The sequence below is a fragment of the Aegilops tauschii genome, chromosome 5 (assembly GCF_002575655.3).
Source record: "Aegilops tauschii subsp. strangulata cultivar AL8/78 chromosome 5, Aet v6.0, whole genome shotgun sequence".
Classification (NCBI taxonomy): Eukaryota; Viridiplantae; Streptophyta; class Magnoliopsida; order Poales; family Poaceae; genus Aegilops; species Aegilops tauschii.
Genome location: NC_053039.3, coordinates 82,408,272 through 82,480,360, shown reverse-complemented (window position 1 = coordinate 82,480,360; position 72,089 = coordinate 82,408,272). Strand labels below are relative to the sequence as shown.

General features: G+C 46.3%; 1 protein-coding gene and 2 long non-coding RNA genes across 3 annotated transcripts; all 3 read left to right on the top strand.

Annotated features, from left to right (window-relative positions):
- Positions 1-38,998: 38,998 nt before the first annotated feature.
- LOC120963863 (uncharacterized) lies at positions 38,999-39,960 on the top strand. The gene is made up of 2 exons (XR_012183607.1): positions 38,999-39,098; positions 39,206-39,960. It is a non-coding gene; the product is annotated as an uncharacterized lncRNA (long non-coding RNA).
- A 3,455-nt stretch (positions 39,961-43,415) lies between these two features.
- On the top strand, positions 43,416-44,775 carry LOC109778292 (uncharacterized). The gene is made up of 2 exons (XR_002236546.3): positions 43,416-43,943; positions 44,461-44,775. It is a non-coding gene; the product is annotated as an uncharacterized lncRNA (long non-coding RNA).
- A 1,189-nt stretch (positions 44,776-45,964) lies between these two features.
- LOC141022582 (uncharacterized) lies at positions 45,965-49,540 on the top strand. Its single transcript, XM_073498846.1, has 4 exons — positions 45,965-46,033; positions 46,120-47,034; positions 47,127-47,561; positions 48,065-49,540. The coding sequence occupies exons 1-4, from the start codon at positions 45,965-45,967 to the stop codon at positions 49,538-49,540; spliced, it is 2,895 nt and encodes a 964-aa protein (XP_073354947.1).
- The last annotated feature ends 22,549 nt before the right edge of the window (positions 49,541-72,089 follow it).

The window sequence follows — 72,089 nt, the reverse complement described above, 5'->3', positions numbered from 1 at the left end:
TCCTTTGTTGTACTTTGTTGTTTATTTCTGTCCGCCTTATCAATACTTGTTCATCAATAGGACGACACCGGAGCAAGTAACCCGGTGGTTGAAGAGGTAACGACATTTTCCTCCGACTCGGAGCCCTTGCCAAGGCTGAAAATCCGAAGGGTAACCCGGAAAGTAAGCTTTTCACATCCTTTAGCTTATCAATACCCTCAATTTATTTTCAAGCGACAGGTCCATGAGAGCCGGCGGCACACCCGGACCGACAAAAGCACCGACCTCTCCGCCGGGTTACCTGACGCATCGAGGAAGCGCCGGACCGAGGTGATCTCAAAATTGTACCCTTTTCATCCTTTGGCAGGTGTTACACGTCAACCACTCAACTCTTCTAACTCAAATTATCAGGAAACTTCTCCCTCTTCTGGCGACTCTATGCAGTCAAGCCTACCGACTTTCAAGACCGCGCCCGGGTAATGATAACCATCTCATGTTGCACTTTGTCTTTACCTACACCATTGTGCTTAACCTTTCTGTCTTACCAGTGCCCAGGCCAAACTCACCAAGAGGGCGAAGAAGTCCAAGCCGGTCTATGAGCCAGAGGCAGCCGCTCAAGAGCCGCCAGCTGCCTCTGCACCTGAGGCCGCTGCCCCAACCACCAAGGCAACTACAGAAGCTTCTGTTAACCCGGAGGCCTCCAGCTCGGCTCCACCAGCAGATGACCCGGACGTGGTAATCACCCGGACGGAGTTCGTTGAGCCGGGGAGACCTACCGTGCTGGCCAAGTGCTCCGCCAAAGGGGAGCTACTAGAGTCGCACCGGGTTAACCTGGACCTCACCGACTACTCCAACTTGAACATTGGAGAGATCGTCTCCGGCTTCGTCAGCCAAGTGCACAAGAGCCGGGACGCAGAGATTGCTATGGTGACCCAGATCTAGCAGAAATCTGAGGTAATATTCTTCTGTCCTCTTACTTACTGCTTAGTTACCTGTACCATGCTAGCCCCCAAGTCGACGACTTATGATTGAGTATGTTGTAGACTTAGGTTCCGGCTTACTCCATTGAACCGGCAATGTGTAGATAGAAACGTTCGATATGCATTAGCCCCCAAGTGCCAAGTGTCTTTGCTTGGAAAACGCTTGGGACTTTAAATTTGTATAGTAACTGTTCATGCCATAACCCGGAAATTTATACAGGCTGCTGGCAAGAAGCTTGAGGCTGACCTCGCTGATCTCAAGAACCGGCTGAAGATGCAAGAGATGGAGACCCGGAAGGCAAATGCCAAATTTGTGTCCAGCATCGCCGCACAAGAGAAGCTGAAGACGGAGTTTGACGCTGAGCGGAAGGCGTGGGCCGAAGAAAAGGCCGCATTGGTGAACCAGGATGAACAGGCGGAGTAGGCTCTCTCCGAGAAGACCGCCGAGCTCTCCGGCCTAAAGCGCCAAGTGTCCCAGATGGTGGCCGCAATCTTCGGTAAGCCGTCTCACCGGCTTTCATCAAGTTTAGAATTTACGTATCTCATCATTCATCCTTGTCGGCGGCTTATCTGAATCTGTTAAACAGGTCCCAGAAGTGCCAACCTCAACCAGAGTGTGGTAACCAAGCTAAAGGCCGTATATACTCTGGTGGAGCAACTCTACACCGGGTCACAGCGTGCCTTGGCTGTGGTGGCCTTATCCAACGAGGTGCCGACTCACCTGGCGGAAGTCCTTCGCCGGCTCGCCGTTCTACCTCAACGGATCCAAGAGCTGCAACGGGCCTCTGCAAGAGCCGGAGCGATCGCCGCGCTGAGCCGGGCCAAGGCGTTCCTGCCAGAATTAGACCCGGCGGACATCGCCCTTGGGTATCCAAGTCTGAAGGAAGACGACACCGCCTTTGATCAGAAGTACTTCGCAGCTTGCGTGAAGGCCGTACGCCCGGTGGCCACTCTTATTGGCAACGATACAGATCTGACCAAGTATCAGCCGGGCTACGACGCAGAAAATCAGAGGATCCCTACTCCACGCTATGAAGCCCTCAACTTAATCCCGCCGGCTCGTCAGCACACTTTCGCCCCGGAGATTGACCCGGCCGGGTTAATTGACGAGGAAGCCCAATTCGAAGCTCTCAGCGGCATCGACTGGAAGTCATCAACTTTCCAGGTCTTGGGGTCAGCCGGAGGAGAAGAGAGGAACGAGCCGGAGACTTCAACTCAGCAAGCGTTGTAACTCAGCTGGCGGCTTATCAATCAATGCCTCACCCTTTTGGACTCAATGAGTCTTTGTAATAGAGTAGGACCAATACTTTATCTTTGTCGTGCCATCGTGCACGCCTTGAATGTTAAAGTCTGATGAAGTTGTCTCCTTTATGTTTCTCCGGGTCATAATCAATCCTTTGTTTTCCTTAATCTCAAAATAGTTGCCTTTAACTATCCTGCAGAGAAGGACAAATCGCGAGTCTCGAGGCGGCTTACCGCCCTGAGAATCATAAGTTTTAGATATATAACCCGGAATATGAAAAAAGGACTGGTCTCCAATTATATCCTTAATATAGCCGTAATAACATACTTAGCGGCCTGCAAGCATACTTCCGGCTTAGATAACCCGGGTAATAAGGTTGGTACCTCAATTCCGGTTTAACACCCATTGTGTCCAACTAACACTGGAAATCAAAGTTTAAGCCGGCCAAGTGAGACCCGGCCGTACACACTTTGAAATGATCAGAAGAAACCTACAATGAAGCAGAAGAACTTAGGGGCTTCCGGTTCGAATACGACCAGAGACCCGGCCCAAAGGGGTTAAGCTAAGATTCGGATACGATCATATAGCCCCCAGTGGGTGTGGCGATGCCAATCAAGAGGGTACCGACAGCTATGTTCTCTTTGGTTCGAATACGACTCATGTTTGAACAGGAAGCCCCCAAGTGATTTTAAGAATTGTTTAACGACGCTGATTCGAATACGATCCACGTCGGTTCCCAAAGGGGTTAAACTATGATTCAAATATGATCAAAGAAAACCTCCCAATGAGCTCGGCACTTTGCCAATCAAATGGGTATCGACAGCTATGTTCTCTTTGGTTCGAATACGACCCATGTTTGAACAGGAAGCCCCCAAGTGACCTTATTACCTTCGGCTAGATTCAAATACGATCATAAGACGGATCCTCCTTCAAGTTATCATGTTAATCTTGCAAAGAAAACAACACGTGCACATTTGGAGGAGAAAAAAGGACAGAGGTCCTGCTTTATTGCTTATCATAATATATACATGGCTGAGAGAGATATGTACATTATGAGAGCCGGTGGCTCAAGTGTAGTAAGGCCGAAGCTGAGCTATGTTCCACGGCCGACGGGTCTCTTCCTCCGACTTACGTGAATCTTTGTGCTCCCGAATGTCAATGAGGTAATATGACCAGTTGTGCAAGTTCTTGCTGACCACAAAGGGCCCTTCCCAAGGCGGGGACAACTTGTGCGCATCTGTTTGATCTTGGATGAGCCGGAGCATGAGATCACCTTCCTGGAAGACCCGGGTTTTAACTCGGCGACTATGATAACGGCGCAGATCTTGTTGGTAAATCGCGGAGCGAGCTGCGGCTACATCACGCTGTTCGTCCAACAAGTCAAGAGCATCTTGGCGCGCCTGTTCATTGTCCGCCTCAACATAAGCCACCATTCGAGGTGAGTCATGACGGATGTCACTGGGGAGGACGGCCTCTGCCCCATAAACCATGAAGAAAGGCGTGAAGCCTGTAGACCTGTTAGGAGTAGTGTTGATGCTCCATAACACGGAGGGCAACTCCTCCACCCAACAACCCGGCGTCCGTTGCAAAGGGACCAAAAGCCGGGGCTTGATGCCCTTCAGAATCTCCTGATTAGCTCTCTCAGCTTGACCATTGGATTGAGGATGAGCAACTGAGGAGACATCAAGTCGGATATGCTCCCGTTGACAAAACTCTTCCATGGCGCCTTTGGATAGATTGGTGCCATTGTCAGTTATAATGCTATGCGGAAAGCCAAAGCGAAAGATCACCTTCTTCATGAACTGAACTGCCGTGGCCGCATCACACTTGCTAACTGGCTCTGCTTCTACCCACTTGGTAAATTTGTCAACTGCCACCAAAAGGTGGGTCTTCTTGTCCTTGGATCGTTTGAAAGGCCCAACCATATCAAGCCCCCAGACCGCAAAGGGCCAAGTAATTGGGATCATCCTCAGCTCCTGAGCCGGCACATGAGCCCGTCGTGAGAACCTCTGGCAACCATCACATTTACTGACCAAGTCCTCTGCATCAGCATGAGCCGACAGCCAATAAAAACCATGGCGAAAAGCCTTGGCCACAAGAGACTTTGAGCCGGCGTGATGGCCACAATCCCCTTCGTGAATCTCACGCAAGATCTCTTGACCTTCCTCAGGGGAGACACAACGCTGAAACGCTCCTGTAACACTGCGATGATGCAACTCGCCATTGATAACAATCATTGACTTAGCCTGCCGGGTTATTTGTCTGGCCAAAGTTTCATCCTCAGGCAACTCACCCCGGGTCATGTAAGCCAAATAGGGCATTGTCCAGTCCGGTATGATGTGGAGAGCCGCCACCAGTCGTGCCTCCGGGTCAGGGACAGCCAAGTCTTCCTCTGTAGGCAGCTTAACAGAAGGATTATATAGGATATCCAGGAAAGTATTAGGCGGCACCGGCTTTCGCTGAGAGCCTAGCCGGCTTAGAGCATCAGCCGCCTCGTTCTTCCTGCGATCAATGTGCTCTACTTGGTAGCCCTGAAAGTGCCCAGCAATGGCATCAACTTCGCGGCGATAAGCCGCCATGAGAGGGTCCTTAGAGTCCCACTTGCCTGATACTTGTTGAGCCACCAAGTCCGAGTCCCCGAAGCACCTTACCCGGCTCAAACTCATCTCCTTAGCCATCCGAAGACCGTGGAGCAAGGCCTCGTACTCAGCCGCATTGGTAGTGCAAGGAAACATCAGTTGTAGCACATAATGGAACTTGTCACCCTTAGGGGAAGCCAACACAACTCCAGCCCCCGAGCCCTCTAACTGCCTGGACCCATCAAAGTGAATAGTCCAATATGTGTTATTCGGCTTCTGCTCGGGCACTTGTGACTCTGTCCAATCGTTGATGAAGTCCACCAAGGCCTGAGACTTAACAGCAGTGCGTGGCACGTATTTCAGATCATGAGGTCCAAGCTCTATAGCCCACTTAGCCACTCTCCCTGTGGCCTCCCTGTTTTGAATGATATCACCAAGAGGGGCAGAACTGACCACAGTGATGGGATGACCCTGGAAGTAATGCTTAAGTTTCCGGCTCGCCATGAACACACCATAAACAAGCTTCTGCCAATGCGGATACCGCTGTTTGGACTCGATGAGCACTTCGCTGACATAATAAACCGGCCGCTGAACCGGATGCTCCTTACCCTCTTCCTTGCGCTCCACCACTATCGCCACACTGACGGCTCGTGTGTTCGCCGCCACATATAATAATAAGGGCTCCTTATCAACCAGAGCAGCAAGGACTGGAGGCTCTGCTAGCTGCTTCTTCAACTCCTCAAAGGCAGTATTAGCTGCATCATTCCAGACAAAGTTATCAGTTTTCTTCATCAACTGATATAATGGCATGGCCTTCTCACCCAAACGGCTTATGAACCGGCTTAAAGCAGCGATGCGACCCGCCAAGCGCTGAACATCATTTATACACGCCGGCTTAGCCAGGGAGGTGATGGCCTTGATCTTCTCCGGGTTAGCTTCAATGCCTCTGTTAGAAACCAAAAAACCCAGGAGTTTGCCTGCAGGAACACCGAAAACACACTTGGCCGGGTTAAGCATCATCTTGTAGACCCGGAGATTATCAAAGGTCTCCCTTAAATCATCTATCAGGGTTTCCTCCTTTATGGACTTAACCACAATATCGTCCACATAAGCATGAACATTGCGCCCAATCTGGTTATGAAGACAGTTCTGTACACAACGCTGATAAGTCGCCTGTGCACACTTGAGTCCAAAGGGCATAGACACATAGCAGAAGGCTCCAAAGGGAGTGATGAATGCCGTCTTCTCCTGGTCCTTAACTGCCATTTTAATCTGATGATATCCGGAATAAGCATCCAAGAAACTTAAGCGTGCACAACCTGCCGTAGCATCAATAATTTGATCAATACGGGGAAGGGCAAAAGGATCAGCCAGACACGCCTTGTTTAAGTCCGTGTAATCCACACACATCCGCCAAGTGCCGTTCTTCTTAAGTACGAGCACCGGGTTAGCTAACCATTCTGGGTGAAAGACTTCAACAATAAACCCGGCCGCCAAGAGCCGGGCCACCTCTTCACCAATAGCTTTCCGCCTCTCTTCATTAAACCGCCGAAGGAACTGCCTGACCGGCTTAAATTTCGGATCAACATTGAGAGTGTGCTCAGCGAGTTCTCTAGGTACACCTGGCATGTCAGAAGGTTTCCATGCGAAGATGTCCCTATTCTCACGGATGAACTCGATGAGCGCGCTTTCCTATTTCGGATCCAGATTGGCACTGATGCTAAACTGCTGAGATGAATCTCCTGGAACAAAATCAACAAGCTTAGTTTCATCAGCCGACTTAAATTTCATCGCCGGCTCATTCTCCGTAGTCGGCTTTTTCAGAGAGGTCATATCTGTTGGGTCAACATTGTCTTTATAAAACTTCAACTCCTCTGTTGCACAAACAGATTCTGCATAAGCCGCATCGCCTTCCTCACACTCCAGAGCCACTTTCCGGCTGCCATGAACCGTAATGGTCCCATTGTGACCCGGCATCACTACTAGAAAAAGGGCTATAGATGGAATTGACACTAATGGCGCACCATACAAGCGGTGCGCCATTAGTATATACTAATGACGCACCACCTTCTGATACGCCATTAGAGTTGAAACTACTAATGGCGCACCAGGCGCAGGGTGCGCCATTAGTATCAAAAAAAAATTAACTAGTGCGCCTGTCCAAACATACTAATGGCGCATCCAGAAACAGTGCGCCATTACTAGTTGTAACTAGTAATGGCGCACCTGGCCCAGGGTGCGCCATTAGTATCAAAAAAAAAATAACTAGTGCGCCTGTCCAAACATACTAATGGCGCACCTGTCCCAGGGTGCGCCATTAGTATAAAAAAAATTTAAACTAGTGCGCCTGTCCAAACATACTAATGGCGCATCCGGACACAGTGCGCCATTACTAGTTGTAACTAGTAATGGCGCACCTGGCCCAGGGTGCGCCATTAGTATAAAAAGTTTTTTTTAACTAGTGCGCCTGTCCAAACATACTAATGGCGCACCACCAGAAGGTGCGCCATTAGTAACCTGGATTACTAATGGCGCATCTAGAGTTGGTGCGCCATTAGTAAGTGGGCAGCAACAAGATATTTTGGACAGCCTCTCCTACCCACACTCACTTTCTCCCCACTTCATTCTCTCCACCTCCTCCTTGTCTCGGGTGCCTCCTCTTTTTCACCTCATTTCCACCATAGATTCATTCAATTTAAGTGGTTAAATTACCTTGTTTTGATAGGTAAGTAAGGGGGGAAGCTATATTTATGTTGTTCTCCCTACAACAATGTGCACATGCACTTTTTATGGCCTAGCTAGATCTATGTATGTTCGTGGTGTTGCATATGTTTGTGGTGTTGCATATGTGTTTGTGTTTGGAGGTGTACCGGTATTTGAAATGCGATAGTTGCCAATATTTTGCCGGAATGTTGATTCATTTCCGTTTCGGCGAGAATTTTGGCATTAAGCATTCTTTTTGGTCCTATTTTTAGGGAAAGTCATGCCAAATTTTTTGTTGGTTCTAAAATATCGTTTCGCTCTACCCCGCAGGCGACCATGGTCCGCATGATGACCGAAGGCATCGTGAATAGGTTTTTGAGGTCCGCGAAGGCCGAGATGCTTCAAAAGAACGAGACGGAGATAAGATGTCTGTGTCGAAGATGCAAGCTGAAGAGCCTTATTGCGGACCCGGAATCCTGGCAGGTGCGGGACCACCTGCTCTTGCGTGGTTTCATGGATGGCTATCGGTGGCAAGGTGATGAAGATGACTACGAAGTCGTCCATGGGGGCCGGGCAAGAAATGAGGAAGGGCAGCAAGACAACCACCGCGGCTCGGGCGGGCGAGAAGACGAAGAATCCCCAGGAGATGATCACGACGGTGATGCTGTACACAGTCATCATGTAGAAGATGCAGGACATGATGATGAGGAAGATGCCGGAGCAGACGACGGGCATGATCATGAAGATGATGATGCCGGCGGAGCAGACGACGCTGGACCATCGATGGGCTGGGTGCAGGACCCTCATATTCAAGAGCTGCTTCTCAAGCAGACGGATAACGCAAGAGCTGCCGCCCGAGAGAAAGCCAAGATGGATCAACTTGAGTTAGACGCGGTTACTCCATTGTATGAAGGATGCAGGCCCGAGGATACCCGCCTGAAAGTAACGCTCATGGCTCTGGAGATGAAGGTAAAACAAAAAATGACCGACGCATGCTTCGACGAGAACATGTCATTCTGGCACGAACGTCTTCCCAAGGGGAACAAGTGCCCGACCAGTTTGGAGGAGGCGAAGAAAATCATGTGTCCTCTGGATTTACCACACGTGAAATACCATGTGTGCATGAACAATTGCATCATTTATCGGGACGAGCACGCGGAGTCTACCATATGTCCGGTGTGCGGCGTCACTCGATACAAGAAGAGGAAGAAAGCTCCTCGAAAAGTGGTGTGGTACTTTCCGATCACTCCTCGTCTGCAGCGGTATTTCGCGGACCCTAAGGTAGCAAAGCTCCTACGTTGGCACGCGGATAGGGAGGAGAAGAAGCGAGAAGATGACGCAAATGATCCGGAGATAGATAAAAAAGACAAGATGCTGAGTCACCCTAAGGATGCGAGCCAGTGGCAAGCGTTGAACTTCGAAGACCTAGAATTTGGGAACGATCCAAGGAACATCGTGCTGGGCGCGAGCACCGATGGAGTCAATCCGTTTGGCAGCCAGAGAAGCACACATAGCACCTGGCATGTGTTTGTGTGGATGTACAACCTTCCCCCCTGGTTGTGCATGAAGAGGAAGTACATTCACATGAGTATGCTAATTGAAGGACCGAAACAACCAGGGAGCGACATCAATCTGTATCTGGGGCTGCTAAAAGAGGAGCTCGACACGCTGTGGAAAACGCCAGCCAATACGTGGGACGCCGCAGAGAAAGAATATTTCCCTATGAGAGCCGCGCTGCTCACGACGGTGCACGACTATCTCGGTTACGGATATCTCGCGGGGCAGGTGGTCCACGGATTTTCTGGATGCGTCAGGTGCATGGATGACACAACGTATCGCCCGCTAGATAGAGATCCCGGGTCTTCGAAAACCGTGTTCATGGGACATCGAAGGTGGCTTCGCGACGATGACCCGTGGAGAAAACGCAAGGATCTATTCGATGGTGAAACCGAACCCCGAGGACGCCTGCGTACGAGGAGCGGCGAGGAAATAGACGAGCTGTTGAAAAATTGGAAAGACTGCCCACTGCCGGGAAAGAAGCGAAAGGCGCCAGAGCCGCTGCTGAAGGTATGGAAAACGAGGTCTGTTTTCTGGGACTTGCCGTACTGGAAGATCCACCGTGTGCCTCACAGCCTTGATGTCATGCATATCACGAAGAACGTGTGCGAGAGTCTGCTTGGTACCCTGCTCAACATGCCAGAGAGGACCAAAGATGGGCCGAAAGCAAGGGCGGACTTGAAATCAATGGGCATCAGGCAGGAGCTTCACGCTATATATGATGATGATGATGATGATGATGATGATGATGATGAGGCGAAGCAGGACACGGAAAGTCGTCGCAAAGGCAAAAAGGCCAAGAAGACCGGAAATGACTACCCTCCCGCGTGCTTCACTCTAAGTCAGGAGGAGATCGAGCAGTTTTTCACCTGCCTCGTAGGAGTAAAACTTCCTTACGGTTACGCGGGGAAGATAAGCAGATACCTAGACCTAGCGAAGCTGAAGTTCATCGGGATGAAGTCTCACGACTGTCACGTGCTGATGACGCAGATACTTCCAGTTGCAATCCGTGGGATCATGGACGCGCACTTCCGTGAAACGCTATTTGGCCTATGCAACTTTTTCGACGTCATCTCTCGGAAGTCTGTTGGCGTGAGGCAACTCAGAAGGCTACAGGAAGAGATCGTGGTGATACTATGCGAGCTTGAGATGTACTTCCCGCCCGCATTCTTCGACGTTATGGTGCATCTGCTGGTCCATATCATGGACGATATCATCCAACTCGGGCCGACGTTCCTGCACAGCATGATGCCGTTCGAAAGGATGAATGGTGTCATCAAAGGATACGTTTGCAACATGTCACATCCAGAGGGAAGCATAGCTAGGGGCTTTCTGACCGAAGAGTGCATCTCCTACTGCACGAATTATCTAGGCATCGAGAACCCCGTTGGTCTGCCCGTCAACAGGCACCTCGGCAGGCTCGCTGGATGGGGTCACCGTGAGGGTCGCCGCGAAATGCATGTCGACTTCGAGGGTCGACTCGCCGACTTTGAAAGAGCAAACCTAGTCGCGCTACAACACATATACGTGGTCGATCCTTGGGTGGTAGAGCACAAAACCTTTATTAAGAAGACGTACAATGACCGAGGCCAACAGAGGACGGACGGAGATATACTCAAAGAGCACAACTCATGTTTCACGCGTTGGTTCAAGCAGAAGCTTCTGTCGTACCCTTTACATGAGGATTCTTCCGCGGAAGAACAACTCATATTCGCCTTGTCACAGGGCGCCGAGCACAACCTGATGACCTATGAGGCGTACGATATCAACGGCTACACATTCTACACCGAGGCCAAGGACATGAAGAGCGATGGTTATCAGAACTCCGGGGTAACGATGGAATCCTACACCGGTAACGACAAGGACAGATACTACGGAAGGATCGAGGAGATCTGGGAGCTGAGCTACGCTGGAGAGAAGGTCCCAATGTTCCATGTCAGATGGGCCAAGAGCGTCCTAAAAGAAGACCGGTATTTCACCACCATGGTTATACCCGAAGCCAAATCCAAGACCGCAGGCGCAAACGTCACCGCGAAAAATGAGCCATGGGTACTGGCTTCCCAAGTGGACCAATGCTTCTTCATTACCGACCCGTCAAAGCCCAGTCGTGTTGTCGTGAGGAGAGGCAAAAGGAAGATCATCGGAATGGATGGAGTAGCCAATGAGCAAGACTTCGACAAGTACGGCGACCCGAGAATCGAACATGACGACGATGATGAAGTAGCAGCATACACCACAAGAAGAAGCAGGACCACCCTACCTAAAGGACGTCCGTTCCACAGAAGAACTCCATTTGCGAAAAAGAAGGGCAAGAAGATTGTGAACAGATAGCTAGCTAAGATCGATTGTATTTAAATCGTAGCCTTCATTTCTCGATTGTATTTCATGGGCACTTTTTGAACTATCATGAATATTTTTAAATTTCATGGACACTCAATCTCGATCCCCCTCCATCTCGATCGCTAGCTATCCCACCTCGCCAGATCCGGTCCCCCTCGCCGCCGAGCACCCCCCGGTCCACCGGCCCCCCGCACCCCGCGCACCCTCCCCCGCTCCACCGGCATTACTGTTTGATGATATTTTTTAAAAAATTATTACTGTCTTATAAAAAAATATTACTGTTATGATTTAAACAAGTTTGAACATATTTAAACACAAATAAATATCAAACAGCATTTTAAATGCATAAAAAAATTGTGGAGCCTGGGAATCGAACCCAGGACCTCCTGGTGTGAGAACTGGCTGCTGACCAGTCGAGCTAGTAGAGGGAACTTGGTGTGGATCAGGTAAGGTGGAAGATAACCTGTTGGCTCGAGCAGAAATCAAAAAAATACTAATGGCGCACCAGGGTGGGGTGCGCCATTAGTATGGATGTACTTATGGCGCACCAGGGTGAGGTGCGCCATTAGTATGGATGTACCTGTTGGATAACCTATCCCCTCTCTCCCTCGCCCTCGCCCTCGATCCCCTTCCCCTCTCCTCTCCCGACGCCGCTGCCCCGTCGCCTCGACGCCGCCCCGTCGTCCTCGTCTCCGCCTCGACGCCCCGACGCCCCGACGCCGCGACGCCGCTGCCCCGCCGCCTCGACGCCGCCCCGTCGTCCTCGTCTCCGCCCCGACGCCGCCCTCTCCTCTCCCGCCGCCGCCGCCCCGCCGCCCCGTCGTCCTCGTCTCCTCCCGGACCTCGTCGCACCACCACCAACATCCACAGCGTCGACGTCTTCGTCCCCGACGACGCCCCCGTCTTCTACGCCCGCAGGTACCCCATCCAAATCACCCCCGCCTCCATTTCCCACCTCTCCCTCTCTGCTCCTAATACAAATTGATGATAGTTATTTGTTTCTCTATCTAGCACAAATTGTTTATCACCAGATAGTTTAGGCATTTCTATAGATTAATGAAAGAATGCAAAAGGATGAGACATATATAGGCTTCAGATATCTAATTCGTGACTCCCAGAAAAGTAGAGCAAAAATTTGGTGTGGCGAATGGTTAAATGCCTGTTAACCACCAAACTAAACTACTAGTGTGGCAACTAGAAATTAAGAGATGCAAAAAAATCGCTGGTGCACTTTGCCTGAATTTTGCCATGGCAACTACTACAGAATTTTGCCATGGCAATTACTCCAGAATTTGGCCATGTCAAAAACTCGTAGAGATTCTATCCATGGCAACTACTCATAGCAAAGTCTGCCATGGCAACTTTCATAAAAACATTCAGTTTGCCATGGTACTTGAAATAAGTTTGACATGTTGTGGAAATTTCAGACTTTGCCATGTTTTTAGCTAAGAGCAATCCTACATTTGCCATGTGACCATGGTCCCAAGATTTGCCATGGCAAAAGATTGTAGCTGTGTAAACAAAAAAAAGTGTGATAGCTCAAAAAATGAGATCTGAACCTACTACACAAAAATTCAGTTATGTATCAAGGTGGCAAAATGTTTGTTTGTTCTGTAAAATAGCATGGCAAATTTTTATCTAAGAGTTTGTTCTATTTGTATTTATCTAAAGATTAGCATGGCAATTTTCTACATGGCACAATCTTTTAGCATGGCAAAATATAGGATGATAGCATCCTAATTTTTTCATATGGCAAATATGAAGAAAAGCATCAACTTATACCTGAGGAAAAAATCTGAAGCTAGTGACCTGTGCAAAAAACAAAAAATTAAAAAGCAAAGACAGAAGTGATTTCGAGGGGTGGTCATCTTGCCTGCAAGGTTCTCAGAGTTGTCGAGAGCTTGATCCTCGTAAGCGTACTCAACAGGTTCCTCGTTCACGAACTCGTCTCCCGGCTCTACCCAAGACAAGAACACAAGCAACGGAACCACAATCAATCACAAGAAAAACACAAGCAACATGATGCAAAACATGTATGTCGTGGAATTGTCACGGCAGATGTCCTCGGGCTAGGACTTAGTCGTAGAGCCATCGCAACTAGGAAGCTTGAAGGGGTTAAGCGGGACAAGGAACACGAGGGTTTATACTGGTTCGGCCCCTTACAGTGAAGGTAAAAGCCTACGTCCAGTTTGAGGTGGTATTGATTAGGGTTTCGATGACCAGGGAGCTTAACTGCTATGCCTGGCTCTCGACGGGATCTTTTTTCTCCCTAAACCGCTGCCGGGTCGTCCCTTTATATAGGGAGGCTGACGCCCAGCAGCTCTCAGAGTCCCGGCCGGCTCATAAGAGTGTCCGGCTCGGACTCTCCACTATTCTTGCCTTACACTACAAGTTCCACCATGATAATAATTGCAACTACGGGCCTTAAGCCGTATCCGGGTCTTAAGCCCATCTCTGGCCCACCGTCTTCAAGCTTAGCGCCGGGCTTCTGGCAATGACCATATGAGTAACCCGGCCCCTCCTGGCGGGTGACTCTAAGGTCTATATCCTCAACAATGTATGATATGCGAGATATGATATGCGATGCATATGCGTGCTCCGGAAGGAAAATGATGAACAAGGCAGTAACTTGGCAAACCAAGCATGCCACTGGAAAGATGAGATGATTTCGGTCGAAATCGATATAAAGATCACCGGAAACGGATGCACGGTTTGCAAATGGCAAGCAAAACAAGGATGACACGAATCTGCGATTAACGGCATGATAGTACTTAGAATGCAACAAGAAACAATGCTACAGCACTCCAACATAGCAACAAAGCATATGGAAGTAATCTACAGGAGATTCTTGACAAAAGATGAACACTGAGCTACGGCTAGATCACAACATAACAAGCTCAAACAAGCATGGAAAAAGTGCAAAAGATAACAGGTTCACAGACTTGGTGAAATTACTGGACATGCCTGAAACAGCATCAGGTAGCAATGTTCAGAGTACGCAATCAACATGCTACAGGAAGTTAACATAGCAAAACAAGGCATATAAGTGTTCTACTAAATGCATATGACAAAAGTCCCTTACTGACCATAAGCCAAAAAGGACTAGAAGATATGATGGCAACCATGTAAACATAGCAAGTTTCGTTAACAGGTTTCAGACTTGGAAGAAAACAGAGCATGGCAGAAACAATAATATGAACGCATCTTGGTGAGCTTGATGCACTCACCACAAAGCAATGCATGACAAAACAAGCATACCTACAGCAAGATGGCAAGTTTATAAAGCCATCCATGGCAATAAAAAATACATAGCATGTATGGATCAACTACAACAAGCTTGGCAAAAATGAATATCATGTTAAGAATCTGCCAGAAATATTTTATAGCAAAAGTAGAGCAATATTGAGTCATGCTATGGCACCTCATAATTGCAAACAAAGGCAGGAATTAATCAATTACAACAATATCTACAAAACATCCTTACTGAACATCTCCAAAATATGCATGGGTCTCTCTGTAGCATCAAGTTTACATGGCAACAAAATAACAGCAGACAGACTTGGATAAATTACTGTCCCTGAAATCAGAAACATTACGGAGCCTAGTTTGCATGCTTGTGCTAGTCACCACAGATATCACAAAAATACATGACATACACCCTTGGAAATATGGCATGGCATACAACAAAACACATGTAGAGCTCATGCCCATAAGATGCACAGATTAAATGATACAAAAATAACAAATCTCCAAGTTCTGATAAGAACCAGCAGATAATAGCAACTAGCACTCTTGCACCAGAGATTTGGGCATCAAGATGGCCTCTAATGAACATGGTCCAATGGAACAAAATGTAGAGCATCATGAGAGGAACAATTCGATATATTACACGCATGAAACGGAGCTATATGCAGAGAGTTATGATGCTATGAACAAGAGTACATGCTGTAAAAAATAAATGACAGAATATTTTCGGGGTTCGGGAAAGTCAACGCACGCAGTGTCCAGATCCGATCGAGCCCAGGCTCGTCGCCGGCGACGGGAGACGAGGAGGAGACGGCGGGGTGAGGAGGCTTCCGGAGGGAGGAGAAGCAGGACGCCGTGGGGACGGCGAGGCGGCGGCGTCGGAGGCCGGCGGCGGCGCACGGCGGCGTGGGGCGAGCGCGGCGCGGGCCGGCGGCGGCGGCGGCGGCGAACAGGGCGGCGGCGCGGCGAGGCGGCGGGGCAGGCGCGCGGGAGGAGGAGGACGCCGGGCGCGCGGGCCGGGAGGGCCGCGGACGGGCCCCGGCGGGCCGGTCGGCGATGTGGGCGCGGGCACACCATGTGGCGGCGTGGGAGAGGCCGGCTGCGGCGGCGGACTTGTCCGTCGGTGGGAGAATTGTCCGGCGGCGACGGGAGGAGCGGTTAGGGTTTGGACTGCAAACGTTTTCGGGAGGAGATGCATATATATAGCTAGAGGGAGCTAGGAGAGTCCAAATGAGGTGGGGTTTTCGCCCACACGATCGTGATCGAACGACCTAGAGCATGGAAGAGAGTTTGGTGGATTTTGGGCTGGTTAGAGAGGGGGTTTTGCTGGAACACACAAATGGACTTTGCGGATGCCCGGTTAACCGTTGGAGTACCAAACGACCTCCAAATGGAACGAAACTTGACCGGTGGTATACCAAGGCCACTTGACAAGCCTCGGTCCATTCCGAGAATGTTTGACACCCGCACACGAAAGAAAACAAGAGGGGTGCGCCGGAGGAGATGGGAGCGCCGGATTGCAAAACGGACAACGGGGAAAATGCTCGGATGCATGAGACGAGCACGTATGCAAATGCAATGCACATGATGACATGATATGAAATGCATGACATGGAAAAATGCAAAACGAAAGACAAAACCCGACCACGGAGGGAATATCATAACACATAGCCGAAAATGGCAAGAGTTGGAGTTACAAATATGGAAAGTTACATCCGGGGTGTTACAACACTCCACCACTACGAGAGGATCTCGTCCCGAGATCTAGGACTGAAAGAACTCCGGATATTCGGAACGGAGATGGTCCTCGCGTTCCCAGGTGGCTTCCCGGTCGGAATGGTGCGACCACTTCACTTTCAGGAATTTGATTGACTTGTTGCGAGTCTTGCGCTCAGTTTGTTCAAGGATAGCAACGGGGTGCTCATGATAAGACAAATCTTCTTGGAGGTCAATCTCTTCGAAGTTGATAGTGCGCTTAGGCGTCTTGAAGCACTTGCGGAGCTGTGACACGTGGAACACATCGTGCACGTTCGCGAAGTTGGAAGGAAGCTCAAGTTGATAGGCGAGGTCGCCTCTTTTGCCAATGATCTTGAAAGGACCCACGTATCTAGGGGCAAGCTTCCCTTTGATACCGAAGCGACGAGTGCCTTTCATTGGAGAGACGCGGAGGTAGACATGGTCTCCGATCTCGAAAGCCACATCACGGTGCTTACTATCATAGTAACTCTTCTGGCGCGATTGCGCGGCTTTGAGATTATCACGGATGACTTTACACATTTCTTCAGCTTCTGTGATTAAGTCATTGCCAAGAAGTTGGCGTTCACCAGTCTCTGACCAATTGAGAGGAGTACGGCACTTTCTGCCATAGAGAATCTCGAATGGGGCCTTGCCCGAACTCGCTTGGAAGCTGTTGTTGTAGGAGAATTCGGCATATGGAAGACAATCTTCCCATTTCATGCCAAAGGAGATGACACAAGCCCTGAGCATATATTCAAGTATTTGATTGACTCGCTCGACTTGGCCACTAGTTTGAGGATGGAAAGCTGTGCTGAAGCGAATGTTTGTGCCCATGGCCTTCTGGAAGGAGTCCCAGAACTTAGAGGTGAAGATGCTTCCATGATCAGAAGAAATCAATTGTGGAATGCCGTGCAAGGAGACAATTCTGGAGGTGTATAGCTCTGCCAACTGAGCTGCTGTGATAGATTCTTTGATTGGAAGGAAATGAGCCACTTTAGAAAGCTTGTCAATGACAACGAAGATAGCATCATTTCCGCGCTTGGACTTGGGAAAACCCGTCACGAAGTCCATTTCGATATGATCAAACTTCCATTCTGGGATAGCAAGAGGTTGGAGGAGACCAGCTGGTCGTTGGTGTTCTGCTTTCACTCTTCGACAGACATCACATTCATTCACGAATTGAGCAATTTCTCGCTTCATTCGAGTCCACCAATACGACTGCTTGAGGTCATGATACATCTTCGTACTTCCAGGATGAATGGAAAGGAGAGAATTGTGCGCCTCGTTCATTATGACTTTCCTTAGATCACCTTTAGGAACCACAGTCCGGTCCTCGAAGAATAAAGTGTCTCTGTCATCAATGCGATAGCACTTGTATTTGGGAAGACCCTTGTCGATACCACGTTTCACCTTCTTCACCATGGCATCAAGAAGTTGTGCCTCACGAATTTGATCTTCCAACGTAGGAGAGACTATGAGGTTGGCAAGAAAGCCTTGAGGAACAACTTGGAGATTCAGCTTGCGGAAAGCTTCACAAAGATCTGGTTGGAATGGCTTGAGAATTAAGCTGTTGCAATAAGCCTTCCTGCTTAAAGCATCTGCAATGACATTGGCCTTGCCTGGAGTATATTCAATACTCGGATTGTACTCTTGAATCATTTCGACCCATCGAGTCTGCCTGAGGTTGAGGTTGGGCTGAGTGAAGATATACTTGAGACTCTTGTGATCGGTGAATATGTCCACCTGTCTTCCCAACAAGAGATGTCTCCACATTATTAATGCATGGACAACTGCCGTCAACTCAAGATCGTGAGTGGGGTAGTTCTTCTCATCTGGCTTCAACTGACGAGAGGTATAGGCCACAACTTTCTTCTCTTGCATTAACACAGCACCGAGACCTTGGAGAGAAGCATCACAGAAAACTTCAAATGGCTTGGATTCATCAGGAGGAGTCAAGACAGGAGCTGTGACTAGTTTCTCTTTGAGAGTGTTGGAAGCAACGTCACACTCAGGAGACCAGACATACTTCACATGCTTCTGGAGGAGGTTGGAAAGAGGCTTTGCAATCTTAGAGAAATTCTCAACGAATCTTCGGCAATAGCTTGCAAGACCAAGAAAACTGCGGAGCTGCTTGACATTCTGAGGAGGTTCCCAATTCACAATTGCGGACACCTTCTCGGGGTTAACAGCGATGCCCTTGGCATAGATGATGTGACCAAGGAAAAGAACTTCATCAAGCCAAAACTCACATTTTGAAAACTTCGCGTAGAATTGATACTCTCTGAGCTTGTCGAGCACCAATCGCAAATGTTTGGCATGATCCTTCTTATTCTTGGAGAAGACCAATATATCATCAAGATACACCAGAACAAATTCATTGGTATAGGGGTTGAAGATGAAATTCATCATCCGAGAGAAAACTGGAGGAGCATTGACAAGGCCGAAAGACACGATAGTATATTCATAAGAACCAAAACTTGTTCTGAATGCTGTCTTGGGAATATCTTCTTCACGAATGCGAATCTGATGATAACCCATACGAAGGTCAAGCTTGGAGAATACTTTAGCACCTTTGAGTTGCTCGAAAAGCTCATTGATGTTGGGAAGTGGATACTTGTTCTTGATTGTCTTCTTGTTCAATGGACGGTAGTCGACACAAAGTCGGTCCGTGCCATCCTTCTTATTTACAAAAAGAACACCACAACCCCATGGAGATGAACTCGGTCTGATCAAACCCAGACGCTCTTGTTCATCGAGCTGTTTCTTCAATTCCTTCAGCTCGTTAGGTCCAAGCTTGTATGGACGCTTGCAAACGGGTTCAGTGCCAGGCTCAAGATCGATAACGAACTCAACTGGCCGGTGAGGAGGCATACCCGGAAGCTCTTCTGGAAAAACATCTTGGTACTCACAAACGACTGGAATCTGAGAGATGGCATTCAATTCGCCCTTCTCATTGAGAGAAAATAACCGAATGGTTTCATCACGAGCGGCATAAATAATCACATCCTCAGAAGAGTGTGTCAATTGACTTTCCCTGGCAGCACAATCAAGCTGAGCTTTGTGCTTAGAAAGCCAGTCCATCCCGAGAATAAGATCAATATCCGAGTCACCAAGAACAACTGGAGAAGACAGAAATTTATAGTTCCCCATCTTAATGGAAACATCCGGAACCATGGAACTTGCATTCATGCATTTGCCCGGAGAGACAACTGCTAACGGTCTAGGCAAACCTTGAAAAACCAACTCATGCTTGGATGCAAAAGGTCTTGATATGAAAGAAAGCGATGCACCAGTATCAAAAAGAACTTTTGCAGGAATATCATTAATAGGAAGATTACCCATTATCACATCAGTAGATTCCTCCGCTTGAGCTGCATTCATCATGTTCACCTTTGCAAACTTGGAATTATGCTTGACCACTGCATTGCTGGAAGATCTGACAGGAGGAGGAGGCGGAAGACGCCTTTGGTTGAAGCACTTGTTAGCATAGTGACCTTTCTGCTGACATTTGTTGCAAGTCACCTCTGAGAGTGGACGGTGATAAGGAGCATTGGACTTTGGAGCTTGATTCTGAGACTTGTTCTGATAGCCAGAGTTGGAAGAGTTGGAAGAACCATGGCCACCTTTGTTCTTCTGCTGGTAAGGCTGATGAAACGGAGGAGGAGGAAGCAACCAGAACTTCTGTTGCTTAGCTGCCACAAGTGAGGAAGAAGAAGACTGAACTGCGTCTCTGACTCTCTTCTTAGAAGCCTCACACTTGAGCTGAGCAGCCTCTTGCTTCAGTGCCATCTTATAGAATTGATCAAACTGAGTAGGCTCAACAAGAACGAGAGCTAACTGCAGATCCTCTCTAAGGCCACCTCTGAAGTGATAGATCATGCTCTTTTCATCAGGAACATCTTGTTTAGCGAAGCGAGCAAGTTTCTGAAACTGGATGTTGAATTGATACACAGACATGTTGCCTTGCTTGAGATTGCGGAACTCCTCACGCTTGCTCTCAACAACACTTTGTGGAATGTGGTGCGCTTTAAAGTCCCGACAGAAGTCAGTCCAAGTGATAACACGACCTCCTCTGGAATCTTTGTATTGCTGAAACCAATCAGCAGCTTGGTCCTTGAGCTGAAAAGAAGCAAACTTGACATAGTCCTCAGGCCTGACATTGCTACATTCAAAATGCTTGTTGATGTCCACGAGCCAATCATCGGCATCCGTGGCCTCGGCACAGTAGCTGAAAGACTTGGGCTGATTTGCGAGAAACTGGTTGAGTGTAGCGAAGTGAGGCTGATTGTTTCCTTGACCTTGATTTCCTTGATTGCCTTGCCCTTGGGTGCGTTCTTGCAAGAGTTGCAGAATCATCTGAGCATTGGCGTTGGTGGCTGCCATGATAGCTTGCCATGCCTCCGGAGGCGGAGGTGGTGGCGGAGGGTTCGCTTGACTCCCTTCATTGCGATCCGGATTCTGACGCGTTGGCGGAGCCATCCTGAAGAGGGTGACATCCATTAGCATCTTGATAGACAAATAGACAAGTAGAATCAACGGATAGAAAATTGCAACATATAGTCTTCACAATAAACATTCGAACGAAGATGAACGAATGAATTCCGTAGTAAATCATCACACTTCCATAGGTTGAGAAGCCACTAGAAAAAGATATGGAATCAACATATGCCTTCGAAGCAACTCGAATACCACAATTCAAAACAAAACAAAGTATTGGCTTGCAGAATAAGCCGGAACAAACATATGATAGAGGTTTCGTCCGAAGTTTTCGTGGTGGGGCCCACACGGGCTCAATCGTACAGCACCATCATGTACAAGGCTGTGCACATGACATACGAAGCGTCCCCGAGTCGGCATAGCCAAGGACTCTTTAAGACACTACGAGACCACTGTAAAACCAACCGTGTACAGGCGGACCACTAGACGTCGAACCCCAATCTCATATCATGCGTCTGTCGGAAAGATATCCTAAGAGCTACTTGAATTCCCACTTATAAACTCCCGAAACTTTCTGGTTATGCAATCTGGTGTTGGGGATACAGGGGACACAAAATATATCACCCAAACTAGCAATCCCTAGATCCAGCTGTATCCATCCGTCAACACATAACCAAGAACCCTTCGGAAATCGTTTACCTCAACCTTCGAAAAACATCCGTTATACGAGTTATGGCAATACTCCTGAACTCCCGCCCCAGTACTGGGTGGCGTCGAGGTGATCTCACCAACAACTGCATAAAAGAGATTTCGATGTCGTCGAAACTCAGGTATTCCAGAACTGCAACGATAAAATTGTGACGACAACACCTCGGAGCTCAACTCCCCGGGACACTGCCACAACCCCTAAATGTTAGGAGGCACCAAGAACAATGTTCTCGTCACAAAACCATCGGAACGATTCCAAGATGCCCGCGTGAACCTAAAAAAATTTTAGTGAAATTTGAGGAGGGAAGAGTCAAAACTTCTACGTCAGGAGACCTCACCAGAGCGACGAAGGGACTGAGGAGTAAAAAGAATCCTACTCTCCGATATATATAATCCTAAGACTCAAAACATTTTGTTCTAGACTCAACAATGCCAGCGATTCGATCAAGCAGGGGGCTCCTAAGTCGGGGATGGCTCTGATTACCAACTTGTAACGCCCACGATGCGGCTATATCTCCCACGTGTCGAGGCACGACTTAGAGGCATAACCGCATTGTGGTTTTGTCGCAAGAGGGGTCATCTTCACACAATCCCATGTAATGAACAAGAATGGGATAAAGAGTTGGCTTACAATCGCCACTTCACACAATACATAAATATAATCCATACATCATCCAAAATACACACATAGACCGACTACGGTCAAGATCCAAATGAAAATAAGATAACCCCAAATGCTAGATCCCCGATCGTCCCAACTGGGCTCCACTACTGATCATCAGGAAAAGACACATAGTAGCGACCACGTTCCTCATCGAACTCCCACTTGAGATCGATCCCATCATCTGCACTGGCATCGTCAGCACCTGCAACTGTTTTGGTAGAATCTGTGAGTCACGAGGACTCAGCAATCTCACACCCGCGAGATCAAGACTATTCAAGCTTATAGGAAAGGATGGTATAATGAGGTGGAGCTGCAGCAGGCAATAAGCATATATGGTGGCTAACATACGCAAAAGAGAGCGAGAAGAGAAGCAACGGAACGGTCGTCATCTAGAAATGACCAAGAAGTGATCCTGAACTCCTACTTACGTCATTCATAACTCAAACCGTGTTCACTTCCCGGGCTCCGCCGAGAAGAGACCATCACGGCTACACACATAGTTGATGTATTTTAATTGGGTCAAGTGACAAGTTCTCTACAACCGGACATTAACAAATTCCCATCTGCCTCATAACCGCGGGCACGGCTTTCGAAAGATAATACCCTGCAGGGGTGTCCCAACTTAGCCCATCATAAGCTCTCATGGTCAACGAAGGATAAAACTTCTCCCGGAAAAACCCGATCAGTCTCGGAATCCCGGTTTACAAGACATTTCGACAATGGTAAAACAAGACTAGCAAAGCCGCCCGAATGTGCCGACAAATCCCGATAGGAGCTGCACATATCTCGTTCTCAGGGCACACCGGATTGTCCAAGCTTCCGATAGGCCAGACCAGAGTTTCCCCTGGTGGCCACCGGCGACTGACAGGTTGGACCAATACTCAGAGGAGCACTGGCCCGGGGGTTTAAATAAAGATGACCCTCGGGCTCTAGAAAACCCGGGGGAAAAAGGCTTAGGTGGCAAATGGTAAAACCAAGGTTGGGCCTTGCTGGAGGAGTTTTATTCAAGGCGAACTGTCAAGGGGGTCCCATAAATCACCCGACCGCGTAAGGAACGCAAACTCAAGGAACATAACACCGGTATGACAGAAACTAGGGCGGCAAGAGTGGAACAAAACACCAGGCATAAGGCCGAGCCTTCCACCCTTTACCAAATATATAGATGCATTAATTAAATAAGAGATATTGTAATATCCCAACATATCCATGTTTCGACATGGAACAAACTTCAACTTCACCTTCAACTAGCAACGCTATAAGAGGGGCTGAGCAAACGCGGTAACATAGCCAAACAACGGTTTGCTAGGAAAGGATGGTTAGAGGCTGACATGGCAATATGGGAGGCATGATATAGCAAGTGGTAGGTAGCGCAGCATGGCAATAGAACGAACAACTAGCAAGGCAAAGATAGAAGTGATTTCGAGGGGTGGTCATCTTGCCTGCAAGGTTCTCAGAGTTGTCGAGAGCTTGATCCTCGTAAGCGTACTCAACAGGTTCCTCATTCACAAACTCGTCTCCCAGCTCTACCCAAGACAAGAACACAAGCAACGGAACCACAATCAATCACGAGAAAAACACAAGCAACATGATGCAAAACATGTATGATATGCGAGATATGATATGCGATGCATATGCGTGCTCCGGAAGGAAAATGATGAACAAGGCAGTAACTTGGCAAACCAAGCATGCCACTGGAAAGATGAGATGATTTCGGTCGAAATCGATATAAAGATCACCGGAAACGGATGCACGGTTTGCAAATGGCAAGCAAAACAAGGATGACACGAATCTGCGATTAACAGCATGATAGTACTTAGTATGCAACAAGTAACAATGCTACAGCACTCCAACATAGCAACAAAGCATATGGAAGTAATCTACAGGAGATACTTGACAAAAGATGAACACTGAGCTATGGCTAGATCACAACATAACAAGCTCAAACAAGCATGGCAAAAGTGCAAAAGTTAACAGGTTCACAGACTTGGTGAAATTACTGGACATGCCTGAAACAGCATCAGGTAGCAATGTTCAGAGTACGAAATCAACATGCTACAGGAAGTTAACATAGCAAAACAAGGCATGTAAGTGTTATACTAAATGCATGTGACAAAAGTCCCTTACTGACCATAAGCCAAAAAGGACTAGAAGATATGATGGCAACCATGTAAACATAGCAAGTTTCGTTAACAGGTTTCAGACGGCAGAAAACAGAGCATGGCAGAAACAATAATATGAAGGCAACTTGGTGAGCTTGATGCACTCACCACAAAGCAATGCATGACAAAACAAGCATACCTACAGCAAGATGGCAAGTTTATGAAGCCATCCTTTGCAGGAACAAATACATAGCATGTATGGATCAACTACAACAAGCTTGGCAAAAATGAATATCATGTTAAGAATCTGCCAGAAATATTTTATAGCAAAAGTAGAGCAAGATTGAGTCATGCTATGGCACCCCATAATTGCAAACAAAGGCAGGAATAGACCAACTACAACAATATCTACAAAACATCCTTACTGAACATCTCCAAAATATGCATGGGTCTCTCTGTAGCATCAAGATAACAGCAACTAGCACTCTTGCATCAGATATTTGGGCATCAAGATGGCCTCTAATGAACATGGTGCAATGGAACAAAATGTAGAGCATCACGAGACGAACAATTCGATATATTACACGCACGAAACGGAGCTATATGCAGAGAGTTATGATGCTATGAACAAGAGCACATGCTGTAAAAAATAAATGACTTAGAATATTTTCGGGGTTCGGGAAAGTCAACGCACGCAGTGTCCAGATCCGATCGAGCCCGGGCTCGTCGCCGGCGACGGGAGAGGAGGAAGAGACGGCGGGGTGAGGAGGCTGCCGGAGGGAGGAGAAGCAGGACGCCGTGGGGACGGCGAGGCGGCGGCGTCGGAGGCCGGCGGCGGCGCACGGCGGCGCGGGGCGGCGGCGATGGCTGGCGGCGGCTGCGGCGGCGAACAGGGCGGCGGCGCGGTGAGGCGGTGGGGCAGGCGCGCGGGAGGAGGAGGACGCCGGGCGCGCGGGCCGGGAGGGCCGCGGAAGAGCCCCGGCGGGCCGGCCGGCGATGTGGGCGCGGGCACGCCACGTGGCGGCGCGGGAGAGGCCGGCTGCGGCGGCGGACGTGTCCGTCGGTGGGAGAATTGTCCGGCGGCGACGGGAGGAGCGGTTAGGGTTTGGACTGCAAACGTTTTCGGGAGGAGATGCATATATATAGCTAGAGGGAGCTAGGAGAGTCCAAATGAGGTGCAGTTTCGCCCACACGATCGTGATCGAACGACCTAGAGCATGGAAGAGAGTTTGATGGGTTTTGGGCTGGTTAGAGAGGGGGTTTTGCTGGAACACACAAATGGACTTTGCGGATGCCCGGTTAACCGTTGGAGTACCAAACGACCTCCAAATGGAATGAAACTTGACTGGTGGTCTACTGGTGGTATACCAAGGCCATTTGACAAGCCTCGGTCCATTCCGAGAATGTTTAACACCGGCACACGAAAGAAAACAAGAGGGGTGCGCCGAAGGAGATGGGAGCGCCGGATTGCAAAACGGACAACGGGGAAAATGCTCGGATGCATGAGACGAACACGTATGCAAATGCAATGCACATGATGACATGATATGAAATGCATGACATGGACAAAATGCAAAACGAAAGACAAAACCCGACCACGAAGGGAATATCATAACACATAGCCGAAAATGGCAAGAGTTGGAGTTACAAATATGGAAAGTTACATCCGGGGTGTTACATTGTAACTAAAACACCATGGCAACTTTTCGTAGTGTCTAGGCCATATCAATTCCAGGAATATTGTCGTGGTTACTTACATTCCATTTTTGCCATGGGAAATTTGATCTTCCTAACACTTTACCCCTTTAAGAACATGGCAAACTTAACTTGTAGCATGGTAAATTTATTTTTGTATCCATGGTAAATTTACTTTCATAGCGATGACAATTTTTTTACCTTCTATATGTTTGCCATCGCAATTCTTCCCTATTTAAACTTGCCATGGCAAATTTAACTTAATGGACATGGCAAATTTACTTTAACATACATGGCAATTTTTACATTTACAACAATGATAATTTTACCTTTTTATTTTTGCCATCACAAATTAACCTTTCACATTTTTGCCATGGAAAATTTAACTTAATTGCCATGGCAAACTTACTTTTTACATGCATGGCAAATTTATTTTTATTTTACTAATGGCAAATTTACTTTTTATTTGGCATGGCAAATTTTCACTACGGGCCATGGCAAATTTACTATTTATTTTGCCATGGCAATTTCATGAATTCTGATCAACATAATATGACAATTTTTTGTGAAAATGAATGGACTGGTCAGATGGCAGTTTGTGTGAATTTTCATATTTCTTTAGTACTACGTGGCATGGCAAATGGGTATTTGAACGTTTGGTTGTTTAATATGATTTCTTCTAGATTATTTCCACGAGTGCTTTGTTGGTTCTGGAGCAATTTTTGGGCCGACAACATTGCAATTCTTGTGTTTTTTAAACGATTTGTTCAGTATGGTGGATATCGACGTCCTAAAAGAATCACACAATAAACACAACATTCTACTTTAAGGGAAAGTTTTACAAAGTAATTTGGCCGACATGAAAGAAACAAAGAGAAAATAAAAAGTAACAATAGATGACCGAGGAGACTATGCATCAACCGGGACGACCCAGAAGGGTTTATGGACACCCAACACATTGTCAAACCGCTTGACAATTTCTGACGAGCCGTCCCGCAGGCCAAGAACATGCAGATCGCTATTCTCTTCGCTGAAGCAATTCACCCAGTAGACGCAGTTGGGCTTGAGTCCACACTCGCTGGCAGAGTAGGACGCTGCAAAATTGGAGTCACCGAGGAGGAAACCCCGATCGCCGATGCAGTCCGTCTTGCGCCAGGCCGGCGGGTCCGAGAAATCCATCCGATAGACGTGGAACTCCCCTAGTCGGTCGACGGAGACTCCGTGGAAGGCGATGTGGACGAGGAAGAGGTCGTTGCAGGACTCGACGACGTACGTGGCCGTAATGCCCACCGGGATGTCAATGCAGGGCACGGCGATGTCGCCCAGCCGCGCCTCTGGCTCCCCCGAGGCACCGCCGGTGTGGAAGTCCAGCGTGCCCAGAGAGTCCTTGGACTCGCAGAAGAAGAACCTCCCATTGACGGCGGCAACGTCGAAGAAGTTCCTCTTCGTGGGGGGACAGTACAGTAGTCCTCCGGCAGGTCGAAGCAGCCGATGTCGTAGCCATGGCGCGACCACCGGAGATCCTAGCCGACGCGGCAGAACCACATCACCGGGCTGGCGAGGTCGAAGACGAGGACGCCACAGCCAGGCGCGGCCACGGTGTTCGACAAGACGCACCTGCACGCCCCCGAGGCCTCGTCGTCCTTGAGAGCCGGATGTTAGGTTGATCTCTCTCCCGTTCGAGCCCAACGGGTCGAACGGGCCCCTGACTCGCGCCCTGATCGGGGGTGCCCAACCAAACCATGGTTGGTGGTGTTGGGGAACGTAGTAATTTCAAAAAAATTCCTACGCACACGCAAGATCATGGTGATGCATAGCAACGAGAGGGGAGAGTGTTGTCCACGTACCCTCGTAGACCGACAGCGGAAGCGTTATCACAACGCGGTTGATGTAGTCGTACGTCTTCACGATCCGACCGATCAAGTACCGAACGCACGGCACCTCCGAGTTCTACACACGTTCAGCTCGATGACGTCCCTCGAACTCCGATCCAGCCGAGTGTTGAGGGAAAGTTTCGTCAGCACGACGGCGTGGTGACGGTGATGATGTTCTACCGACGCAGGGCTTCGCCTAAGCTCCGCAATGATATTATCGAGGTGTAATTTGGTGGAGGAGGGCACCGCACACGGCTAAAAGATCTCAAGGATCAATTGTTGTGTCTCTGGGGTGCCCCCCTGCCCCCGTATATAAAGGAGCAAGGGAGGAGGAGGCCGGCCCTAGGAGGGGGCGCACCAAGTGTGGAGTCCTACTAGGACTCCCTAGTCCTAGTAGGATTCCACCTCCCATATGGAATAGGAAAAGAGGAAGGGAAAAAGAGAAGGAAGGAAGGGGGCGCCCCCCTTCCCTAGTCCAATTCGGACCAGACCAAGGGGAGGGGTGCGGCCACCCTTGAGGCCCTTTTTCTTCTTTCCCGTATGGCCCAATAAGGCCCAATACGTATTCCCGTAACTCTCCGGTACTCCGAAAAATACCCGAATCACTCGGAACCTTTCCGAAGTCCGAATATAGTCGTCCAATATATCGATCTTTACGTCTCGACCATTTCGAGACTCCTCGTCATGTCCCCGATCTCATCTGGGACTCCGAACTCCTTCGGTACATCAACATACATAAACTCATAATAAAACTGTCATCGTAACTTTAAGCGTGCGGACCCTACGGGTTCGAGAACTACGTAGACATGACCGAGACACGTCTCCGGTCAATAACCAATAGCGGGACCTGGATGCCCATATTGGCTCCCACATATTCTACGAAGATCTTTATCGGTCAGACCGCATAACAACATACGTTGTTCCCTTTGTCATCAGTATGTTACTTGCCCGAGATTCGATCGTCGGTATCTCGATACCTAGTTCAATCTCGTTACCGGCAAGTCTCTTTACTCGTTCCGTAACACATCATCCCGCAACTAACTTATTAGTCACAATGCTTGCAAGGCTTATAGTGATGTGCATTACCGAGTGGGCCCAGAGATACCTCTCCGACAATCGGAGTGACAAATCCTAATCTCGAAATACGCCAACCCAACAAGTACCTTTGAAGACACCTGTAGAGCACCTTTATAATCACCCATTTACGTTGTGACGTTTGGTAGCACACAAAGTGTTCCTCCGGTAAACGGGAGTTGCATAATCTCATAGTCAGAGGAACATGTATAAGTCATGAAGAAAGCAATAGCAACATACTAAACGATCGGGTGCTAAGCTAACGGAATGGGTCAAGTCAATCACATCATTCTCCTAATGAGGTGATCTCGTTAATCAAATGACAACTTATGTCTATGGCTAGGAAACATAACCATCTTTGATTAACGAGCTAGTCAAGTAGAGGCATACTAGTGACACTCTGTTTGTCTATGTATTCACACATGTATTATGTTTCCGGTTAATACAATTCTAGCATGAATAATAAACATTTATCATGATATAAGGAAATAAATAATAACTTTATTATTGCCTCTAGGGCATATTTCCTTCAGTCTCCCACTTGCACTAGAGTCAATAATCTAGTTCACATCGCCATGTGATTTAACATGAATAGTTCACATCACCATGTGATTAACACCCATGGTTCACATCGTCATGTGACCATCACCCAAAGGGTTTACTAGAGTCAGTAATCTAGTTCACATCGCTATGTGATTAACACCCAAAGAGTACTAAGGTGTGATCATGTTTTGCTTGTGAGATAATTTTAGTCAACGGGTCTGTCACATTCAGATCCGTAAGTATTTTGCCAATTTCTATGTCTACAATGCTCTGCATGGAGCTACTCTAGCTAATTGCTCCCACTTTCAATATGTATCTAGACCGAGACTTAGAGTCATCTAGATTAGTGTCAAAACTTGCATCGACGTAACCTTTTACGACGAGCCTTTTGTCACTTCCATAATCGAGAAACATATCCTTATTCCAGTAAGGATAATTTTGACCGCTGTCCAGTGATCTACTGCTAGATCACTATTGTACTCCCTTGCCAAAATCAGTGTAGGGTATACAATAGATCTGGTACACAGCATGGCATACTTTATAGAACCTATGGCCAAGGCATGGGGAATGACTTTCATTCTCTTTCTATCTTTTGTCGTGGTCGGGCTTTGAGTCTTTACTCAATTTCACACCTTGTAACACAGGCAAGAACTCTTTTCTTTGACTGTTCTATTTTGAACTACTTCAAAATCTTGTTAAGGTATGTACTCATTGAAAAACTTATCAAGCGTCTTCATCTATCTCTATAGATCTTGATGCTCAATATGTAAGCAGCTTCACCGAGGTCTATCTTTGAAAAACTCCTTTCAAACACTCCTTTATGCTTTGCAGAATAATTCTACATTATTTCCGATCAACAATATGTCATTCACATATACTTATCAGAAATGTTGTAGTTCTCCCACTCACTTTCTTGTAAATACAGGCTTCACCGCGAGTCTGTATACAACTATATGCTTTGATCAACTTATCAAAGCGTATATTCCAACTCCGAGATGCTTGCACCAGTCCATTGATGGATCGCTGGAGCTTGCATATTTTGTTAGCACCTTTAGGATTGACAAAACCTTCTGGTTGTATCATATACAACTCTTCTTTAATAAATCCATCAAGGAATGCAGTTTTGTTTATCCCTTTGCCAGATTTCATAAAATGCGGCAATTGCTAACATGATTCGGACAGACTTAAGCATAGATACGAGTGAGAAACTCTCATCGTAGTCAACATCTTGAACTTGTCGAAAAACCTTTTTGCGACAGTTCTAGCTTTGTAGATAGTGATACTACTATCAGCGTCCGTCTTTCTCTTGACAATCCATTTATTCTCAATTGCTTGCCGATCATCGGGCAAGTCAACCAAAGTCCACACTTTGTTCTCATACATGGATCTCATCTCAGATTTCATGGCCTCAAGCCATTTTGCGGAATCTGGGCTCACCATCGCTTCTTCATAGTTTGTAGGTTCGTCAGGGTCTAGTAACATAACCTCCAGAATAGGATTACCGTACCACTTTGGTGTGGATCTTACTCTGGTTTACCTACGAGGTTTGGTAGTAACTTGATCTGAAGTTACATGATCATCATCATTAACTTCCTCACTAATTGGTGTAGAAGTCACAGGAACAGATTTCTGTGATTCAACAAGGGAGCAGGTAAAGTTACCTCATCAAGTTCTACTTTCCTCCCACTCACATCTTTCGAGAGAAACTCCTTCTCTAGAAAGGATCCATACTTAGCAACGAATGTCTTGCCTTCGGATCTGTGATAGAAGGTGTACCCAACTGTCTCCTTTGGGTATCCTATGAAGACACATTTCTCCGATTTGGGTTTGAGCTTATCAGGATGAAATTTTTTCACATAAGCATCGCAACCCCAAAATTTTAAGAAACGACAACTTTGGTTTCTTGCCAAACCACAGTTCATAAGGCGTCGTCTCAACGGATTTTGATGGTGCCCTATTTAACGTGAATGTAGCTGTCTCTAATGCATAACCCAAAATGATAGTGGTAAATTGGTAAGAGACATCATAGATTGCACTATATCCAATAAAGTACGGTTATGACGTTCGGACACACCATTACACTGTGGTGTTCCAGGTGGCGTGAGTAGTGAAACTATTTCACATTGTTTTAACTGAAGGCCAAACTCGTAACTCAAATATTTTACCTCTGCGATCATATCGTAGAAACTTTTATTTTCTTGTTACGATGATTCTCCACTTCACTCTGAAATTCTTTGAACTTTTCAAATGTTTCAGACTTTGTGTTTCATCAAGTAGATATACCCATATCTGCTCAAATCATCTGTGAAGGTCAGAAAATAATGATACCTGCTACGAGCCTCAATATTCATCGGACCACATACATCTGTATGTATGATTTCCAACAAATCTGTTGCTCTCTCCATAGTTCCGGAGAACGGCGTTTTAGTCATCTTGCCCATGAGGCACGGTTCGCAAGCATCAAGTGATTCATAATAAAGTGATTCCAAAATCCCATCAGTATGGAGTTTCTTCATGCGCTTTACACCAATATGACCTAAACGGCAGTACCACAAATAAGTTGCACTATCATTATTAACTTTGCATCTTTTGGCTTCAATAGTATGAATATATGTATCACTACGATCGAGATCCAACAAACCATTTTCGTTGGTGTGTATGACCATAAAGGTTTTATTCATGTAAACAGAACAACAATTGTTCTCTAACTTAAATGAATAATCGTATTGCAATAAACATGATCAGATCATATTCATGCTCAACGCAAACACCAAATAACACTTTTAGTTTCAACACTAATCCCGAAAGTACAGGGAGTGTGCGATGATGATCATATCAATCTTGGAACTACTTCCAACACACATCGTCACCTCGCCTTTTACTAGTCTCTGTTTATTCTGCAACTCCCGTTTTCGAGTTACTACTCTTTAACAACTGAACCAGTATCAATTACCGATGGGTTGCTATAAACACTAGTAAAGTACACATCAATAATCTATATATCAAATATACCTTTGTTCACTTTTACTAGTCTCTGTTTATTCTGCAACTCCCGTTTCGAGTTACTACTCTTAGCAACTGAACCAGTATCAATTACCGAGGGATTGCTATAAACACTAGTAAAGTACACATCAATAATCTGTATATCAAATATACCTTTGTTCACTTTGCCATCCTTCTTATCCACCAAATAGTTGGGGTAGTTCCGCTTCCAGTGACCAGTCCCTTTGCAGTAGAAGCACTTAGTCTCAGGCTTAGGACCAGACTTAGGCTTCTTCACTTGAGCAGCAACTTGCTTGCCGTTCTTTTTGAAGTTCCCCTTTTTCCCTTTGCCCTTTTCTTGAAACTAGCGGTCTCGTCAACCATCAACACTTGAAGTGGTCTCGTCAACCATCAACACTTGATGTTTTTCTTGATTTCTACCTTCGTCGATTTCAGCATCACGAAGAGCTCGGGAATTACTTTCGTCATCCCTTGCATACCATAGTTCATCACGAAGTTCTACTAACTTGGTGATGGTGACTAGAGAATTCTGTCAATCACTATTTTATCTGGAAGATAAACTCCCACTTGATTCAAGCGATTGTAGTACCCAGACAATCTGAGCACATGCTCACTAGTTGAGCGATTCTCCTCCATCTTTTTGCTATAGAACTTGTTGGAGATTTCATATCTCTCAACTCGGGTATTTGCTTGAAATATTAACTTCAACTCCTGGAACATCTCATATGGTCCATGACGTTCAAAACGTCTTTGAAGTCCCGATTCTAAGCCGTTAAGCATGGTGCACTAAACTATCAAATAGTCATCATATTGAGCTAGCCAAACGTTCATAACGTCTGCATCTACTCCTGCAATAGATCTGTCACCTAGCGGTGCATCAATGACATAATTTTTCTGTGCAGCAATGAGGATAATCCTCAGATCACAGATCCAATCCGCATCTTTGCTACTAACATCTTTCAACATAATTTTTCTCTAGGAACAAAAAATAAACACAGGGAAGCAACAACGCGAGCTATTGATCTACAACATAATTTGCAAAATACTATCAGGACTAAGTTCATGATAAATTTAAGTTCAATTAATCATATTACTTAAGAACTCCCACTTAGATAGACATCTCTCTAATCATCTAAGTGATTACGTGATCCAAAGCAACTAAACCATGTCCGATTAACACGTGAGATGGAGTAGTTTCAATGGTGAACATCACTATGTTGATCATATCTACTATATGATTCACGCTCGACCTTTCGGTCTCTGTGTTCCGAGGCCATATCTGTACATGCTAGGATCATCAACTTTAACCTGAGTATTCCGCGTGTGCAACTGTTTTGCACCCGTTGTATTTGAACGTAGAGCCTATCACACCCGATTAACACGTGGTGTCTCAGCACGAAGAACTTTTGCAACGGTGCATACTCAGGGAGAACACTTTTATCTTGAAATTTTAGTGAGAGATCATCTTATAATGCTACCGTCAATCAAAGCAAGATAAGATGCATAAAGGATTAACATCACATGCAATCAATATAAGTGATATGATATGGCCATCATCATCTTGTGCTTGTGATCTCCATCTCCGAAGCACCGTGCTTGTGATCTCCATCTCCGAAGCACCGTCATGATCACCATCGTCACCGGCGCGACACCTTGATCTCCATCGTAGCATCGTTGTCGTCTCGCCAACTTATTGCTTTTACGACTATCGCTACCGCTTAGTGATAAAGTAAAACTATTACATGGCGATTGCATCTCATACAATAAAGCGACAACCATATGGCTCCTGCCAGTTGCCGATAACTCGGTTACAAAACATGATCATCTCATACAACACATTATATCACATCATGTCTTGACCATATCACATCACAACATGCCCTGCAAAAACAAGTTAGACGTCCTCTACTTTGTTGTTGCAAGTTTTACGTGGCTGCTACGGGCTTAGCAAGAACCGTTCTTACCTACGGATCAAAACCACAACGATAGTTTGTCAAGTTGGTGTTGTTTTAACCTTCGCAAGGACCAGGCGTAGCCACACTCGGTTCAACTAAAGTGAGAGAGACAGACACCCGCCAGTCACCTTTAAGCAACGAGTGCTCCGAACGGTGAAACCAGTCTCGCGTAAGCGTACGCGTAATGTCGGTCCAGGCCGCTTCATCTCACAATACCGCTGAACCAAAGTATGACATGCTGGTAAGCAGTATGACTTATATCGCCCACAACTCACTTGTGTTCTACTCGTGCATAGCATCAACGCATAAAACCAGGCTCGGATGCCACTGTTGGGGAACGTAGTAATTTCAAAAAAATTCCTACGCACACGCAAGATCATGGTGATGCATAGCAACGAGAGGGGAGAGTGTTGTCCACGTACCCTCGTAGACCGACAGCGGAAGCGTTATCACAACGCGGTTGATGTAGTCGTACGTCTTCACGATCCGACCGATCAAGTACCGAACGCACGGCACCTCCGAGTTCTACACACGTTCAGCTCGATGACGTCCCTCGAACTCCGATCCAGCCGAGTGTTGAGGGAGAGTTTCGTCAGCACGACGGCGTGGTGACGGTGATGATGTTCTACCGACGCAGGGCTTCGCCTAAGCTCCGCAATGATATTATCGAGGTGTAATTTGGTGAAGGGGGGTACCGCACACGGCTAAAAGATCTCAAGGATCAATTGTTGTGTCTCTGGGATGCCCCCCTGCCCCCGTATATAAAGGAGCAAGGGAGGAGGAGGCCGGCCCTAGGAGGGGGCGCACCAAGTGTGGAGTCCTACTAGGACTCCCTAGTCCTAGTAGGATTCCACCTCCCATATGGAATAGGAAAAGAGGAAGGGAAAAAGAGAAGGAAGGAAGGGGGCGCCCCCTTCCCTAGTCCAATTCGGACCAGACCAAGGGGAGGGGTGCGGCCACCCTTGAGGCCCTTTTTCTTCTTTCCCGTATGGCCCAATAAGGCCCAATACGTATTCCCGTAACTCTCCGGTACTCCGAAAAATACCCGAATCACTCGGAACCTTTCCGAAGTCCGAATATAGTCGTCCAATATATCGATCTTTACGTCTCGACCATTTCGAGACTCCTCGTCATGTCCCCGATCTCATCCGGGACTCCAAACTCCTTCGGTACATCAACATACATAAACTCATAATAAAACTGTCATCGTAACTTTAAGCGTGCGGACCCTACGGGTCGAGAACTATGTAGACATGACCGAGACACGTCTCCGGTCAATAACCAATAGCGGGACCTGGATGCCCATATTGGCTCCCACATATTCTACGAAGATCTTTATCGGTCAGACCGCATAACAACATACGTTGTTCCCTTTGTCATCAGTATGTTACTTGCCCGAGATTCGATCGTCGGTATCTCGATACCTAGTTCAATCTCGTTACCGGCAAGTCTCTTTACTCGTTCTGTAACACATCATCCCGCAACTAACTTATTAGTCACAATGCTTGCAAGGCTTATAGTGATGTGCATTACCGAGTGGGCCCAGAGATACCTCTCCGACAATCGGAGTGACAAATCCTAATCTCGAAATACGCCAACCCAACAAGTACCTTTGGAGACACCTGTAGAGCACCTTTATAATCACCCATTTACGTTGTGACGTTTGGTAGCACACAAAGTGTTCCTCCGGTAAACGGGAGTTGCATAATCTCATAGTCAGAGGAACATGTATAAGTCATGAAGAAAGCAATAGCAACATACTAAACGATCGGGTGCTAAGCTAACGGAATGGGTCAAGTCAATCACGTCATTCTCCTAATGAGGTGATCTCGTTAATCAAATGACAACTTATGTCTATGGCTAGGAAACATAACCATCTTTGATTAACGAGCTAGTCAAGTAGAGGCATACTAGTGATACTCTGTTTGTCTATGTATTCACACATGTATTATGTTTCCGGTTAATACAATTCTAGCATGAATAATAAACATTTATCATGATATAAGGAAATAAATAATAACTTTATTATTGCCTCTAGGGCATATTTCCTTCAGGTGGGCCCCTGTGACCCGCGCTATATAAACAGAGGTGGGGGCCGGGGCGCTATTCACGAGGTTAATCGCTGCCACAATCCCCACCTACAATCCCTACCGATCTAGGGTTAGCGCGGTGCTCACGGGAAGCTCCACCACCTCGCCCACTCTCCGCCATCGCCGTGCGCCCCAGCACCACGATGGCCTCCAGCTCGAGTTCATCTGCTGCTGGACAAGGTAGGTTCACCGGATCTACTAGCCTACTCCGATCCAAAGTTCTATCAATGGTATCAGCCAGATCGGGCTAGTTGATTTCGGTACAAAGAAACAAAAACAGAAAAAGAAAAAGAGATCCCCTTCCTCAAGAACCCTAACAGCAAAAAGAGGGCAAAGAAATCTCAAAGAAAAGTTGTGCCGCCGCAAGGCCGCGCCGTTCCTCTCGATCTCGATGCGCATCGGCAAGCCGATGCATCGAGAAGAAGAACACCACCCCTTTTCAGGGGCAAAGAACACCACCACCGACCCATTCGACGGCGGCGCGCTCACCACAAGGGGAACGCGCGACCGGCGACGGGGTCGGCAGGGGCGCAGCCGCTCCGTCCGTCCATCTAGGTCGCCGTCGTGCGGTAGTTGCCTCTCTTTCTCTCTGTGGGGAGGTGGTGGATGGAGACAGCACATACAAAGGAGGGAGAAAGGATAGGGGAGGGGCTCCGGCGCGGCGGTAGATCCACGGCGTCGCCGGCGGCCGGCGCAGCTCCAACCTCACCGCCACTCGACCGCCGTCGCGCGTAGTGGGGAAGAGGAGGGCTCAGCCACGCTGCTCTCTCTCTGCCACAGGAGAAAGAACAGGGAGGAAAGAAAGGGAGAGGAGGCGCGCGGCGCGGTGGCTTCAGCCGCCGCCGGCGGCGGCCGGACAGGGCGGCCGGGGCGCATCCCCGTGCTCAGCCAGAGGCGAGCGGCGCGACGAGAGACGAGGGAAAGAATCGGGCGAACGGATTAGGTTTCGTCCCGAACGGCACGGTGGGCAGGTTTTGTTCGGGCGCAAGGCCCGCTTGACCGTCCGATCAAAACCGACGCTGCCGATCGAAACCCTAGCCCCGCCCTGGGCCACTGGGCCGCAAGAGAGGAAGGCCGGCGGCAGCAGCGCGCGTGCCAGCGTTGGGCCGAGGCCACAGCCGCGGGCGGCGCGCAGGCCAGGCCGTGGGCCGGCTCCTTCCGCTGCGGCGCGCGCGTGCTGGTTTTGGGACGAGGCCACAGCCGCGAGCGGAGTGCAGGCCAGGCCGCGGGCTCTGCTGCAGCTAATTTTTGTTTTCTCAGAGAATAGAAAAAATTCCAAAAAGAAAAGTTTATGTATTTTATAAAGTAAAAGTTTCTGTAGAACTAAAAAAGTTCTTGATTTTTTATTCGGTCATAGAAAAGTTTCTGTAAAAAGTAAAAAGTTCATGAGTTTTTATTCATGATTTTCCGCTGCGTAAATAATTAATGCTCTTTTACAAAGAAAATAAAAGTTTACATAGTATTAAGTTTTTAAGAGCATGTTAAAGTGATTATTAAAATGAATATGATTATGTTATTTTTATGACCAACGTTGTTAATAACATGATCATATTTTATTATTAAAATTTAAAGGTGCATTTATTTCTAATTTTTGCCCAACGGTAATATAGATTTAATTGCATAGACAATTATATGTTTAATTTGACCAACGTTAGATTAATACATATGATTGTTATATTGATGTCACTTAAATTGTAATTTCAGGAGGCTTTCACTTGATGAGTTGCCTAAAAGAAGTTCCGACACTCAGAGGTGACAACCACACTGAGTGGAGGAAGAAAGTTGAACTGGCGTTTGTTTGTGCTGATCTTGACTGGGTTGTGGAGAAACCACAGCCGGCCAGACCCACAGAGCCAGTAAGAGAGGCTACTGATGATGATGCTGCATGGGCTAAAAAGAAAGGGGACTATGCTCCTTTGGAGCAGTCCTACCTCATAGATAATCAAAAGTGGGTCAATGCAAATAAAAAATGCATGGCCTTTATAAAGAACACCATTGAGAGCGCCATTGTGGACTCCATTGCAGAGTGCACTTCCGCAGGGGAGTTGCTCTCAAAGATAAAGAGCCAGTTCACTGGCTCTTCAAAGATATATGCCACCCAGGTGTTAGAGCAACTGGTGACAGAAAAATACACAGGTGGTAGTCATGGCATAAGAGAGCACATCCTCAGGATGAGCAATATGGCAGCAAAGCTCAAGCCCATGGATGCGGATCTGGAGATCAAACCAGCGCTCCTGGTCCACCTTGTCATGGCTTCACTGCCGAAGGAGTTTGAAGCTTTTGTTGTGAACTATAATATGTCACCTGGAACATGGGACGTTGAAAAGACAATAGCAATGTGTGTTCAAGAAGAGGAGAGACTCAAAACCTCACATGGTGGTACACTCAACTATGTGCAGGGTCACAAAAGAAAGAATTACAATCAAAACAACAAAAGTTCTCCTTCAAAGCCACAAGGAAAAGTTTCCTATCAGCATCAGCATCAGCCACAGCCTTTCTCAGTGGACAAAGACACTTGTCTCCACTGTAAGAAGACCGGGCATTACAAGAAAGACTGTCCTGTTTGGCTAAAGTCGATCATGGCAAAAAGAGGTAACAATATAGTTTCATTTGTAAATGAATCCATGTATGCACAGTTTTCAAAATCCACTTGGTGGATTGACTCAGGAGCAACTGTTCATGTTGCAAATTCTTTACAGGGATTCCATTCGACGCGGACTACGCTAAGAAGCGAAAGACGCATTGAAGTGGCGAACGGAGTTGAAGCAGAAGTTGAAGCTGTCGGTGATATCTCCTTGGAGTTAGCTGATGGATTCAATCTTCTACTTAAAGATGTTTTATTTGTTCCATCATGTCATAGAAACCTAATAAGTGTTTCTTGCTTGGACAAAGATAATTATGAATGTTATTTTGGACATGGCAAGTGTGCCATTTGGTTAAATAATGCTTATGTGGGTGATGCTTTACTACATGATGAGCTTTATTTGTTATCACTTCGTGAAAAATTTTATTCCGTTTGCAATGTGAAAGAACATGTTTCTGCGTCGAATAAAGTACAAAAGAAAAGAAAAAGAATATTTGACTCATCGAAATTATGGCACTGTCGCTTGGGCCATATTTCGAAGGGGAGAATAGAAAGATTAGTCAAAAGTGAAATTCTTCCTCCGTTAGAATTTTCAGACTTAGAACAATGCATAGATTGCATTAAAGGAAAGTACGTAAAACAAATCAAAAAAGGTGCAATCCATAGCACAGGCACACTAGAAATCATTCACACTGATATTTGTGGACCATTTTCGGTGAAAAGTGTGGATGGATATGACTCGTTCATAACATTCACAGATGATTACTCTCGCTATGGTTATATTTATCCAATCAAAGAAAGATCGGAAGCGTTGGATAAATTTAAAATATTCAAAGCTGAAGTTGAAAATCAGCACGATAAAAGAATAAAGATAGTAAGGTCCGACCGTGGGGGAGAGTACTACGGTCGACACACTCCATATGGACAAGTCCCTGGACCTTTTGCGAAGTTCTTGCAGGAAACTGGCATAGTAACCCAGTATTCAATGCCGGGCGAGCCTCAGCAAAATGGAGTAGCTGAAAGGCGCAACCGTACCCCTATGGATATGGTGCGCAGCATGATGAGTTATTCCAACTTGCCATTGGGATTATGGATGGAGGCGCTTAAAACCGCCATTCACATTCTCAACAGAGTACCAAGCAAGTCGGTGCCCAAAACACCGTACGAGCTATGGACAGGAAGGATGCCCTCCCTACAACACTTCAGGGTGTGGGGTGCCCTGCTGAGGCCAAAATGTTTAATCCAAACATTGCAAAGTTAGATCCCAAAACAGTAAGTTGCCACTTCATTGGCTATCCAAACAGATCAAAAGGTTTTCGTTTCTACTGCCCTGACAGATATACAAAGTTTGTAGAAACGAGACATGCAGTCTTCTTAGAGGACGAAATGATGAGGGGGAGCTTGGTAGCTCGGAAAATTGATCTTGAGGAGAAGAGGGTGCATGCACCTAATCCAATGATTCAGGAGCCATTTTTCTCACTACCAGTTGCTACTCCACCCATGACAGCTATGGGAGAAGACCCGGAACCTGTCCGTCAGGAGCCGACTAAACCCGTTGTTGAGCATGAAAGGGAGGTGCAACAGCAAATTTTAGAAGAAGTGCCAGAAGTTGAGGCACAAAATGTGCCAGAAACTGAGGCCCTTAGAAGGTCTACAAGACCAAGAAAGTCAATTATTTCTACTGACTTTAAAGTTTATAACACAGAAATGGTTCATATGGAAAAAGATCCCACCTCATATGAAGAAGCCATGAGAAGCCCTCATTCATCGAAGTGGATGAAGGCAATGGAAGACGAGATGAAATCGATGAGTTCCAAAGATGTTTGGGACTTAGAGGAAATTCCCAAAGGAGCCAAAACAGTAGGTTGTAAATGGGTCTACAAAATTAAGTATGACTCTAAAGGGAATATAGAAAAGTATAAAGCACGACTCGTGGCAAAAGGATTTACACAAAGAGAAGGGATAGATTACAATGAGACATTTTCTCCAGTCTCATGTAAGGATTCCTTCAGAATCATAATGGCATTAGTTGCTCATTTTGATTTAGAGTTACATCAAATGGATGTTAAGACGGCATTTCTGAATGGTGATTTAAAAGAAAAGGTCTACATGAAACAACCCAAGGGTTTTATCATGGAAGGCAAGGAAAATATGGGATGTCGCTTGAAGAAATCCATTTATGGATTAAGACAAGCCTCTCGGCAGTGGTATCTAAAGTTTAATCAAACGATTAAAGGTTTTGGATTTAAAGAAAATATTGAGGATAATTGCATTTATGCAATGTTTAAAAATGGGAAATATATTTTCCTAATCTTGTATGTGAATGATATCCTGCTTGCTAGTAGTGATGTTAGTCTACTACAAGAAACAAAGAAATACTTATCCTCAAATTTTGACATCACAGATCTTGGTGAAGCATCATATGTTTTGGGCATAGAAATTCACCGAGATAGGAACAATGGAGTCTTAGGACTATCTCAGCAAGCATATTTAGAAAAGGTTCTTAAAAAGTATAATATGCATGCGAGTAAAGCCACACCTGCTCCAATAGTCAAGGGCGATAGTTTTGGGAAATTTCAATGTCCCAAGAACTAGTATGAGATCGATCAAATGAAAGCAGTACCATATGCTTCGGCAGTTGGCAGCTTACAGTATGCACAAGTGTGCACTCGCCCTGACTTAGCTTTTATCACCGGGGTACTCGGTAGATATCAAGAGAATCCAGGCCTAGAGCACTGGAAGATGGTAAAGAAAGCATTGCCTTATGTGCAAGGCACGAAGGACTACATGCTAATATACAAGAGAAGTGATTCCCTAGAGATAAAAGGGTATTCAGACGCAGATTTTGCGGGGGACAGAGATGATAGAAAATCCACGTCAGGATACATATTCACCCTCGCTGGGGGAGCTATTTCGTGAAAAAGCTCCAAACAGTCGATAGTTGCATCATCCACGATGTATGCAGAATTCATAGCATGCTTCGAAGCCACGGGGCAGGCGATATGGCTAAAGAAATTACCCGACTTGAAAGTGGTAGATTGTATTCACAAACCACTAAAGATGTACTGTGACAACCAGCCCGCAGTATTTTACGCTCACAACAACAAGTCGAGTAATGCTGCCAAAACAATAGAGATAAGGTATTATGTTGTGAAAGATAAAATCCAGGATCAAACTATAAGTCTCGAGCATATAAGGACAAAAGATATGCTTGCGGATCCGCTAACGAAAGGCTTACCACCCAATGTGTTTAAGGAACACTTAGCCGGCATGGGTTTAAGGGAAAGCCTTATGATTCCTGAATAGGCCCAAAAGGAACAGAATTTGTTTCTGAACATAAAGTATGTTGTAGCTGTATGATTCTAACGGCAATTAAGCCGTGACGATGAAACATGCTCTATGTACCAATATGTGATGAAACAGATAAACCAGAAAGTATAAAGTTAAAAGTAAAGTAGAGATCAAGGGGGAGAATGTTAGGTTGATCTCTCTCCCGTTCGAGCCCAACAGGTCGAACGGGCCCCTGACTCGCGCCCTGATCGGGGGCGCCCAACCAAACCATGGTTGGTGGGCCCCTGTGACCCGCGCTATATAAACAGAGGTGGGGCCGGGGCGCTATTCACGAGGTTAATCGCTGCCACAATCCCTACCGATCTAGGGTTAGCGCGGTGCTCACGGGAAGCTCCACGACCTCGCCCACTCTCCGCCATCGCCGTGCGCCCCAGCACCACGATGGCCTTCAGCTCGAGTTCATCTGCTGCTGGACAAGGTAGGTTCACCGGATCTACTAGCCTACTCCGATCCAAAGTTCTATCACCGGAAGCTCGATTCTTGATCCGTCCATGGTGTTCAGGAGATACGTCCCTGCATCGTCCGACGAGGAATCGGAGGAGCTCAGGACCAGGACCCAGCCCTGCGGTGTCGCCAACCATACCTTCTTCTTGCTCGACACCAACGGTGTGACATCTTGAAGCTTCTGGTCAGGCAAACTGAAGAGCTTGTACGACGAACGATCTGGACCTGGCGGCGGCGCAAGCACCAACAGCGGGTAAGCCACGGACACGTTCGACTCCTCGGCCAAATCCACCGCTGACAACAGGGGCGTACACAAGTCCAAGTCAGCCATGGGCCATGGCCAGGGTCGTAAGGCTAGATCGCGTCGTTTACTGTAGCTACGCTCTGGTTGGCGATGACAAAGGCACAAGGCTCTGCATTCTGCAACCACGGATCTGATGAGAACAGGGCGTCGCGTGGCACACATATATAGGGGGTTGGCTTCCCCGATTCCTGATTGAAAAGAGACGGCTATGTCGAAACCGGAATTATCTGCTCGGACTCCGGCAGCTATGGGAAACACTTACATTCAGTAGTCTGATAGGAGAACTTTTTCAGACGGATCTTGTGCCATTGATGCTTTTAATCCCACGGCCCATATTTCTAAGCTAACTGCCCAAATTAATTTGATCCGAGAAAATCTCGCCTGCCCCGTCCAGTACCTCATTACTCCACGTCCGAGCTAATCTCGCTTGCGAGACCCAACCATCCAACCCGTCTCACATCCCTCGGGCGAGCGCAGCCCCAAGGTCGCCGACCTCCTTCGTCACGCCGGCTATCTCCACCACCACCCCGCTCCGCCCCAAAACTCGGGAACGTCTACAACTCCTCCAGGTGACCGGTGCAAAGACCCATCCTCGCCTGCTTCGCTGAATCCTACTCTCACCGCCAACGGCGTCACACCCATCGCCGGCCTTGTTCCCCGCCAGACCCTGCCTCATCACCATTCATCCCACCGCGCTGGTGCGTCGTTTCGGCTCGGAAGAGGCTACACGCGTATGCCAGCCGTCGTCCCCCAGGTATGTACTCACCTGAACTGGGTTTGATTCAATTTTCATCACTTGATTTGGTTTGCGTTACTCTGGATGGTGGATGCAATGCTTGGTTTGATGTATTTCGTTGAGCGTATCTCTGATATATGCTATGTTGAATGGATCACTATTTCTTCTACGAATTTTAGTTAATTTCTCATGTGAATCAAGTTAATACGATTTCTAATCTTGGAGGTAATATTAGTTTAGGTATGTTTAGGACACATCTAGATGTGACATTGTTTGTGGTCTATTTTTTTTATTCTAGTTTTTTTATTTATTTCTTCTTGCTGCACTATATATTTATGGAAGGTTAGATGTGACATCCTTAAAAAACATCTAGATGTGAATTAGACAAACTGTATTAGTTTTTGACCTGATCTCAAATTTCCATGCTTTCATTCAAGTTTCGGTCTGTTCCCAACTAGTAATATGTTCGTGCTTCTTAGTTTGGTGGTATGTAAATTGCTATACAGAAGCTTCTTGATTCTATATTTGAATGCAGGCTCGGTGTCAACTCCCGATGGTCCGGTGAATGGTTAATAGACAGGATTGATCCGGATATGCTTCTTAATTGTAATGTACATGCTTATGTGAAGTACAAAGCAGAGAACTTGCTTCATTGGGCAAAGAAAACATGGTGAATTGTGAATGGGTGTGACACAAGACATGTGTCTCCATGTTGGACGCAATCTTAATTTGTTTCCATTTTCAATGTTCCAAGATTCCACTTTGATACCGACAAAAAACTATTTTAGAGCATCCATGCTTCCTAGGTCTCATATATGTGCTTCTTATCTATCGAATGATTGCCCCTCTACAGTTGTGCTTCTTATGGATCACTTTGATAGGAAGCATGAAAGTATTTTTGTTTCTAGTGCATCATAGCCTTCTGAATGTAAATTAGATGACAACATGTGTGCGTGCGTGCGTGTGTGTCCCATCCCCCGCACCGGCGTCTCACTTCGTATGTAAGTTTGTGCTTCAATTACTTCATTCTGTATATGCTTTCATGATGCTTCCATTATATACTTTCATGCTTCCTATCCTAACAATATTAAGACCGAAAGATTTTCAAGCCATTTTCTTGTTCATTTAGTTAGGATTTTCCCTACTATTTATTATTGCTTCTAAATGCCATTTTTATATGCTTGAGGCATACATGTTCTCCTTAGTTATTCATCAACCATAACTTTGCTTCTATGCTTCCAACCAAACCTGATATTGCTTCAAACAGAGTCATCTTTTTAGCTTCAAGCCATTTGCTGTGATTTGGTTGATGTGTTTGTGAGCTTATATATGAAGCTTTTGTCTTGTTGGTGCGGATAGTGGTTTGCTTCTTCTGCTCCTGGTGGAGGCTATGTTTGGTGGTATGTAGCAGCTGAAGTTGCACAAGATGTTGCTTGAATAGGTTCAGGCACACAATATGAATTGTAATTTCCAGTTCTCTAAAGAGATGAAATCAAATAGAAAAGTACCATTTTTATTTTCGCCCGAAACAAATTTATGTTATGTTGCACATCCAATCAAAAGGAAGCACGACCACCATAGCAAGGACACATGCCACCATTGAATCATTGGTCTGCATATGCTAGATGGCACTAAAGCTTACCTTATATGCCATATTGCTTTATGGAAGCAAATTCAGATTCTTTTGCATGCATATTTTAATTTCTATGGAAACAAAATTCCAATTTGTTTCAAACCAGCATTATATCAGCAATATTTTGGCACTACATGCCTCAACCACCATAAAATTGTGTTTCAAAGTATAGCCAAGCATGCTTCATATCTGTATCCTCCCTATGCATCCGAATGAAGTTTTTGTTTGTGCATTCTGCTTAACCATTCAAGATTTATTTCATGCTGCCTACCACTAGCGGAGCTATGTTGAGGCCCGGGGGGCCGCTGCCCCCCAGCCTTGTGCCAACCTCCGAAGGAATTTTTTGTGTGAGGCTTAGATGAGATAATTTGTAGCAATTTACACCTCTAAATACTCGGGTTTTTGCATGGGGCCCCAGCAATTTGTATCAAGCTCCGCCACTGCTGTCTACATCGATCCCAATGTTCTACTGAATGTATATCCATACATAAATTTCTGTGTATACATCCAAGCAAATTTCATTCACCTTAGAATCAAATTCTTCAGTCGATGGAAACATAGTTCGATACGCTGAAATATAACCATTTAGATGGCTGTGCGGTCCTGACGGCAGTTGGAACAAGAGGAGGTGTTGCGATCCTCTGGGACAAGAGCACTGTGCAGATCGACACACGGGCTGTGGGTCTCTTCTCGATCACAGCCAAGGTCACCCTCCTGCAGTGCTCATCCTCTTTCTGGCTGACAACGGTATACGGCCCGGTCGATGATGGGCTCAAGGATTCTTTCCTGGCGGAGCTGATCCATTCTGCACCACCGCTAGGTGAGCCATGGATGCTTGCAGGCAACTTCAACATCATATACGAAGCAAGGGACAAAAGCAACTTAAATCTGAACCGGCGCATCATGGGCATGTTCAGAAGGGCGATCGACACGGCTGGCCTGAAGGAGATCAAGTGCAAAAACAGGCGCTTCACATGGTCAAATGAGCGACAAGATCCAACCCTGGTGAGCATTGACAAGATTTTCTGCAATGTCGAATGGGAGAGCCTCTTCCCCTCCCTCATGCTCATGGCTGCTTCGACTGCTTGCTCGGATCACTGTCCGCTAGTGCTGGCTGACACCACTGCCCCACCGAGGAGGGCCACCTTCAAATTTGAAGCATTTTGGCCGCGCTTCCCGCGCTTCAGAGAGACACTGGAACGGGCCTGGCAGCGGCCTGTTGCGTCAACGTGCCCCATCGCACGATTAAACACCAAACTGAAGCGGGCAGCTTTTGATCTCAAGATTTGGGCTCGTTCCCTGTTCAGTGATGCCAAAGTGCAGCTCCACCTTGCCGCTGAGGTTGTGCTCCGGCTGGATATAGCCCAAGAGGCACGCCGTCTGTCCCCCGCTGAATTTTGCCTCCGCAAGCAGCTCAAACTCAGGATCGTCGGCCTGGCGGCGATCGAGCGTGCACGCAAGCGTCAAGCATCCAGAGTATCCTGGCTCCGCGCAGGTGACGCCAAGACCGCCTTCTTCCAAGCGAAGACCAACTCCCGAGGCGCAAAAACCACATCCACTCGCTGCAGACTGAAGCTGGTCTGGCCACTGCGCACGGCGACAAGGCCACCATTGCTCACGCCCACTTCCTTCAGTTGCTCGGCACAAGGCGGCCACGCTCCTGCTCGATCAACTGGGACTCCATCCTGCTACCTTCGGTTGAGAATGTTGGAATCGACAACCCGTTCACAGAAACTGAAGTTTGGGAGGCGATCAAGGCATCCCCCTCTGAGAAGGCATCTGGACCTGACGGTTTCTCGGGCGCCTTCTACAGATCATGCTGGAGCCTAATTAAGCACGACATCATGGCTGTTTTCCACCATTTCTACAACTTAGCTGGGGGAGATTTTGCGGCCCTGAACTCTGCCATGATTGTGCTGCTGCCGAAGAAGGACGGGGCAACAAGTATGGCTGATTACAGACCCATCAGCCTTATTCACTCCATCGCAAAGCTCATCGCCAAGGTGCTATCCATGAGGCTGGCCCCTGTCATCTGCACTCTGATCTCGCCTGCCCAAACTGCCTTTCAGCGCACTAAGTGCATCCATGACAGTTTCCTTTATGTCCAAAACGCCGTCAGAGCCCTGCATCGCCGCAAAACACCTGCCCTGCTTCTGAAATTAGACATAGCCAAGGCATTTGACAGCATCTCTTGGGAATATATGTTTGAACTCCTCCAAAGAATGGGCTTCCCTGCTCGATGGCGAGACTGGATTGCACTTCTGCTCTCTACATCCTCGTCGTCTTGCCTCCTGAATGGCTCTCCGGGCACCTCCATCATCCATCGCCGTGGGTTGCGCCAGGGGGGTCCGCTCTCGCCGCTGCTCTTCATCCTCTGCATCGATCCCCTGCATCGTCTTCTAGAGGTGGCAACCATGGCAGGCCAGCTCTCTCCTCTGCCTGATATGGCCGTGCGCATGCGTACAAGCCTGTATGCCGACGCTGTGATCTTCATCAACCCCGCAAGGATGGAGGTAGATGCCTGCTCAGCATTCTGCACCTCTTCGGCGAGGCCACAGGCCTGCACGTCAACCTGGCCAAGTCCTCGGCTGTGCCGATTAGCTGCGGCGACCTCGACCTCGGTTCCATCTTGCACAACTTTGGCGGCAGCGTGGCGTCACTACCCATCACGTACCTAGGCCTCCCAATCACCACCAGTAGGGTTCGTTTAGTCCACCTGCAGTTCATCCTAGATAGGATTCGTGCGCGCCTCGCTGGTTGGAAGGGCAGACTCATGCATATCGCCGGCCGAAGGGTGCTCGTCCGCTGCGTCCTCTCCGCTATGCCGACGTTCGCCCTCACGGTTCTGAGAGCACCAAAGAAGTTTTTCAAGGAGGTAGATAAAGCCAGATGTCGTTTCCTCTGGGCACAAGACGAAGCAGCAACTAGAGGAAAGTGCAAGGTAGCATGGAGCGCGGTCACCACGCCGGAACCCCACGGAGGCCTCGGTATCCATGATCTGGACAAATTCGCGCGCGCCCTCCGTCTGCGCTGGCTCTGGCTCTCCTGGACCCATCCAGAGCAGCCATGGGTCGGCACGGACACACCATGCAACCTGCAGGATCGAGCCCTCTTCGCTGCCAACACGGCGGTCACCATCGGGGACGGCAAGACGGCGTCTTTCTGGTCAAGTCCCTGGCTAGACGGCAGGCCACTCCGGCTGGACTACCCCACCCTGTTCGCCCGCTCCATCCGCAAGAACAGGTCCGTCCGGGACGCGCTGCTCGACGGGCGATGGATCCTTGATCTCCGCCACGGGGAAACAAGCAGCATCGCGCCATCTGTGCTCCAGCTTGCAAGGGCGATTTGGAGAGCTGGCATCATCGGCATCATCATCAACAATGACCTCAGCGACACAATCCGCTGGACTGCTGCCACCTCCGGGCACTACTCCGCCCGCTCCGCCTACGCGGCACAATTCCAGGCGCCAATGGCACCCTTCCCCTCCAAGGACGTCTGGCGTATCTGGGCACCTGGGAAGCTCAAGATGTTCCTCTGGATGCTCCACCTGGACAGACTGTGGTGCAACAATCGCCTGCAGCGGCGTGGCTGGGAGAATAGCTACTTCTGTCAACTCTGCTTGCGAAATTTGGAGTCCTCCTCCCACCTGTTCTGGGACTGCCCGATTGCCATCCAGGCCTGGACAATGGCGGCGTCTTGGCGGGGCTGCCACTCTCTGGCACACGCTACCTGGAGCTCCGGAACGACGACGACGGAAAGAGTGAGACTGATCACGGATGCGGCAAGGCCAACCGACAGGAAGGGCACCAGATCCATTCTTGTGCTCATTGGCTGGCACATATGGCTTGAGCGTAACGCATGCACCTTCCGCGGTAAGACGCCGTGCTCTCGCTCCATCATCGAAGCGTGCCGGCGTGACATGGAGCAATGGAGAATCGCAGGAGCAGCCTGCATAGAGCACCCCTTCGGGGATGTGCCGTGAGAGATATCCCCATTCCATCTGTGCCAGCATAGCCTCTAGGCTGGCCAACTGTACCTTTTCTATCTCACCCCACCGATCACTTGATCAAACTTGTTTCCCGCCCTCTCTCTGCTAATGAAATCAATGCCAGCTATGGCTGGATCTTTCAAAAAAAAACCATTTAGAAATTATTTCCTTCTAGATTGAAGCAAATCTGAGTTGTGATTGAAGCAAATTTGAATAGAATTAGAAATAAATTAAATTTCCTTTCCATGGAAGCAGAACTCCACGCAAGAAATTCTGCTACATATCAAATTCTGCAGTCGATGGAAACATAGTTTGATACGCTGAAACATAACCATTTAGAAATAATTTCCTTCTAGATTGAAGCAAATCTCGGTTATGATGGAAGCAATTTTGAATAGTATTAGAAATAAATTAAATTTACTTTCCATGGAAGCAGAACTCCACGCAAGAATTTCTGCTACAGTTATTAGTTTCCTTCAAACAAGATTTAGTTTCCTAGAAATCTGGCAGCTAAAATCGCGGGCACTTAATTATCTACCCCACGTAATTAGCAGCTTTTTGTTTGGAAACTCTGTGAGGAGAGGTGGGAAGCAGCCTCATGCTAATCCAACGACCCACAGGCTCTAATCCAACGGTTACTTGTTGGTCTGATAGAGTGCTGGCATCAGTAGTCTGATGCCTAGCGGTGCCTGGCAGGCGGCAGCTATACGTCTGCTCCTGATTTTTGGATGCCAAAACCAGGAATCCTAGTTGGAAAAAAGTTCGAGTCATGGCTGAGCCAAGTTCGCGTTGCACAGCCAGATGAGATTGGTTCAGCTGTACACGGACGCTCTTCTTTTTTTTCAGGGAAGGCATTATGACTAGCTTTATTGATTTTGAACACAAATTATATTGTCCATTAAATAGTTGACCAAGAAGCCCAAAGGTTCATCAAATTTATAGCTAGCTCATAAGCTAAAGAATTAGCCTGACGCAAACTATGCTTAAAGATAACATTCCCAATCCACGTTGTCGTATCCACACATTCCACGCAGATTGTTGTTGCCACATCCCAGTATCCCACCATTGCGCTTCCTCAATGCATAATTCAATAACATTCATAGAATCTAATTCGGCCTCAGCCCAATTGAATCCCACCATTGTGTTTCCTCAGTGCATAATTCAATGACATTCGTAGAATCCGATTCGGCCTCAACTGATTCAACCACATGGCATTATTACTCCTATAAAGGATGTTGCAGTATCTCTCTCCTAGGGGCTTTGCCGCGAGAGAGTGCCCTCTGTGCCGTCCGTTGCGCCCTGACCTCACGTGATTGGCTCTCTAGCGCACTTCGACACATCCAATCTCCACGGCCCTGCACATGGGCGTTTTCCTCGGGGCCCATTATGTGTGGGCCGTGGGCGCAATCGAGATCACCTCTCTTTTTTTCAGTCATGCCCGTGTGTGCAGGCTCGAGCGCTCGTCCGCGCATGCTGGGCGAGGCCGGGTCGCCCTTTCAGCGGCCAGCAACATAGTCCTGCTCGAGCCATTCTAGGTATTCCCATGCCCTCTCCCATAACTCTCTTGGCTCGATCTTCCTTACTCTCGTGGGGAGAGGTTGGGGTGGGAACGATCGCCATGACATGGACGATGGGGTGGCTTCGTCGGCAGGGGCTGCTTGGTGTGACCGAGAGGGCCCATTAGAATGTGTATGTCCCGGTGAGGAATGGAGGCGGGTTTAGGCTAGCCATAGTGGGGGTAATTTAGGTAGTAACTTAACACATCCCAAAATAATTTTGCTTATGTGGCAACTATTTAATGAGGAAAGAGGTGCTTGTGGTAACATAATATGTTACTGTAACATAGCGCTTTCCGAGGCAAAATGAGTCTATGAGCTAATAAATGAAGCAATCTATGACACTACAACTACGTTACTTTGCACTATGGAGATAGTAACTTAGACTAGTGTCATATGCATGACACTAGTATAAGTTACTCCCCACTATGACCAGCCTTAGCACACGCCAATCGAAGCGGGTGAGATACTAATTGATTTTCTTCCCGCTACAGCCCGTGCGTGTGCATGCGGGTTTGTCCCCCGCTTGCTTGGTGTGGGGATAGTAAGGTCGTTGGAGAGCTGGTGTTCAGACGATGAGGGTTGTATAAATTGCATGGAAGTGGCCATATAGGGTGGTTGTCTTGTGTAGTCAGTCCTTTCTAAGCCTTGTCTTTTCATGTGTTGTTTGTTTGCATCTATTATGCCAGTACCATAATAGTCCTTCTTGAACGTGCGAACTCGCATGGAGATGATCCACGTTTCAAGAAAATTCCTATTGTAGACCATGTTCGAGAGGATCGGACTTTCACAACTGTGGTACTTCCGTCGGACCCAAAATGGCGATCTTTCACGAATTGAAGGGGGATTCCATGAAGAACACGAAGAAATCACAAGAGGTACACTCAAGAACAAGTCCGATCACACATCCACTAGACTCAAATCCACACAAGATCCACAAAGGTACATGAACAACAAGAGGAATAAGGATAAATGATAAGGTTCATCCCAAATCCAAGAGGAGATGAGGTCTTAATGATCTAGATAGATCCTTCCCTAGAAGGGGTCTTGATATCCACTAGGGATCTTCTCCTAAGAGGTCTTGGTCTCCATGGGAGAGGGCAGATAGGAACAGAACTCTCTAGATCATATCGTATCCTTTGCTAACCCTAAAATATGGTCTAGGGACGGAATATATAGGTGGCCGGGGTGAGGGGTGAAGATGAGGGCAACAGGGGCAATTCCCCGTCCAGCTCGCAGGTAGGCCCGTGCGCATGGGCTAAGTTAGCCCCGTGGGCACGGGGTCCCGTGTGCACGGAGTCTTTGGGGCCAGTGCGCACGGGATATCCAGGAACTCTCTAGATAGGCCATCCGCACGGGGTCCAGAGGGTCCGTGCGCATGGGGTCTTCTGATCCGTGCTTCTTCTTCCGGCTCCTAGACTCCTCCTTCCCTGCGTTCTCCTCGATGATGGTGTACATGTCCTCTTGAGCTTGGACTCCTCCTCGGTGAACATGTAGCTCCGCTCACACCTATCTATGCACACGAGAGAGGGTCAAGTAGTATTCCATCCTCGAAGGGTACAAATGGACACATGTAAAGGAGATGATTCACCTTTATATGCATGAAGTACATGCCGCGCGTGTCACTTGGCGAGGGGGCTCATGTCCATAGGATGCTCCGCATCACAAGTGGGAGACGCAGCAATCAATCTAGAGCGCAAGACGGCATCTGGTACGAGGGCACGCGCACGTATCAGATGCCTACGGCACCGTGGCGTCCAACACTCCAACTTTCGTTAAAGAGCCAACACCAGAGTCGGATAAGAGCAACTCGCAGGCATCCATCTTCGTCAATAGTAGCATCCACAAACCCTAGCCGCCGCCATTTCCATCTCCATCTCGATAGCCTCCTCACAAGTTAGCCATACTTTGTAACCGTGTATCGCTTCCGGCAACCATTGCAAGACATATTATCAATAAAGTATTCTCCATGATGTAGTCTTCAATAATTTGTTCTTGCGATCCGATCGCCATGTGTGAGTAATTTGGTAAGGTCATGGGTTGAGGCATAGCCTTGCAAACCTATGTATTTGTTGAAGGGATCGATGGAATGACATTGAACTAATGTCTCGTATGTGCAAAATAAATTGCTTCGTAGATGTATTTGGCGCATACTGTGATGTTTTTGTTTTGAAAGCAACTGCAATGACATCCCTTTGGGGAGATAACTGGCAATATGATATTGTGCACAATATTAGGGAACATGACGAGGTTTTCTTTCATTTCAGGAGAAGTTAAACATCTTTGTTCCCGTATGTTTACAGATAGATAAGGGATGTTAAAATGAACTTGCAGGGTAAGTATTCATGATTTGATAGAAAGAAATATTTTGACAGTGGCACAAGCAGTTCATCTAAAATATATGAGTATGATACACTCTTCTTTCACACGTGAGATGAAGGCTAGCGAGATAAGTTGCATTCTTGTAAGTAAGTACTTGTATGTTTATATATTGAAAACATGGTAATAACTAACAAAGGCTTAGGGCATCTCCAAGGCGGAGCCATAAACCTCCTGCAACTTTCCGGAACGCGGAAGCCATCCAATGCCGACTTGTATCGGTCCGTGGAGCGGTCCTGACGCGATTTCTTCGCAAACCGGAGACAAACGTGGGGGAGGTTTGCGAGAGTCCGGACCGATTCCAAGCCCGTTTTCTGACCGCCTTAGCCCACCGAAAACCCCTGCCCCCTCCCGCGCGCGCTCCCGCTCGGCGCCAGCTTCCCGCATTCATGCCGCTGTAGAGCGTGCCGCTCAACATTGAAAGCGGCTCAGGGCGGACGCGACCTCTCACTGCCTCCTCCATTGAAGCGACGCGCCGGCCGAGGGCGCCGCCCGCGGCGCGTCTTCTGTGTCCGCGCCTGTTCAATACTGGAGACGCGTGACTGGACGGGATGGGACGGCTATCTACCGCGCTCGTTCAATGTCTTCCTCCGTCTGTCTGCCGCCATTAAGAGGATCGCCGGCCGAGAAACTCACTCCAGCGCCGCGGATTAACGCACGGACTCTTGTCCTCACCGGAATCCGCTATATAAAGGCGGCCACACCTGGATAACTCCACACCACAACACCAGCCGCTCCACATCGCTCTCCCTTGCACTGCATCCGCCATGACCACCAGCGGAAAAGCACTGTGGGACAGTCTGTCGCCGGAGATGAAGCATGCGGTGGCCGCCTTTTGCCTCCACCTGGCATAGCCGTTGTGCCAGGGGGGGATCGAGGCCGGCTTGCCGGCTAGCTCACCGAGGTCGACGACGATGACACCACGATGGAGACGGGCTCCAACGACTCCACCCCGACTCCCACGCCTCTTGTGCACGCCGGCTTCACCATGGAGCAGGCGCAGGCGCAGTTCAACACCGCCATGGCGAAGGTGTAGCCTGCACCGGCGCCTTTGTCGGCGTTCCAGCAGGTGCAGGAGGAACAGCGGTACAACATGTTCCTCCTGGAGCAGCACCGGCTGGCGGAGGGCCAGATCTACGGTGAGCGCGCGAGCGACGAGGCCGTGGCGGCCATGGCCACAGCGAACCCAACTTCATGGCGAAGCAGCGTGCCATCTGATGGAAATATGCCCTAGAGGCAATAATAAAGTTTTTATTATTATATTTCCTTATTCATGATAAAAAAAAGGTTTATTATTCATGCTAGAATTGTATTGACCAGAAACTTAAATACATGTGTGGATACATAAACAAATACCATGTCCCTAGTGAGCCTCTATTAGACTAGCTCATTGATCAGAGATGGTTAAGGTTTCCTAACCATAGACATGAGTTTTCATTTAATAACGGGATCACATCATTAGGAGAATGATGTGATGGACAAGACCCAACCGTCAGCATAGCATATGATCGTTCAATTTATTGTTGCTGCTTTCTTAATGTCAAATACATGTTTCTTCTACCATGAGATCATGCAACTCCCGGACTCCAGAGGAATGCCTTGTGTGCCATCAAACGTCACAACGTATATGGGTGATCATAAAGGTGCTCTATAGGTATCTTTGAAGGTGTTTGTTGGGTTGGCATGGATCGAGACTGGGATTTGTCACTCCGTGTGACGGAGAGGTATCTCTGGGCCCTCTCGGTAATACAACATCACAAGAAGCTTGCAAGCAAAGTGACTAAGGAGTTAGATACAGGATGATGTATTACGGAACGAGTAAAGAGACTTGTCAGTAACGAGATTAAACTAGGTATGAAGATACCGACGATCGAATCTCGGGCAAGTAACATACCGACGGACGAAAGGAACTACTTATGTTGTCATAAAGGTTCGACCGATAAAGATCTTCGTAGAATATGTAGGAATCAATATGGGCATCCAGGTCCCGCTAGTGGCTATTGACCGGAGAAGCGTCTCGGTCATGTCTACATCATTCTCGAACCCTAGGGTCCGCACGCTTAACGTTCGTGGACGATATAGTATTATATGAGTTATGTATGTTGGTGACCAAATATTGTTCGGAGTCCTGGATGAGATCACGGATATGGCGAGGAGCTCCGGTATAGTCCGGAGGTAAAAACTGATATATGGATAATAGTGTTTAGTCTCCGGAAGGGGTTTTGGATGTTTCCCGAAATGTTCGGGTACGAGAACACTTTATTTGGGCCAAGGGGTAAAGCCCACAGGGCTTTAGGAAGGTGCAAAAGGCAGTTTTGCGGAGGCCAAGGGACCTGACGCCAGGGACCCTGGCGTCTGGTCCTGGAGTCCGAGAAGGACTCTTGCCTTGCAGGCAAAACTGACTTTGAGGAGGCTCTTTCTCCAAGAAACGACCCCAGGGCTCAACATATAAATAGAGGGGCAGGGCTAGCACCCGGAATACATCAAGATTCACCAAGCCGTGTGCCGGCAACCCCCACCCCTAGTTTATCCTCCATCATATTTTCCGTTGTGCTTGGCGAAGCCCTGCAGAGATTGTTCTTCAGCACCACCGTCACCGTGCCGTTGTGCTGCCGGAACTCATCTACTACTTCGCCCCTCTTCCTGGATCAAGAATGTAAGGACGTCATCGAGCTGAACGTGTGCTGAACGCGAAGGTGCCGTACGTTCGGTACTTGATCGGGACGGGCCATGAAGGTGTACAACTACATCAACCGCACTGATAATGCTTCCGCTTAGCGATCTACAAGGGTATGTACGTGCTCTCCCCGTCTCTTAGCTATGCATCTCCATGGATAGATCTTGCGTGTGCGTAGAAATTTTTTGTTTTCCATGCAACGTTCCCCAACAGCGGCATCAGAGCCAGGTCTATGCGTAGATGATATGCATGAGTAGAACACAAATGAGTTGTGGGCGATGATGTTCATACTGCTTCCCACCAACGTCTTATTTTGATTCGGCGCTATTGTGGGATGAAGCGGCTCGGACCAATCTTACATGTCCACGTACATGAGACCGGTTCCACCGACTGATGCAACTTGTTTTGCATAAGTTGGCTGGCGGGTGTCTATTTCTCTAACTTTAGTTGAATCGAATTTGACTACGGTCGGTCCTTGCAGAAGGTTAAAACAGCAAACTTGATAATCACCGTTGTGGTTTTTTCGTAGGTAAGAACGGTTCTTGCTAGTTACCCATAGTAGCCACGTAAAACTTGCAACAACAAAGTAGAAGACGTCTAACTTGTTTTTGCTGGGTATGTTGTGATGTGATATGGTCAAGACGTGATGTGATATACATTGTTGTATGTGATGATCATGTTTTGTAATATCGACAACCGGCAGGAGCCTTAGGCTTGTCTTTTAATTATTGTATGGCATGTGTGCCAATCATTAAGCGCCATGTAATTGCTTTACTTTATCGCTATGCGTTAGCAATAGTTGTAGAAGCAATAGTTGCCGAGACGACCCCGACGTAACGATGGAGATCAAGGTGTCGCACCGGTGGCGATGGAGATCATGACGTTGCTTTGGAGATGGAGATCAAAAGCACAAGATGATGATGGCCATATCATGTCACATATATTGATTGCATGTGATGTTTATCCTTTATGCATCTTATTTTGCTTAGAACGACGGTAGCATTATAAGATGATCCCTTCACTTAATTTCAACATAAAAGTGTTATCCCCGAGTATGTGATGCGGCTTGAACTACATCGGTATTTCCCCAAAGAGGAAGAGATGATGCAGCACATCTACAGTAGGTATTTCCCTCAGTGATGAGACCAAGGTTATCAAACCAGTAGGAGAACCATGCAACACTATGTAAACGGTACCTGCACACAAAGAACAAATATTTGCAACCCGACGTTTAAGAGGGGTTGTCAATCCCTCCCGGGTAAAAAGATAGATAAAATTGTAGTAGATTGGATAAATAGATCTCGCGGGAACGCGAAATAAATTAAGTAAAAAAAGTGCAGCAAGGTATTTTAGGGTTTTTGGATTAATAGATCTAAAAATAAAAGAAAATAAAAATAGATCTCAAAGGCAAATATGATAAAGAAGAGACCCGGGGGCCATAGATTTCACTAGTGGCTTCTCTCGAGAAAAATAGCATACTGTGGGTAAACAAATTACTGTTGGGCAATTGATAGAACTTCAAATACTTATGACGATATTCAGGCAATGATCATTATATAGGCATCACGTCCAAGATTAGTAGACCGACTCCTGCCTGCATCTACTACTATTACTCCACACATCGACCGCTATCCAGCATGCATCTAGTATATTAAGTGAAGGAAATATGCCCTAGAGGCAATAATAAAGTTGTTATTTATATTTCCTTATATTATGATAAATGTTTATTATTCATGCTAGAATTGTATTAACCGGAAACTTGATACATGTGTGGATACATAGACAAAACACAGTGTCCCTAGTATGCCTCTACTAGACTAGCTCGTTAATCAAAGATGGTTAAGTTTCCTAACCATAGACATGTGTTGTCATTTGATGAACGGGATCGCATCATTAGGAGAATGATGTGATGGACAAGACCCATCCGTTAGCTCGGCATATTGATCGTTAAGTTTTATTGCTATTGCTTTCTTCATGACTTATACATATTCCTTTGACTATGAGATTATGCAACTCCCGAATACCGGAGGAACACCTTATGTGCTATCAAACGTCACAACGTAACTGGGTGATTATAAAGATGCTCTACAGGTGTCTCCGAAGGTGTTTGTTGGGTTGGCATAGATCAAGATTAGGATTTGTCACTCCAAGTATCGGAGAGGTATCTCTGGGCCCTCTCGGTAATGCACATCATGATAAGACTTGCAAGCAATGTGACTAATGAGTTAGTTACGGGATGATGCATTACCGAACGAGTAAAGAGACTTGCCGGTAACGAGATTGAACTAGGTATGAAGATACCGATGATCGAATCTCGGGCAAGTAACATACCGATGACAAAGGGAATGACGTATGTTGTCATTAAGGTTTGGCCGATAAAGAACTTCGCAGAATATGTAGGAACCAATATGAGCATCCAGGTTCCGCTCTTAGTTATTGACCAGAGAGGTGTCTCGGTCATGTCTACATAGTTCTTGAACCCGTAGGGACCGCATGCTTAACGCTCGATGACGATTTGTATTATGAGTTATTTGATTTGGTGACCGAAGAATGTTCGGAGTCCCGGATGAGATCACAGACATGACGAGGAGTCTCTAAATGGTCGAGAGGTAAATATTGATAGTATTCAGACACCGGAAGTGTTTCAAAATGTATCGGGTACGTATCGGAGTACCGGGGGGTTACGCGCACCCCCCCCCCCCATGAGAGGAGTCCGAATTGGATTAGGAGAGGGGGCGGAGCCCCCCGTTCCTTCTCCTCCTCCCTCTCCTTCCCCCTTTCGCCCTCCGATAAAAGGAAGGGGGTCGAATTGGACTAGGAGCCCAAGTGGGACTCCTCCCACTTGGGGCACCCCTAGGCCGGCCTCCTCCCCTCTCCCTCCTTTATATACCGGGGCAGGGGGGTGCCTCTAGGACACACCAATTGTTCCAAGCCGTGTGCGGCGCCCCCCTCCACAGTTTGCTCCTCCGGTCATATTGTCGTAGTGCTTAGGCGAAGCCCTGCGCGGATCACTTCACTATCACTGTCACCACGCCGTCGTGCTGACGAAACTCTCCCTCGACACTTTGTTGGATCAAGAGTTCGAGGGACGTCATCGAGCCGAACATGTGCTGAACTCGGAGGTGCCGTACGTTCGGTGCTTAATCAGTTGAATCGCGAAGACGTTCGACTACGACCGCGTTAACAAACGCTTCCGCTTTTGGTCTATGAGGGTACGTGGACACACTCTTCCCCTCTCGTTTCTATGCATCCTCTAGATAGATCTTGCGTGAGCGTAGGAATTTTTTTGAAATTGCATGCTTCGTTCCCCAACAGTGGCATCCGAGCCAGGTCTATGCGTAGATGATTTGCACGAGTAGAACACAAAGAGTTGTGGGCGATCATAGTCATACTGCTTACCACCAACATCTTATTTTGATTCGGCGGTATTGTTGGACGAAGCGGCCACCTTACATGACCACGTTCATGAGACCGGTTCCACCGACAGACATGCAACTTGTTTTGCATAAAGGTGGCTGGCGGGTGTCGGTTTCTCCAACTTTAGTTGAATCGAGTGTGGCTACGCCCGGTCCTTGTTGAAGGTTAAAACAGCACATACTTGACGAAACATTGTTGTGGTTTTGATGTGTAGGTAAGAACGGTTCTTACTAGAAGCCCGTAGCAGCCACGTAAAACTTGCCACAACAAAGTAGAGGACGTTTAACTTGTTTTTGCAGGGCATGTTGTGATGTGATATGGTCAAGACATGATTTGATATACGTTATTGTATGAGATGATCATGTTTTGTAAAAGTTATCGGCAACTGGCAGGAGGCTTATGGTTGTTGCTTTATTGTATGAAATGCAATCGCCATGTAATTGCTTTACTTTATCACTATGTGTTAGCAATAGTTGTAGAAGCAATAGTTAGCGAGACGACAATGACGCTACGATGGAGATCAAGGTGTCAAGCCGGTGACGATGGAAATCATGACGGTGCTTTGGAGATGGAGATCAAAGGCACAAGATGATGATGGCCATATCATGTCACATATTTTGATTGCATGTGATGTTTATATTTTATGCATCTTATTTTTCTTAGTACGGCGGTAGCATTGTAAGATGATCCCTCACTAAAATTTCAAGGTATAAGTGTTCTCCCTGAGTATGCACCGTTGCGACAGTTCGTCGTGCCGAGACACCATGTAATGATCGGGTGTGATAAGCTCTACGTTCACATACAACGGGTGCAAGACAGTTTTGCACGTGCAGAATACTCAGGTTAAACTTGACGAGCCTAGCATGTACAGACATGGCCTCGGAACACTGGAGACCGAAAGGTCGAACGTGAATCATATAGTAGATATGATCAACATAGAGATGTTCGCCATTGAAAGCTACTCCATCTCACGTGATGATCGGACATGGTTTAGTTGATATGGATCACGTGATCATTTATATGACTCGAGGGATGTCTATCTAAGTGGGAGTTCTTAAGTAATATGATTAATTGAACTTAATTTATCATGAACTTAGTCCTGATAGTTTTTTGCATATCTATGTTTTAGATCAATGGCCCGTGTTACCGTTCCCTTGAATTTTAATGCGTTCCTAGAGAAAGCTAAGTTGAAAGATGACGGTAGCGACTACACGGACTGGGTCCGTAACTTGAGGATTATCCTCATTGCTGCACAGAGGAATTATGTGCTTGATGCACCGCTAGGTGAAAAGCCCCCTCCCGCTAATGTAGATGCTTTGAACGTCTGGCAGACGCGGTCTGATGACTACTCTATAGTTCAGTGTGCCATGCTCTACGGCTTAGAATCGGGACTTCAAAGACGTTTTGAACGTCATGGACCATATGAGATGTTCCAGGAGTTGAAGTTAATATTTCAAGAAAATGCCCGAGTTGAGAGATATGAAGTCTCCAACAAGTTCTATAGCTGCAAAATGGAGGAGAACAGTTTTGTCAATGAACACATACTCAGAATGTCTGGGTACCATAACAACTTGACTCAGCTGGGAGTTAATCTTCCGGATGATAGTGTTATTGACAGAGTTCTTCAACCACTGCCACCAAGCTACAAAGGCTTCGTGATGAACTATAATATGCAAGGGATGGATAAGACAATTCATGAGCTCTTTGCTATGCTCAAAGCTGCGGAGGTAGAAATCAAGAAAGAGCATCAAGTGTTGATGGTTAACAAGACCACTAGTTTCAAGAAAAAGGGCAAAGAGAAAGAAGGGGAACTTCAAGAAGAATGGCAAGCAAGTTGTCACTCCCAGGAAGAAGCCCAAGTCTGGACCCAAGCCTGAAACTGAGTGCTTCTACTGCAAAGGGACTGGTCACTGTAAGCGGAACTGCCCCAAGTATTTGGCGGATAAGAAGGATGGCAAAGTGAACAAAGGTATATTTGATATACATGTTATTGATGTGTACCTTACTAATGCTCATAGTAGCACCTGGGTATTTGATACTGGTTCGGTTGCCCATACTTGTAACTCGAAACAGGGGCTACAGATTAAATGAAGATTGGCTAAGGATGAGGTGACGTTGCGCGTCGGGAATGGTTCCAAGGTCGATGTGATCGTCGTCAGCACGCTACCTGTACATCTATCATCGGGATTAGTTTTAGACCTGAATAATTGTTATTTGGTGCCAGCGTTGAGCAAGAACATTATATCTGGATCTTGTTTGAAGTGAGATGGATATTTATTTAAATCAGAGAATAATGGTTGTTCTATTTATATGAGTAATATCTTTTATGGTCATGCACCCTTGAAGAGTGGTCTATTTTTGTTGAATCTCGATCGTGGTGATACACATATTCATAATATTGATGCCAAAAGATGCAAAGTTGATAATGATAGTACAACATATTTGTGGCACTGCCGTTTAGGTCATATTGGTGTAAAGCGCATGAAGAAACTCCATGCGGATGGACTTTTGGAATCACTTGATTATGAATCATTTGATGCTTGCAAACCATGCCTCATGGGCAAGATGACTAAGGCTCCGTTCTCCGGAACAATGGAGCGAGCCACTGACTTATTGGAAATAATACATACCGATGTATGCGGTTCGATGAGTGTTGAGGCTCGTGGCGGCTATATCGTTATTTTCTAACCTTCACAGATGATTTGAGCAGATATGGGTATATCTACTTAATGAAACACAAGTCTGAAACATTTGAAAAGTTCAAAGAATTTCAGAGTGAAGTAGAAAATCATTGTAACAAGAAAATAAAGTTTCTACGATCTGATCACAGAGGCGAATATTTGAGTTACAAGTTTGGCCTTCATTTAAAACAATGTGGAATAGTTTCACAACTCACGCCACCTGGAACACCACAGCGTAATGGTGTGTCCGAACGTCGTAACCGTACTTTATTAGATATGGTGCGATCTATGATGTCTCTTACCGATTTACCACTATCGTTTTGGGTTTATGCATTAGAGACAGCTGCATTCACGTTAAATAGGGCACCATCTAAATCCGTTGAGACGACACCGTATGAACTATGGTTTGGCAAGAAACCTAAGCTGTTGTTTCTTAAAGTTTGGGGTTGCGATGCTTATGTGAAAAAGCTTCAGCCTGATAAGATCGAACCCAAATCGGAGAAGTGCGTCTTCATAGGATACCCAAAAGAAACTGTTGGGTACACCTTCTATCACAGATCCGAAGGAAAGATATTTGTTGCTAAGAATGGATCCTTTCTAGAGAAGGAATTTCTCTCGAAAGAAGTGAGTGGGAGAAAAGTAGAACTTGATGAGGTAATTGTACCTTGTCTCGCATTGGAAAGTAGTTCATCACAGAAAACCGTTCCCGTGATGCCTACACCAATTAGTGAGGAAGCTAATGATGATGATCATGAAACTTCAGATCAAGTTACTACCAAACCTCGTAGGTCAACCAGAGTATGTTCCGCACCAGAGTGGTACGGTAATCCTATTCTAGAAGTCATGTTACTAGACCATGACGAACCTACGAACTATGAGGAAGCGATGATGAGCCCAGATTCCGCGAAATGGCTTGAGGCCATGAAATATCCATGTATGAGAACAAAGTGTGGACTTTAGTTGACTTGCCCGATGATCGGCAAGCCATAGAGAATAAATGGATCTTCATGAAGAAAACTGACACTGATGGTAATGTTACCGTCTACAAAGCTCGACTTGTTGCGAAAGGTTTTCGACAAGTTCAAGGAGTTGACTACGATGAGACCTTCTCACCCGTAGCGATGCTGAAGTCTGTCCGAATCATGTTAGCAATTGCCGCATTTTATGATTATGAAATCTGGCAAATGGACGTCAAAATTGCATTCCTTAATGGATTTCTTAAAGAAGAGTTGTATATGATGCAACCAGAAGGTTTTGTCGATCCTAAAGGTGCTAACAAAGTGTGCAAGCTCCAGCGATCCATTTATGGACTAGTGCAAGCATCTCGGAGTTGGAATATATGCTTTGATGAGGTGATCAAAGCATATAGTTTTATACAGACTTTTGGAGAAGCCTGTATTTACAAGAAAGTGAGTGGGAGCTCTGTAGCATTTCTGATATTATATGTGGATGGCATATTGTTGATTGGAAATGATATAGAATTTCTGTATAGCACAAAAGGATACTTGAAAGAGTTTTTCAATAAAAGACCTCAGTGAAGCTGCTTATATATTGGCATCAAGATCTATAGAGATAGATCAAGATGCTTAATTGGACTTTCACAAAGCACATACCTTGATAAAGTTTTGAAGAAGTTCAAAATGGATCAGTCAAAGAAAGGGTTCTTGCCTGTGTTACAAGGTGTGAAGTTGAGTCAGACTCAATGCCCGACCACTGCAGAAGATAAAGAAAAACTGAAAGTCATTCCCTATGCCTCAGATATAGGTTCTATCATGTATGCAATGATGTGTACCAGACCTGAGGTGTGCCTTGCTATAAGTCTAGCAGGGAGGTACCAAAGTAATCCAGGAGTGGATCACTGGACAACGGTCAAGAACATGCTAAAGTACCTGAAAAGGACTAAGGATATGTTTCTCGTTTATGGAGGTAACAAAGAGCTCATTGTAAATGGTTACATTGATGCTAGCTTTGACACTGATTCGGATGACTCTAAGTCACAAACTGGATATGTATTTATATTGAATGGTGGAGCTGTAAGTTGGAGCAGTTCCAAGCAAAGCATCGTGGCGGGATCTACGTGTGAAGCGGAGTATATAGCTGCTTCGGAAGCAGCAAATGAAGGAGTCTGGATGAAGGAGTTCATATCCGATCTAGATGTAATACCTAGTGCATCGGGTCCAATGAAAATCTTTTGTGACAATACTGGAGCAATTGCCTTAGCAAAGGAATCCAGATTTCACAAGAGAACCAAACACATCAAGAGATGCTTCAACTCCATCCGTGATCAAGTCAAGGAGGGAGACATAGAGATTTGCAAAATACATACGGTTTTGAATGTTGCAGACCTATTGACTAAGCCTCTTCCACGAGCAAAACATGATCAGCAGCAAGACTCCATGGGTGTTAGAATCATTACAATGTAATCTAGATTATTGACTCTAGTACAAGTGAGAGACTAAAGGAAATATGCCCTAGAGGCAATAATAAATTTGTTATTTATATTTCCTTTATTATGATAAAAGTTTATTATTCATGCTAGAATTGTATTGACCAAAACTTGATACATGTGTGGATACATAGACAAAACACAGTGTCCCTAGTATGCCTCTACTAGACTAGCTCGTTAATCAAAGATGGTTAAGTTTCCTAAACATAGACATGTGTTGTCATTTGATGAACGGGATCACATCATTAGGAGAATGATGTGATGGACAAGACCCATCCGTCAGCTTGGCATCATGATCGTTAAGTTTTATTGTTATTGCTTTCTTCATGACTTATACATATTCCTTTGACTATGATATTACGCAACTCCCGGATACCGGAGGAACACCTTGTGTGCTATCAAACGTCACAACGTAACTGGGTGATTATAAAGATGCTCTATAGGTGTCTCTGAAGGTGTTTGTTGGGTTGGCATAGATCAAGATTAGGATTTGTCACTCCGAGTATTGGAGAGGTATCTCTGGGCCCTCTCGGTAATGCACATCATGGTAAGCCTTGCCAGCAATGTGACTAATGAGTTAGTTACGGGATGATGCATTATGGAATGAGTAAAGAGACTTGTCGGTAATGAGATTGAACTACGTATGAAGATACCGACGATCGGATCTCAGACAAGTAACATCCCGATGACAAAGAGAATGACGTATATTCTCATTACGGTTTGATCGATAAAGATCTTCATAGAATATGTAGGAACCAATATGAGCATCCATGTTCCGTTGTTGGTTATTGACCGGAGAGGTGTCTGGGTCATGTGTACATAGTTCTCGAACCCGTAGGGTCTGCACGCTTAACGTTAGATGACGATTTGTATTATGAGTTATGTGATTTGGTGACCGAAGATTGTTCGCAGTCCCGGATAAGATCACGAACATGACGAGGAGTCTCAAAATGGTTGAGAGGTAAAGATTGATATAATGGATGATAGTATTCGGACACTCGAAGTGTTTCGGAATGTATCGGGTACGTATCGGAGTATTGGGGGGTTACCGGAACCCCCCGGGGGGAAGATATCGGCCATATGGGACATAGGAGGGAGGAAAGGCAGCCCACAAGGGGTGGCGCACCCCCCCCCCCACCAAGGGAGGAGTTTGAATTGGCCTAGGGGAGGGGGGGCTCCCCCCTTTCCTTCTCCTCCTCCCTCTCCTTCCCCCTTTCCCCCTCCGATAAAAGGAAGGGGGCCGAATTGGACTAGGATCCCTAGTGGGACTCCTCCCACTTGGGGTGCCCCTAGGCCGGCCTCCTCCCCTCTCCCTCCTTTATATACGGGGGCAGGGGCGCGTCTAGGAAACACCAATTGTTCCAAGCCGTGTGCGGCGCCCCCCTCCTCAGTTTGCTCCTCCGGTCATATTATCGTAGTGCTTAGGCGAAGCCCTGCGCGGATCACTTCACTATCACCGGAGGAACACCTTGTGTGCTATCAAACGTCACAACGTAACTGGGTGATTATAAAGATGCTCTACAGGTGTCTCCGAAGGTGTTTGTTGGGTTGGCATAGATCAAGATTAGGATTTGTCACTCCAAGTATCGGAGAGGTATCTCTGGGCCCTCTCGGTAATGCACATCATGATAAGACTTGCAAGCAATGTGACTAATGAGTTAGTTACGGGATGATGCATTACCGAATGAGTAAAGAGACTTGCCGGTAACGAGATTGAACTAGGTATGAAGATACCGATGATCGAATCTCGGGCAAGTAACATACCGATGACAAAGGGAATGACGTATGTTGTCATTAAGGTTTGACCGATAAAGAACTTCGCAGAATATGTAGGAACCAATATGAGCATCCAGGTTCCGCTCTTGGTTATTGACCAGAGAGGTGTCTCGGTCATGTCTACATAGTTCTCGAACCCGTAGGGACCGCATGCTTAACGTTCGATGACGATTTGTATTATGGGTTATTTGATTTGGTGATCGAAGAATGTTCGGAGTCCCGGATGAGATCACAGACATGACGAGGAGTCTCTAAATGGTCGAGAGGTAAATATTGATAGTATTCGGACACCGGAAGTGTTTCAAAATGTATCGGGTACGTATCGGAGTACCGGGGGGTTACGCGCACCCCCCCCCCCATGGGAGGAGTCCGAATTGGATTAGGGGAGGGGGCGGAGCCCCCCCGTTCCTTCTCCTCCTCCCTCTCCTTCCCCCTTTCGCCCTCCGATAAAAGGAAGGGGGTCGAATTGGACTAGGAGCCCAAGTGGGACTCCTCCCACTTGGGGCACCCCTAGGCCGGCCTCCTCCCCTCTCCCTCCTTTATATACCGGGGCAGGGGGTGCCTCTAGGACACACCAATTGTTCCAAGCCGTGTGCGGCGCCCCCTCCACAGTTTGCTCCTCCGGTCATATTGTCGTAGTGCTTAGGCGAAGCCCTGCGCGGATCACTTCACTATCACTGTCACCATGCCGTCGTGCTGACGAAACTCTCCCTCTACACTTTGTTGGATCAAGAGTTCGAGGGACGTCATCGAGCCGAACATGTGCTGAACTCGGAGGTGCCGTACGTTCGGTGCTTAATCGGTTGAATCGCGAAGACGTTCGACTACATCGACTGCGTTAACAAACGCTTCCGCTTTTGGTCTACGAGGGTACGTGGACACACTCTTCCCCTCTCGTTTCTATGCATCTTCTAGATAGATCTTGCGTGAGCGTAGGAAATTTTTTGAAATTGCATGCTACGTTCCCCAACATTAAGTTCATGGAGAAACAGAGTAATGCAATAAGAACGACGACATGATGTAGACAAGATTTATTCATGTAGAAATAGACCCCATCTTGTTATCCTTAATAGCAACGATACATATGTGTCATGTCCCTTTCTTTAACTGGGATTGAGCACCGTAAGATCGAACCCATCACCAAAGCACATCTTCCCATGGCAAGAAAAATCGATCTAGTCGGCCTAACTAAACCAAAGATTCGAAGAAGAAATACGAGGCTATAAGTAATCATGCATATAAGAGATCAAAAGACTCAAATAACTTTCATGGATAAAAACATAGATCTGATCATAAACCCAAAGTTCATTGGATCCCAACAAACACACCGCAAAAAAGAGTTACATCAAATAGATCTCCAAGAGACCATTGTATTGAGAATCAAAAGAGAGAGATGAAGCCATCTAGCTACTAACTACGGACCCGTAGTTCTACAATGAACTACTCACGCATCATCGGAGAGGCACCAATGAGGATGATGAACCCCTCCGTGATGGTGTCTAGATTGGATCTGTAGTTTCTGGAACTTGCGGCGGCTGGAATTGTTTTTCGTTGACTCCCCTAGGGTTTCCGGAATATTGGGGTATTTATAGAGCAAAGAGGTAGTGCGGGAGTCCACCGAGGTGGGCACAACCCACCAAGGCACGCCTGGGCCCTCGGCGCACCCAGGTGGGTTGTGCCCCCCTCGGGGCACCCCTATGGTACTTCTTTGTCCCATCTTCTGTCTTCTGGTCCAGAAAAAATCTCCAAAAAGTTTCGCTGCGTTTGGACTCCGTTTGGTATTGATTTTCTGTGAAGTAAAAAACAGCAACTAGCACTGGGCACTATGTCAATAGGTTAGTCCCAAAAAATGATATAAAGTTGCTATAAAATGATTGTAAAACATCCAAGAATGATAATATGACAGCATGGAATAATCAAAAATTATAGATACGTTGGAGACGTATCAGCGTCCCCAAGCTTAATTCATGCTCGTCCTCGAGTAGGTAAATGATAAAAACAGAATTTTTTATGTGGAATGCTGCCTAACATGTTCATCACATAATATTTTCTTTTGTAGCATGGACATTTGGACTTTTATATGATTCAAAGCAATAGTCTAGTTTTGACATGAAGATTTCAATACTCAAGCATATCAACAAGCAACTATGTCTTCTCAAAATATCAATGCAAAACCAAGTTATCCCTAGCCAATTATGCTCAATCATTGATCCATTCATGAAACACACTCGTATATTAGCTATACCCAATGCTCAAGTACGATCATAGTGCCCCTTAGTTGGTGCTTTATAAGAGAAGATGGAGACTCAAATAAAAATAAAATAATTTCATAAAGTAAATAGAAAGGCCCTTCGCAGAGGGAAGTAGGGATTTGTAGAGGTGCCAGAGCTCAAAGCAAAAAAGATAGAGGTAAAACATTTTGGGTGGCATGCCTTTCCTGTCAACGAAAACGATCGAGTAGTTCCTAATACTTTCCATGCTAGATATATCATAGGCGGTTCCCAAACAAAAATTAAAGTTTATTCCTTTTCCACCATACTTTCACGTTCCAAAATGATATAAGTGAAGCATGAGAGAATTTCTTCAAAAAGTTACGAACTCTCAAATAAATCTAAGTGAAGCATGAGACTATTTCTAACAAATCATGGCATAATTTTGGCTCTCTCAAATAGGTGTGTTCAGCAAGGATACTTGACATAAACTAAAAAGCAAAACAAGCAAAGACTCATATAATACAAGACGCTCCAAGCAAAACTCGTGATATGTGACGAATAAGAATATAGCTCCAAGTAAAATACCAATGGTCGTTAGAAGAAAGAGGGGATGCCACTCGGGGCATCCCGAAGCTTAGTTGCTTGTTCATCCTTGAATATTAGCTTGGGGTGCGGTAGCATCCCCAAGCTTAAGCTCTTCTTACTCCTTATTGCTTCATCCATCGTGATCTCACCCAAAACTTGAAAACTTCAATCACACAAAACTCAACAAAACCTTCGTGAGATCCGTTAGTATAACAAAGCAAATCACTACTCTAAGTACTGTTGCAAACCCATTCATATTTTATTTTTGCATTATATATACTGTATTCCAACTTTGCTATAGCTCATGCCCCCCGATAGAGTCCATAGATTCATCAAAATAAGCATACAACGCAAAGAAAACCGAATCTGTCAAAAACAGAACAGTCTGCAGCAATCTGAAAACTTCGAATACTTATGTAACTCAAAAAATTCTGAAAAATTAGGACAACGTGGGAAATTTGTATATAAATCTTGTGTAAAACATTCAGAGCAAAATCACGTTTCTGTGATTTGTGAAAATTATTTTACTGAGTGCAAAAGTTTCTGTTTTTTAACATGATTGAATCAACTATCACCCAACATGATCCCAAAGGCTTTACTTGGCACAAACACTAATTAAAACGTAAAAAACACAATTATAACAGTAGCATAATTGTGCAAACACTCAAGAACAGAAAGAAAAAAGGCAAAAATAAATTTTATTCATTGGGTTGCCTCCCAACAAGCGCTATCGTTTTATGCCCCTAGCTAGGCATAATTTTTATTGATGCTCACAAGAAAGATAATAATTGAAACACAAAGAGGGCATCATAAAACATGTGAAAACCACATTTAAGTCTAACATAATTTCTATGCATAGGAATTTTATAAGAAAACAAATTAGCAAAGACAAGCAAGATCTAGCATATGCAAGGAATAAGAAAGAAACAATAGCAATCTCAACATGAAGAGGGGTAATTTAGTAACATGAAGATTTCCACAACCATATTTTCCTCTCTCATAATAATTACATGTAGGATCATAATCAAATTCAACAATATAGCTATCATATATAATTTTCTCTCCATGATCCTCATGCATAAAATTCTTATAGTCTTCCAAAATAGTGGGATTAACATCAATTAAAGTCATGACCTCTCCAAACCCACTTTTATCGAAAATTTCACAAGATTGAAAATTCTCCAAATATGTGGGATTATTTTTACCTAGAGTTGACACTCTTCCAAAGCCATTTTCAATATTATCGCAAACATATTCATCATGAAGCTTAAATAAATTTTCACGATCATAAGAAGAATCACCCCAATCATGATCATTGCAATAAGTAGTGGACATATCAAATTTAGCATCCCCAAGCTCGGGGTTTTGCATATTATTAGCATAATTGACATTAATAAAATTTATAATAACATCATTGCAATCATGCTTTTCATTGAAAGAGGTATCATGAATCACTTTATCAATTTATTCTTCCAACACTTCATCACAATCTTCAGAGTCATGAATTTCAAGCAAAACTTCATAGAGATACTCAAGTGCACTCAAATCACTAGCAACTGGTTCAACATAATTAGATCTCTTAAAAGATTAGCTAGTGGATGAGGATCCATATCAATAGATTTTTAGCAAGCGAAGATGCAAGCAAATAGAAGACACATGGTCACACAAGCAAACAAGAGATCTGACAAGAAAAAGGCGAAAGAAAAAGAGGGTGAATAAATTGGCAAATTTTTGTGAAGTGGGGGAGATGAAAACGACAGGCAAATGGCAAATAATGTAAATTGCAAGGAGATTAGATTTGTGATTAGGAACCTGATAGATGTTGATGATGTCTCCCCGGCAACGGCGCCAGAAATTCCTTTTGATGCGGCTTGAACTACGTCGGTATTTCCCCAAAGAGGAAGGGATGATGCAGCACAGCTACGGTAGGTATTTCCCTCAGTGATGAGACCAAGGTTATCGAACAAATAGTATAACCACACAACACTATGTAAATGGTACCTGCACACAAAGAACTAATACTTGCAGCCCGATGTTTAAGAGGGGTTGTCAATCCCTCCCGGGTAAAAAGATAGATAAAATTGTAGTAGATTGGATAAATAGATCTCGCGGGAACGCAAAATAAATTAAATAACAAAAAAGTGCAGCAAGGTAATTTTTTGTTTTTGGATTAATAGATCTGAAAATAAAAGCAAATAAAAATAGATCTCGAAGGCAAATATGATAAAGAAGAGACCCGGGGGCCATAGGTTTCACTAGTGGCTTCTCTCGAGAAAAATAGCATATGGTGGGTAAACAAACTACTGTTGGGCAATTGATAGAACTTCAAATAATTATGACGATATCCAGGCAATGATCATTATATAGGAATCATGTCCAAGATTAGTAGACCGACTCCTGCCTGCATCTACTACTATTACTCCACACATCAACCGCTATCCAGCATGCATCTATTGTATTAAGTTCACCGAGAAACGGAGTAATGGAATAAGAATGATGACATGATGTAGACAAGATCTATTCATGTAGGAATAGACCCCATCTTGTTATCCTTAATAGCAACGATACATACGTGTCATGTCCCTTTCTGTCACTGGGATTGAGCACCGTAAGATCGAACCCATCACAAAGCACCACTTCCCATGGCAAGAAAAATCGATCTAGTCGGCCTAACTAAACCAAAGATTCGAAGAAGAAATACGGAGCTATAAGTAATCATGCATATAAGAGATCAAAAGACTCAAATAACTTTCATGGATAAAAACATAGATCTGATCATAAATTCAAAGTTCATCGGATCCCAACAAACACAC

Bases quoted from the DNA above. Each gene is read 5' to 3' on its own strand.
- LOC141022582 (XM_073498846.1), top strand. From the start codon at position 45,965: ATGGGGCCCCAGCAATTTGTATCAAGCTCCGCCACTGCTGTCTACATC. The intron at 47,035-47,126 runs GTATCCTGGCTC...CACTCGCTGCAG, and splicing joins GCAAGCGTCAAGCATCCAGA to ACTGAAGCTGGTCTGGCCAC. The intron at 47,562-48,064 runs GTGCTATCCATG...CAACCCCGCAAG, and splicing joins TCGCAAAGCTCATCGCCAAG to GATGGAGGTAGATGCCTGCT.